Source organism: Benincasa hispida, chromosome 9 (assembly GCF_027475165.1).
Source record: "Benincasa hispida cultivar pf3 chromosome 9, pf3_genome.v1.1, whole genome shotgun sequence".
NCBI lineage: Eukaryota > Viridiplantae > Streptophyta > Magnoliopsida > Cucurbitales > Cucurbitaceae > Benincasa > Benincasa hispida.
In genome coordinates, this window is record NC_143486.1 from 57,671,724 (window position 1) to 57,743,812 (window position 72,089).

The following is a 72,089-nucleotide window of genomic DNA, read 5'->3' on the forward strand; positions in this document are numbered from 1 at the left end:
GCAAATCAATGAAGAATAGCAAATTGAGAAAGTGAAAGAAGATGAAGAGCAAGTAGAAGAAGAGCAAGAGAAAGTAGATGAAGAGCAACTAGAAGAAGACCAAGAGAAAGTAAATGCAGATCAAGTAAAAGAAAGCAAAATGAGGAGGAATAAGTTTAAGAAGAGCATAATGAAGAGGAAGATACTGATAAGGAAGAGGGTGAAAAGATCCGCTTTCAGAAGGAAAGACCAAAAAGAAACCAAAAGTAGAAGTAAATTGTTGATGAAGAAGAAGAAGAAACTGATAGTGAAGAAGATACAGATGAAGAGATTCAAACAAAAGGAAAAAAGAGAAAACAGAAGAGAAAGCAACAAGAGTAGGACAAGGGTAAAAAGTTTAGACCAAAGGTGCTAAAAGACACACATTTTCAAAAGAAGAGACTAAAGAGACAACAAAAACCAACCAAGAAAACATATGCAAAGAATATCAGGAAGAAACCTGAGAAGAAGAAGAAAGTAACACCTTGAACTTCAACTCAAGAATATGCAAAATTAATGAGGAAGCTTTAGCTTGAACATTTCTCAAACTCAATCTCAATCTCAACCTGAATCCTATTCTCAATCTCAGTCTCAATCTTGATTGTAGAATTACTTTATACAGTTTGTAAAGCTTCAAATTGAACATTTCTTTGTACTTAGTTTTCTATTTTACACAATTTTTAAATTTCTTTCTACTTGTTGACAATCAACTACTTCTGGAATTTATAAAATTCACATGTTTTTTTCATTGTCTTATTCTACTATCACTATTTATCTTAGGAACTTTAATAACTACTAAAAAACTTTAACATCAATATATACTTATTTATCTGAGTGAATCTATTATTGATAACTTTGAATTGAAATAGACAAAGATAGAGCACTATCTCTGTCTATCGGAGATAGAAAGTAATAGAGGCTTATCTCTATCTCTAGATAGAGATAGAGGACTATCACTGTCTGTCTCAGAAAGACAGTGATGGAGGGCTATCACTGTCTATCTCAGATAGACAGTGATAGACTTTAATGGTAAACACTAATATCTATTTCTATAGTTTTTATATCGTTTACACTCTATATTTGTTTAGTTGAGTTGATCTATTATTGATGATTTTGAATTGAGATAGATAGAGATAGAGCACTATCTCTGTTTATATCAAATAGACACTGATAGAGTTCTATCACTATCTATTTGAAATATACAGTGGTAGATTTAAATGATAAACAATAATATCAGTATTTTTGTTGTTGGTAGATAGCGTTATGTTCTGTTCATTGTCTTGTTCTACTATCACTATCGTTTTAGGATAGATAGATAGTGAGCCTATCTGAAATATACAGTGGTAGATTTAAATGATAAACAATAATATCAATATATTTGTTGTTGGTAGATAGTATTATGTTTTGTTCATTGTCTTGTTCTACTATCACTATCTATTTTAGGAACTTTAGCAATTATAGAAAACTTTAACATAAGTATGTTATCTGAGTGGATCTATTATTGATAACTTTGAATTGAGATTGACAAATATAGAGCATTATCTTTGTCTATCTGAGATAGACAGTGATAGAGTTCTGTCATTGTCTATTTGAGATAGACAGTGATAGAGTTCTGTCATTGTCTATTTGAGATAGACAAAGATAGAGTACTATCTTTGTCTATCTGAGATAGACAGTGGTAGACTTCAATAATAAATAATAATATCATATCAGTATTTTTGTTGTCGGTAGATAATTGTTTATCGTACATATTTGTTTATGATAAACAATAATAATTTAACATCAATACATACTTGCCTATTTGAATGGATCTATTATTGATAAATTTGAATTGAAATAGACAAATATAGAGCATTATCACTGTCTATCTAAGATAGATAGTGATAGAGTTTTATTATTGTCTATCTAAGATAGATAGAGATAGAGCACTAGCTCTGTCTATTTGAGATAATAGTGATAGAGTTCTATCATTGCCTATCTGAGATAGACAGAGATAAAATACCATTCTGAGATAAAGAGTGATAGACTTTATGAATTGGGTTTTAAAGGATGGGTGACTTTAATGAATTGTATAGTTCTATTATTTAAGGATTTGACTTAAAGAAGGGGGATGTAGTTGCAATGAATGTGTGATGTACAATTAGGAAAACAATCATGGTATGTATATTTAGTGAAAGACAATGTTGCAACTATCTATTGACATATTCAAATAGATGTCATAATTTATTTACACAGTGATAGACACAGATAGACTATCTACTGATTTTCTTACTGAAGTTCACCTGCTTGATATCAGTAGATAGAGTCAGATAGACATTATCTATGCCTATCATAACTAGTTTTTGTGCCTATCACCTACTAGATATCAGTATATAGTTTTTGTGCTTTTTTCAATTCCGTTGAAAAGTGAAGGCACTATTAAAAATATTTATAACTTAAGAATAGAATAAATTGGAAAATATCATTCATAAATTCTAATGTCAATCCATTTGTCTATACATGTATTACAATGAAAAAATAATGATTAAATCATTTGATCAATTGGTTCAAGTTTGCAAGTTCTACTATTGTAGCCTTTACGTTTACAACGAGTACATTTTGATGAACTTTTAAATTCACCTGCAGATAGAATTCTTTGTTTTTTAGGTCTTTGAGCATGACGTTTAACAATAAGAGGTAATGTTTTTATGACATCATCTTTAGCTCTCCAATCCAAATGAACACCAACAGATCAAACACAACTATTGTATGCTGCTGATAATGTTCTTCTATAATAAAAGTCAGCTACATAAGAATAGGTATCTAAATTAAACATTCAGAGAACGACAAGTGCATGTGCACATGGAATTTGCTCAAATCTCATACTCGACAATTGCAAGATCCCAAGTTTAACTTCACTATGAACTGTTTATGTTCATCCATTATCTTGTATTCAGTGTTGCTAATGGGATCGACCTAATAGATAAATACGAGAAAGTAATTAGTATCAACAAATAGAATACTATTATTGTCTATCTAAGATAGATAGTGATAGAACTCTATCTTTATCTATCTGAGATAGACAAAGATACTATCTCTGTCTAGTTTTATCACTATCTATCTCAAATAGACAGAGATAGCAGTGTCTATCTGAGATAGACAGTGATAGATACACAATAAGAAAAAGACAAAATTCTTATCAAGAAACTTCTAGACTTTTTGTGTTCTCGTCGTAATATGTTCTCAGCCCAAGAAGTTAAAAGAGTTTTCATTGCAAAAGTAGCTTTACTTCGATCATAAAACTACTTTTGCAATTTATGAATTGAACTAAGCAAGCTAGCCACGAGTAATTCTCCAGCATCTTTAAAAATTGAGTTTATACTTTCTGCAACTTTCAATGTCATCATTCCATACCTTCTTCTTTGTGAATATGCCCGAGACCACTTCTCAAACCCATCACTACTAAGATAACTTCTAATATTTGGACAAATTGACTCCATAGATCTCATGTGGCACTCACAGTCAGCAGTAGTGTAGGCATTAGCACAACTAAACAAATAATTATCAAGCAATGGATCCTTAAAATGAAGTTTCATGTTTCTTAAGAGATATTGTATGCACACACAGTACTCAACATTAGCAAACACTCTTAAAACTCTTTTAGGAATGCTAAGATGCCTATAAGAAACAATGGCTAAATTCTCTTGTTCCCCAAAACTACTTCATAAGTTTTCAAAAAACCATGTCCATGATGCTTCATTTTCAGAATCTACGATACCAAATGCAAGGGGAAAGATTTGATTGTTACCATTTATTGATGAGGTTGTTAATAGTATGCCACCAAACATACACTTCAAAAATGCACCATCAATAGATATGGTAGGTCTCCAATACTTTCACCCCTCAATTGATGCACCAAAAGCCATGAAGAAAAACTTAAAATGACCACTATCATCCATTTCTAAAGCAGTGTAGGTCCTGTAAAAACACATAAAAACATTTCTATCAGCACAAATAGTAACAAAATTATATAGATAGATAGTGATAGATATCTACCACTGTTTATCTAAGATAGATAGTGATAGAAATTTGCTAAGAAAAATGGATCATAATTGGATTCATTTCATTCATCTTTTCAAAAAAATCTTAGAATCAAGGTGTATGATTCAACTACATCTCGTTTTAACATCTTTACTTGTGTTCTTTTTAAAGGATCTCTTGATGAAGAGCATCCATGAGTGTATTCGGATCTTTTCGATTTCACCGTGATCGAAATACAACATATACGTTCTAACATACAGTTATGTAAACAAATAGTAATTAACGGCATGCGTTGAACACTAAAATATAAGGGAAAGAGTTCTCATACCAGTTGAAGACGCTCTTCAAGCTTTGGAACTCAGACGCAGTGGAAGAACCTCAACTCGTACTCTATCGCCCAGCAAATGTGTCGGCTGCAGCAACACGATCAACCACGAACAAGTAAACGCAATAGGGACGACGCCACCAAAATGGAGCCCTTGGTATTCTCAGAGTGAGAACCCAAAGTGTGGTCTTTGGTGAGTTTGGTAGAGTTGGAGAATGAACTAATCTCGTAGATGATAGGCAAGTGGAAGAGAAAAGGAAGCTATCGTATAGCTAAGTGCTTATCATTTAGAAGAAACTACACGATCGTGTAGTTTTTACTAAATGATCGTTTAGTAAAAGGTGGACGGTCGTTTAGAAAAAAACGACACACTATACGATCGTTTAGGAAAGCTAAACGATCATCTAAGAACTAGCGTGCGATCGTTTAGACGCGAGATGTGCGATCGTTTAGATGCCGAGCGACTATCGTATACGTTTCCATATCGATGCCAAAGTTTTCCAAACTTTTTTATAATGAAACTAGTTATCATTTTATCCTTCGATTACCATAACCGAAGCGACTGCTCCCACTAACGTACGTTCGAGAGAAATTTTAGGTTAATTATCATATAATTAATCAATTAAATAATTAATAAATATAATCATATAATATTCTTACCCTATAGTTTGATATCACATATCTACTATAGTAATTTCTCCTCTACTTGATCCAAATCATATTTATATCTAATTTCTTCCAAAATAATGTATTTAATACATTTAGCCAATTATATCATATATAATTAAAATCCTTTTGTCAATGTGAACATTTAAATTAACCAAAATACTGATTCTCGACTTTATCCAAGCTACCTAGGGGACCTAATGGACCTGTGGCTCGAAGCTCCAACGGTCCGTGAATAGCTGACTAAACTCTTTAGCCACGAGATCCACCATCTGTTAACTGTCAGGCATTCCACTAAAGAGCAACAACTAAACTCTTCTTACCACAAATATATTTCTGTGTCATCGGATATAACCAATCATGAGTACGATGACCCTTCATAGATATTTGTAAGTACAGCTAGGTCAAATTACCATTTTGCACCTGTAGTTACATCTCACTCCTTAAGTACCACTGATTTCTCTAATGAATAATACAACATAGTTCAACTATGTGTGAACACTTCTCGGGCCAAGAGAAGGTGTGTGATGCCACATCGTTCAAGTCCTGGAATCAGCCCTTAAGGGAGCTATCTATCTACTTATCCCTGCTTCGGGGAAGAAGTGAATTCCATCTTGTATAACTGAGTTTCCAGCTCCCAAATCAGACGAATCCCCAAAATGGTAGGTTTGAATTGGCAACCTGGCCACTCGCACCCATACAAATCAAAGGATCACCCTCAATTGCAGAAGTTCCCAACTCACTTAGGATTGAGGTCATGTTACTTATGGTCATCCTAGTGAAGTGAAGTCTCTGTCATGAACGGTGTTATATAACGAGACGTCAACACTTCATGGTCAGGTCTTATTCAAACTCTTTGTATAGGATGCTCCCGCTCGCATGTCCCCAACACGAATGATCAGGATCAGATCGTCTATGACAAGTCACAACACTTGTGACCATTCTACAAAGTGGGCCGCATCTGTGGCGTTACCAGAATAAGGTTTCTATCCTATATCCATATACTACAGATCATTTTGGTTATCACTCAAGATACGATCCATTTGTATGTCACCACATACATGCTTAAGTTACATACAAATAACCAGGGATTTTATGTTTATTGGTTTGTGGTAAAGCAAATAAAAGATATACTGAGCAAAAAACAACATGTGAAGTAAATATCATATATTATACAATACAAGCGTTCACACAAACTGTTTACAAACTACAGGACACGAGACTTTAGGGCATCAACCCCAATACTTTTGCCCTCCAAGATTTTTCATAACTTACATTAACTCCAAGTTTTGTACAAGCCTTATGGATAATGTCTCTAGGAATAGATTGATCAGTAGACATGAACCTAAAATCATCTATCAATCAATTGCCAATTATTGATGAAGAAGCTTGCATATGGCAACTCAGAGTTGTGTTCAATGGACAGTCATGCTCAGAAATGTACTTTCTAAGCATCCACAACTCATTGTTCTTATACTGAGATGCCCTAACATACCATTTGCAACGTTCTTGCAAACATTTGAACTCAATAGACTTTAAATTTGATCTTGTAGTCTTAAATTAAAAATTATTCTCCACTGCATTTATGTAAAAACACTTTGAAAGTACTTTATTTTCAAATACACTTTTTACCTTCAAATCACCATAAAAAAATATCTCTTATAATTTCATCGTTTGAAGAAGAAGAATAACCTAAATATAACATTTTATCACCATCGTCATCTACACTACTAATAGCAGTAGAAGACTCTTCCAAAGAACAAACACTTACATGAGCAACTAATGGATGTCTACTGATTATGTCTTTAGCCAAAGTCAGATACTAAAAAAATATCTTTGTCCTTTTTTATTAGAACCACAGTTTGAATACCATTTTTACCAAAATTCAATAAAACTAACAAATCTACCAACCCATTCAATTGAATCTCTTCATATGTTAAACCAATTAAATCATTAAAGTCTATACAATCTTCTACAAAAATTCCACCAACCTCATAATTCTCATAGTAGAGATAATCGTTCCATTGTCCTCCATAAAAAAACAACTATAGGAATAGTCATGGTATTCTGCAAAATGAAAAAAAAAAAAATTACATGAGAAAATCATAATGAAAATATCCAATAGTGATAAATAGAAATAGAGTTATATATTTGTCTATAAGTGATGGACAAAGATAAAACTCTATCAGTGTCTATCGCTGATAGACAAAGATAGACTTCTATATCTATCTATCATCGATGCACCCAATCACAATGAATAATTCTATCTAGCTGATACAATACAATACAAAGTAATGAGTTCAATTCAAAATAAAACAAGGAAAAAAAAACAAAGAGATAGTCAAAGATAAGCATCTATCTTTGTCTATTAGGGATAATTAGAGATAGACATCTATCTCTGTCTATCAGGGATAGTCAGAGATAGGCATCTATCTCTGTCTATCTGTCATAGTCAGAGATAGACGTCTATCTCTGTCTATCACCGATAACCCAATCATAATGATGAGTGATAGACAATGATAATATCGTTGTCTATCAATGAATAGTTTTATCTTACTAATACAAAGCAATGCAAAGTAGTGCATTAAATTTAAAACCAAACAGGGAATAAAGAAAGAGATAGACAAAGGTAGACAACTCTCTCTGTCTATCTGTGATGGTCAGAGATAGAGTTCTATCTCTGTTTATCAGTGATGGATAAAGATAGCGTTCTATCTTTGTCTATCACTGATGGACAAAGACTTCTATCTTTGCCTATCACTGATGGATTAAGATAGACTTTTATCTTTGTCTATTACTATGTCTCTTTGGTAAGCCTTTGAATTCATCAACTAAATATTAAATGAAGATTTAGAGTAATTTTAGCTTAAATCAAGCCAAAACAAATTGTAAATTATTATTTGTTGTTTGTATTTTTTACGAATTTTTATAAACATATCATGTGCCTATTAATTAAAATTTGATTTACTCGTAGGATTCTAGTGCTGGTTGGAACAATGAGTTCATGTAAGTTGCGTTATAGATATGCATATCTTCTTTCTTGTAACAGTTGAATAAGATGTCGATCGTGTTCAAAATTTTAAGAATTGAATGTCCCAACCATATAAGCTATTATAAATCGAGTGAAGATCTTCTATCTTTGTCTATCAGGGATATGCCTGATAGACAAAGATAGGCGTCTATATCATTCTATCTGAGATAGAAAAATAATAATACAATACATCATCAAATTTATGCACTTTCGGTAATGTCTTTTATGCATTCATGAGAATCAATCATTTTCTGTAGCCTGCGAAGGAATTATGAAGAAGGTTTTGAACACGATTAATAAAGACATTACCATCGTAATTTATTCACATAGACGTTACCAGGAAACGAAATGTGGTGAAGAAGAAGAAGAAGAAGAAGAAAGTGATATGAAATCGAATCTTCAAAGCATTAATGCTTCCCCACCGTTTCTCATTTCAATTTTCTGTAGAGGAAGGAGAAGAAGAAGAAGGAGAAGAAGAACTCTACCTGTGATCGGTGAAATCAATGAAGAAGAATGAAAACTTCTAACCTATGTGATGAAGAACAATGAAATCGATCAATGAAGAAGAAGAAATGAATTGAAATCGACGAGGAATTGAATGAAATTGTGAAGCTCAGAAGAAGAATAAAAACGGAAAATCGCATAGAAAATTGGTGAGGGTAGTTTTAGAATTTTAAAAAATTTCCGTTGATATTATTTTTTGCTATAGTATGTAAATAGTTTGTATTTTTTTTTCCATTTTTTATAATTTTCCTAAATACCCTTATTGAAGCGATATTTTCAAATGTGCAATGTACAATCCTACAAGGTTTGAAATATGGATGTCGCAAAAAATATAAAGGTCTAGACTTTTATGGAAATATTGATATCGATGAAAATTTTGAAAAATTTTAAGAAGATTGATGGAAATTGTTATAATTAATTAATGAAACTTTGATTATTGCTGAATTAAACATAATCGACCATTTTTAATCATCATTTTTATAAAGTAAGACAACATTTAGATATATGTTGTAAAATATCTGTGTATTTTAAAAATGAACAAATGATTACAAAATAGTATCAAATATTAAAAATTAATTACCAAATCAAAGGACATGAAATATTTGCATATAAAATAATTGTAAATTTTTTATTTTCAAATGAAATGGATACAAAAATGAAAAATCATAGCATTAAACTAACATGACATAATAAGAAAGGAAAATCATTACATTAGATATAACACAACGAATGGAAAAGAAAGAGGATAAAGAAAGCTCTACAAATAGATAGAGCTTGAAAAGAAAATGAGAAGAATATTAGAGAACTAATATTAATTCAAGTGTGAGGTGAAATGATATGAAAATTCAATGAAAAATATTTGAATGAAAATACGTAGTTTGATTTTGTATAGTAAAAGGGAAAAATTCCCTTGCAGTTCCTTTGAGCTAGCATAGCTAATTGAGGAAAAAAAAGCTTGAAATTTCGAAAATTTGATGGAAATATCGATGGATATATCAAAATTTCGAGAAACTTGGGGGAAAATCAAAATTTTTCCCTACCTAAATATCGAGCCTATCAAATTCTCGAAATTTCAATCGAAATTTTGAACTATGGTCATATAATGTTCTTTTGCTTAAATTACTTCAAATTTGGAATATAAATTTAGGACATATTCGAATTGATTAGGGACAACGTGTTTTTTAAAAGGTTATCTTTGTTTAAACATTTTTATAAAAATTGATTAAAATAAGATATTCATATGTTTGGCAACTCTTCTAAAAAATGTATTTATTTGCAAGTTTGTTTGTTTGTTATATACTATAGTGCTTTCATTAATGTCAAATTACTATAAAGGGCGATTATAAAATTCTATGAACTAATATTTTGAAATAATGGTTGATAGAGTTTGTCGTCTGGGTGGTCGCCGTATAGAGTTGGTGTTGACAATTGCCAGTGGTGGTGGCCAAAGTTGATTGTCGAAGGTGGTGGCCGGAATTGACCAACGGTGGTGGGTCCGATGGTCAGCAGTGGCGTAGCCACGATAACACGATGGAAGTGAGGTAGAGAACTAGTGAACGCATTTTGATTATTTTAAGAATTATACAAATTGAGGAGAGATTAACCATTAAACACTCAAAAATCAAATTTCTAAAAGTTAATTTCAAGTGTTTCTCTCAAACCAACTTATTTCATAAACTCATTCTTTAAAAAGTTATTTTGAGTAGTCGCCAAATACTTAAACTTCTTCCAAATTGACTTATTTTCAAAATCGAACACTTGAAAAATTAAACCAAACACACTCTTAGGCCCAATAGTAACCATTTAGTTTTCTTTCTTCTTTTTTTTTGAAAATTAAGCTTGTTGAACGAGAAGATTTGGACCAATCACAAACTGACATGTGATTAATGACGAAATTACAAAATATCAAATTTGGGACCAACTAGAGGTAACATGTGTCCCAAATTGAAGTTGAAGACAAATTTTGATGACGCCACATGTTTTCATCATAAAATTAACTTGGTCCAATTTAATATTATTATTATTTGGGTTGAAGTCTCTAAATCCAAAAATATGTTAAATTTGACCCAGATGTCAAATCAAATCCAAATCTAACTAATTGGGCCCAAGAGTCATACTCATGGATCAACCAAACCCAAATCTAACTAATTGGGCTCAAAAGCCAAGTCTATGATTCAGCTAAGCCTAAGCCCATGAAGCCCACTTGTGAAATCTGTCAATAGAGAAGCTCTCTTATGGGAAGTGATTGTTACAAGAATATTAAAAAAGAAAACCTTAAATTTACAAATATGCAATTATTTTCTTTTGGAATTTGCATTTATAGTAAAATTAACTATGCAGTGGAAGTGATTGTGTTTAGCTTAGAGTTTTGTTTAGAAATAAATTTTATAAAAGCATAAAGATCTCAATTTATTTTTATTTGACTGAATACTCGTTTGGGGTTTATAGGTTCTGATACCATATTTGATAACATGGGGTTCCATCTCAAAATCATTGGTAATGGAATGAGCAATCCATCTATCTTATAAGGAGTGTAAGGTCTCTTGATTTTTTCAATTAGAGATCCTTAATAGGAACACCTCTAAACGGACTTTCTCGCTATTACTCTGGTAAGTATTGATTTTGGGAGTCTCTTTTGAAAGGGTAAGAGAAATAAGAGGGAGAGCAATTATTTTTAGAGAATCTTTCTCTATGTAGAGCTGAGAGAGAATAATGAAGAAAGGAATTCATCAGAAATTATACAACCACTTCAAAATGTCAAGGAGGTTGTATTTAAAGAGAGAAAATGAGTAACTCCTCACTCTCACTCCAGTTGAGGAGAGAGCTGTTTGTTGGATATTTATAGTGAAATAAAGTGAATATTTGGTGAAAATTAAAAACATAAAAAATGAATTTAATTATGTAGATTAAATTCATTATTAGAAACTTTCAAATTGGATTGAAACTTCAAATTAAAATGATGTTTCATGTACACATTTAACATGTATGAAAATTAAATTCGTAGTTTCTTCAATTTGAATGAGTTATGGTGATTTTTGTCAAGTAACAAATCAATTGAGTAAAATTTGACAAACTTACCAATTTTTGTGTTTATTTGATTTTATTTGTATTTTGAAGTGTTGCTAAGTTGTTTTCTTTTGTTCTTGAGTTGAATTGAAAGTTTGTATCCAAAAGTTCTGTCAAATCAAAGTGAATAATTGTCTTAAGGACAACGCTTATCAGAAGAGTGCCTCGAATACATTTTCCAAAGATTTTGAGGTTCTTTCAAGTACTTGATTATTTCTATATTTAAGGATCTGTTTGGATAAGAAAAAAATGATTTTCAAAAAATTCATTTTTATTTAAATACTTTTGATAAAAACGAATTAAAATACACTTGAAAAACTATTTTAAGTGGTTACGAAACACTCCAATTTCTTCCAAAATGACTTATGTTTTAAATTAAATACTTGAAAATGTATTTTAAACACACCTTAAGCCTTGTGATATTATCTGACTTAAGTTTGAGTTTAAATATTATACATTGAGTTACTATTTCTAGTGATGAGAAATTTATCACAGTCTATCACTATAATTACATTTTACTATACTTGAAAATATTAATACATTAATGTTATATATATTTTAAACCAATTTCAAGTGGCTTCTCATAAATTATTGATACACAAATAATATACTTAAAATGAATTTAGAATGAATATAATGTTAAATGGTTTGATATACTTGAAATTAGTTTGTAAGAAATATAGTTGAAATCAATTTTTGATGATTATTACTACAATTGATATACTACTACTGTATATTAAATAAATTTAGAAGAAATACAACGTTGATATACTTGAAATTAGTGTAGAAAACAAAGAAATGAATTTTTTTATGATCACTAATACTATTGATATACTAATATTGTATATTAAATAAATTTAAAATGAATAAATTTCAATAAATATATTGAAATTAATTTTGATAATTATTAGTGTATTATCAATACAATAATTTGATTGATTTTTTTTTTTTTATAATATATAGGTAAAAAGAATCAAACTATACAAGCACTATATATCTTACATATCTTAAGCTCATTTCATTTGTTGTTTGTCTACGTTTTAAAAGCAATTTAATCTCTCAAAGTTTAAATTGACAAAAAAAAAAAAAAAAAAAAAAAAACAAGGATTAAAATTGAACCCAAAAATATTTTAGCGAAAAATTTTGAACTTGGTGTGTCACACTTTGATGATCTCGAAGAAAAAGGATGGAATTTTAGAACGGAAGTTTCAAATTTACATTCTTCTTTAAAAAAACCCTCGTAAAAAAGTGTTCCTTCCTTTTCCTTCTTCCTTATTGTTAATATCGTTTTTTTTTTTTAATTCACAATACTGTGTTCATTATTTACTTAACAAAAGATAGTACATTCATACTAGAAGCTGTCTTGACCCATTAGGCCATTACAACGAGCATATTATATGATTATATCATATAATAACAAACACTGAAATAAAAGTACTTTTAAGCCAAGTTTTATTACACTTCTAAAACAGCCAGCACCACAAACCCAGCACATTATGACCTTGTCGGAGCCACCTAAAAGCCACCGCGCAGGCGGAGGACAAGGTGGAGGGTGGACTCCTTCTGGATATTGTAATCAGCCAAAGTCCGACCATCCTCCAATTGTTTTCCAGCAAAGATCAGTCTCTGTTGATCTGGAGGAATCCCCTCCTTGTCTTGAATCTTCGCCTTCACATTGTCGATGGTGTCCGAGCTTTCGACTTCCAATGTGATCGTTTTCCCTGTCAAGGTCTTCACGAAAATTTGCATCCCACCACGTAGCCGAAGCACCAAATGCAGAGTTGATTCCTTTTGGATGTTGTAATCTGCTAGAGTTCTGCCATCTTCGAGTTGCTTGCCTGCAAAGATCAGCCTCTGCTGGTCGGGTGGGATTCCCTCTTTGTCTTGAATCTTTGCCTTCACATTGTCGATGGTGTCGGAGCTTTCTACTTCCAGAGTGATGGTCTTGCCAGTCAATGTCTTCACGAAAATCTGCATTCCACCGCGCAGCCGAAGCACAAGGTGCAACGTCGATTCCTTCTGGATGTTGTAGTCTGCTAGAGTCCTACCGTCTTCCAGTTGCTTACCGGCAAATATCAACCTCTGTTGGTCAGGTGGGATACCTTCTTTGTCTTGGATCTTGGCTTTCACATTGTCAATGGTGTCTGAACTTTCAACTTCCAATGTGATGGTCTTCCCTGTCAACGTCTTCACAAAAATCTGCATTCCACCGCGCAATCGAAGCACCAAATGCAACGTCGATTCCTTTTGAATGTTATAATCTGCCAGAGTCCTACCATCTTCAAGCTGCTTACCAGCAAAAATCAACCTCTGTTGGTCAGGTGGAATGCCCTCCTTATCTTGGATCTTAGCTTTCACATTATCAATTGTATCAGAGCTCTCCACTTCCAAGGTAATTGTTTTGCCAGTCAAGGTTTTCACAAAAATCTGCATACCCCCACGTAGACGAAGAACCAAATGTAAAGTAGATTCCTTCTGAATATTGTAGTCAGCAAGAGTTCGGCCGTCCTCGAGCTGCTTACCAGCAAAAATCAGTCTCTGTTGATCAGGTGGGATACCCTCCTTGTCTTGGATTTTAGCCTTGACATTGTCAATTGTATCAGAACTTTCTACCTCAAGAGTGATGGTTTTGCCAGTAAGGGTCTTCACAAATATTTGCATCCCACCGCGAAGTCTAAGCACTAAATGAAGTGTAGATTCCTTCTGGATATTGGAATCGGCAAGCGTACGACCGTCCTCAAGTTGCTTACCGGCAAAGATAAGCCTCTGTTGGTCAGGCGGAATTCCCTCTTTATCTTGAATCTTTGCCTTTACATTGTCAATTGTATCTGAGCTTTCCACCTCGAGGGTGATTGTTTTGCCAGTGAGAGTTTTTACGAATATTTGCATCTGTTAAGAAACCAATGAGAGATATATTAAAAATCATTGAAACATATGGCCTCAATACCATGAAATGATCATGATCATAACATAAATAGCTCATGTACAAGATTACAAGATCTTCAACTTCTTGATACAATATTTTTAATCGACTATTCCTTGTTACTTTTCTACAGCCCTCTCATCGATCGCAAGAAATAGAAGCTGAAATTAAAGACCCAAGTTCTTATTCACGAAAACCAAATAGGGAATTGAGAGAACTCACAACAAGATTTTAAATATACTCGAAACAGGAGAAAACGATAACAATCCAAGATGGGCCACGAATTGAAAACGCATACAAATACAATCGTTTCTTGGAAAAAAAAATAGAGAGAAAACGGAGAAACTTCAAGAAACCCAAAAAGAATCCACAAAAACACTCCTCGTGGGGGGAAAACAACAAGGGCAAATGGAACAACAAAGAAATGAACAAATTACACAACTCTCAATACGATTTCTTTTAATCAATCACCCCTATGTCATTTCTTAAACACATCGATTCGAATATATACAAGCTGAGATAAAAAAAAACCAAGTTCTTATTTGCAAAAACCAAATATAGATTGAGAGAATTATCTACAAAATCTCATAACGTATGCGGTGGATAAACAAAACAAATATGAATTAGATTGTTTCTTGGAGAAAGATAGAGGGATCACCAAATGTTGGGGAACCGGAGAAATTAAAATCAACCCACAAAAACAGTTCTAAAACTAAACTAAAGGGACGAAAAACAACAAAGGGTAACAATTAAACAACAACTCCCAGATGAAAATCGAAAAACGAAACAGAATTAAGATGGAACAGCAGAAGCATACCTTGAGATCAAGAAAGAGCGCGACGAAATGGGAAAAACGAGCTTCGATGAAAATCTGGAAGACGAAGGATTAGGGTTAAGGAAGGGTGAATTTATAGTAGTCAATTTGCCTATTTTGAGGGATGAGGTTCAGAGGAGGAAACGAATTTTAATGGCGGTCCTTGGCTTGCAAGCCACGATTTTCAAGAACTTCCGTTGGGGGTTCTAGAAGATCCTGGAAACCGACATACCTTTTCCTTGCCTTAAATTTTATAAAGTACAAATTTAGGCAGATTTGAATTAGGTAAATATTTGGGTGCATGACGCTTACATCTCACTAAATTACCTGATTAATATTTTTAAATATGTGAAATGTATTTTACTTATATTTTAAAATGTTTTAATTATTTTTATTCGTGTACGATGAAAGCGGGATGCATCTTGGAATGCATCCAAATTGTTTCGTTTTATTACTAAATTCTCAGACTTTCTAAAGAATACTTCAAGAAATTTTTATTAGCGTAAGATAATAATGGATACAATAATTATATATAAAAATTATGATATATGTAACATCATTTACAATATGATATGAATGGATAAGACTTAATCCTGTGTCCAACAGAATTGAGTTGCATTTGAGATATATTTGTGACAAACGAAAGTTTAAGTCAATTTATATAGAACAAATTTAAATTACATTAAATAAACTCAAGTGCTTCTCGAAATGAAATTGAAACAACTCATTTTTATAAATTTCTCCCAAGTTTCAAAACAAAATTTTATTCAAATAAATTGACATAGTAATTTATGTGTAAAATTTTATTATTGATATTTATAGAAATGAAACAAATGGTAATAGACTATCTTTATTTCTTATATAGTTGGAAATAATACCATGGTACAGTTCAACATTTTTTTCTTTTGGAAAATTGTAAAGTCCACTTTTGGTCATTACAATCACATCTTTAATCTTTAAATTCACCCATGAGTCTCACCTTATGGAGACGTTGCAATTAAATCTTAAATTTCTTGAAAAATATCAATTTATATCCATAAATTTTGAGATTGTATTAATTTAAACCCTAAAATAATAATTGTATAATTTAGATTTTAAATTTTCTTCGAATAAAGATTGTACAAAAAAATGTAATTATTTTAATTAAATTTTAATTGTTATAGCTTATAAGTGAATAAATTTATAACTTTTATTAAGATTACATTTGAAAATTGTTTGTGCATTCTATTGTCTAGACTTCTTCAAATGTCCGTAAAATGGATGACTATAATTTATGCCTAGATAGTTTTTAAATGAATCTTAATTGATAGTCTAAATTAATTAGCTTATGAAACTTAGATGTTTAAGTAATAAAAATTTTAAGGCTCAAATGAAATTTATCCAAACGGAATGTAATAGAAAGTACAGACTAATATAGGATTTAAATTCATATTTAATGGTTCAATTGATAACTTTTGTGACATCCCGAATTTTTTAATGTTTTTAAATTAATTATCTTGAACCATTTGGAATTATATTTTCAATTTTTGGATAAATGTGATAAGATAACTAAATTTATAATTGGTGATTTGAATTTGTGGATTATTTTTGTGGGAGATTGAGAGGTTAAAAGAGAAAAGGAAATATATATATATGTGTGTGTGTGTATATATATATATATATAGATTTAGGGTGTGAAAAAAAAAAAAGAAATTTATTTTTTTCCACTTCTCCACGCCTTCAGCTGTGAGTCTCCCCTCCCTTCCATCCACGACTTTTTCTTCTCTTTCGTTCGCAATCGTGCGCAACCCTCAATCTTCAGTCGTGAGTCTCCACTCCTCTCTCCTCCCCCCCATCTGGTATGTGGTTAGTTTAATTGAGTTTCAAGTGTGTCCATGGCAGGTTGGTCTAGTTTCAGTTCTCACGCCGTCTTGATCTTAAATTTAATGTTCTGGAATAATTTGAAGAATTTTGAAGAAATTTTCAGCAAGGTTAGATCTACACTCGGTGAGTTTTGTTAGGTTCTTGTTTAATTGTAGATTACCCATCAAGCTTTGCGCTAGTTTAAGTTTGTTACTCCTAATGCTTATGTTAGATTGGAGCTTTGAAGAACTTTGAGGCAATATTCAGAAGTCGTTGGGTTTTTACAGGTCTTAAGACTTTGGGACCCTTTTATCTTAAGTTTATTTGTTGGGAATTTAGTCATTAAATCTTACTGGTGATTTGTGCATAGGTTGGAACTACTTGGTGGATGTCTTTAAGTGAAATCTTGGATTGATCTTATTTTGACCTCCATTTGGCTAAGTGGTTTAAGGATAGTTGAGACAAAGTGTGTTGGAAATTTATGCTTTATGGGATGAAACTTATCATGGTTTATGTTTTAGGCTTTGGATCGAGAAGTTTGATAAGCAAAGGGGCGGAAACGTTTGGATTTACTCTAAGGTAAGTGATTTACTGTCAGTTTGCACTCAAACCCAATTTGGTGTTAAGATTGTGATTACGCTGAAAGCATGATTCTATTTTGAGGGTTGAATTGCTATGACTTGCTATGGTTGGACTGTTGAGGATGTTCTGGAAACCTGTGTTTATATTACGGAAAATATGATATTATATGAATGGTTTTCTATGTTTGAATGATGGATGGACCGTTGAGATTGTTTTGGAAACTCCTGAGTATGTTTTAAGATTATGATTACATGCTTATGACTATATTAGACTGATGGTGACTATCACTATTCCTAACAAGTTGTGTACATCCCCTATGTATGTTTTGGCGTCCTTATGAGACCGCCACCTATATTTATGATTTTTGGTGACTCTTTGGAGCCACTACCTATGAAAGTGTGCCTTCGGGTTCGTCCCTTATGAACTGCAGAAGATAGCCCATGAGATAATTACTGAAGTTATGCCTCTAGACGAACAATTCCAAATTACTGTTATTATTGATAAACTGCCCCCCTTGTGGAAGGATTTTAAGAACACTTTGAGGTATAAGACCAAGGATTTTTCGTTGGAGAGTCTTATCACCCGACTACTAAGGATTGAGGAGGAAGCCCGAAAGTAGGATGTAACGACCTGACCCCCTAGGACTTAAGTTAGGCCGTTACTAAATACATGCATGCATGGAACTTAAAACGACACTCTGTTATGACGAAATAAATGCTAATTAAATAAGGAAGTTCAAAAGACTTTCATTAAATTCAAATAATAAAACAACAGTAGGGTACCCATAAATCATAAAGGATAATAAATAAGTCTGAAAAATGATTCTTAATAGTAAGTTTTAAACATCAAAATTAAAAGTTAAGAGAAACATGAAAAGAACTCTAAATCTCATGAGCAAAAGCGTAAAACTAGTCCCAGTAGCTCGATCACGAATTTCGCTTGTCCATCGCCGGTGCATATCTACCCTTACCTGAAACAACAACATGAGAAAGAATGAGTATAAAATACTCAATAAGTACCCCACTATTGGGGTCAGGCTAGGCATCTATGTCCTTTAGATGCCTACCTCTAATAGAACATATAAACTACTCTAGTCCTCATGGGACACATACATACATGAAAAACTTATTTCTATCCTACTGTAGTTAAGTATGTCCACTACCTCTAGTAAGTCTCATAAGACCCACAACCTCTGGTGAATCCCGAAGAAAACACAATCTCTTACATACGCATGGTTATGCGTACACCTCTTCCGTATACACATAACTCGCTTAATGTGTAACTCTTTCGTACACATGGTTACGTATACACCTCTTTCGTATACACCTAACCCACTGAGTATGTACCTCTTTCGTACATCTAGTTATGTATACACCTCTTTCGTATACACATAACCCACTGAGTATGTACCTCTTTCGTACATCTAGTTATGTATACACCTCTTTTATATACACATAACCCACTGAGTATGTACCTTTTTCATACACCCCAGATCCTCTCTATAAATGTAGGGATGCATAATTCTTTCGTACACATGGTTAGGCATACACCTCCTTCGTATACACATAACCCACTGAATATGTACCTCTTTCGTACACCCCAATACCCTCTAGTTATATATCACTTTCATACACACCAGCCCTAGTACATCTCTTTCATGTACTAATGCCCTTGGACGTGCATTACTTTCATGCAGTCACATAGTCTGGAAAGGAAAAGAGATTGTATCTAACTTCATATTACATATAACATTCATATAATCATGAATCCTCTAAAATCTCCTGATCAAGGTCATGTTAATTAACCTCAACATACGTAATTAATCTAATATTAATGGATCCACTCTAGTACATCACTTTCATGCACTAACTCATGTAAACAATCAAACATTTGAAATTTCATAATACATCATATAACTTATACGCTTTCATAATAAATCACATCAATAAGCACATCAACAAAATGCTCCAACTTTCACCTAACTTTAAGACATTTTCGTAGTAGTGTCGCTTAACTCATAATTTAGGGTCATGCTCAATCATCCTTTTAATATATCTCATAAAATTCTAAATCATGCTCATACATTTACATGCTTCAGTCATATTATCACATGCTCATATATCTTTTCTAGACAGTCCATTAAATCTCAGAACAATAAAAATTATCCTTGTAACTAGTCTTACAATCCTCAACGTAAATCATAAATTTATCGACACAAAGGCGGTTCCAGTAGTAAGATTACTTACCTTAAATTTGGTCACAATTTAATCCAAGTAATTAACCCTCTTACAACTCTTGGAAGGCTTTGAATCCAACCTATAACATTTGGGATCCAAAAATAACAAATCCAAAGTTCTAAACTCATATTTGGGATCTAAATCCAATTAATCAAATTATTTAAAGATCTTCAATTTAACTTTACCTAAATCGAAAATCTGCAGACAATCCCAGACAGCCAACAAAACCAGTAACTCCAAGTAAGACCCTGACATAAGAACGCACCCAAGTTTTAAAATTAAAACCAAAGCCTAATCACACATACTCCAAGTACTGCCAAAAATCTGGGTAAACTTACCTAAGGTGTGATATGAGGCGCACCAAATCTGCTAAAACAATTCCAACTTCACCAAATGACATCTTAATATTTTCAAGAACATGAATCCAAAGTTGACATATAAAGGCCTCAATCGATTGGTGCCAAAAGTAAATGGGCAGTCAATAATCAATTGAAAACAACCCCAAACAGTAGAAATCTTACCCAAGTTGATAAATCTAATGACGACACAAGCAACGACGGTGGCGACAGGAGGAATCCGACGCAGATCCAATTGATTGAAAGATAAGAGTGGCGCTAGCGGCGGCGGCTCTGGCGCAGATGCATCTAGAGTGGCACTGGTCGGTTCGTGGTCTAGAGCAGTTATGGAGCGGTCTCGGACGAAGCGGCTCGAACACTGTGGGAGACCGAAGTCGGGCAACTTCGGCGTGGGAGACCGAAGTCGGATCTGGGCGGCGCGAACGGTTGAGGCGCGAAGAGGCCGAAGTCGAATCTGGGCTATTCGCGGCTAGGATCTGGGCTGGCGGTCAAGGTCAGCACCGAGCGGCGGTGAGATCGAAACTACTGGTCATGGTCGGCGGTGAGAAGGACGGCGGCAGGCGAAAGAAAAAAAAATGGAGGGGGAAGGGTTTGGTCACGCACGTGAGGGAGAAAGGAATTTGGAGGGGGGGTTTATAAAATAATAATAATAATAATAATAAACTAAAAAGAAAATAAATATAAATTATATTCTATTCTTTTCCTTATTCCACTTTATACTATTAAATTTCTTTCCTTCTCAAAAAGAAATTAATTCCTGCCATTAATTTCTAAATCGAATAATTTCACACCAAAAATTAAATTCCCGCACTTACACTTGAAGTCCAAAATCCCAAAAATGCCCTCCAAATTATAAAAATGACTGAAATTACATTATTACAAAAAAAAAAAATACGGGGTGTTACACAGGACCAGAGGGAGGAAGTGAACGTCGTAGCTGAAAGACCCGCCTCTGTGGTACAACCTGACAAAAAATCAAAGGAGACAAAAAGAAAAGGTCAGAACTGTGGTCCAGCAACCAGAACCAACAGAAAAAACAAAAACCCCTTTCAGGAGAAACGATACAGTTTCTTTGCTTTAATTATAATAAACCTGGACACATGGCTAGGAACTGTAGGAACAGGCATCGTCTTAGATTAAAAATACCACACATTGAACCTGACAGAAGAACTGTTAATTGCCATGATCACAGAACTAAATGTGATAGGTGGTTGTGAAGGGTGGTGGATAGACACTGACGCGCGACCTTAGATTCTTTAAAACTTATACTGAAACTAAGGATAAGAATATTTTTTTGGGGGATCACCACTCCATGAAAAGTGAAGGAACTCTTAATGATGAGCATGCATGAGCGCGTTTGAATCTTTCCGATTTCATTGTGACCGAAATACCACACACACATTCTAACAAACAGTTATGCAATTTACACTAATCAATGGCATGCTTTGATAAATAAAATACAAGGGATTGAGTTCACATACCAGTTGAAGACTCTCTTCAATTTCAAACTCAACGCCGCGGAACAACCTCTATGTTCTTTATTGCCTAGTAAAACAGTCAGCTACGGCAGCATGATCATCTACACGAACGGCAGCAATACGAACAAGCACAAGCAAGTAGGAGCGGGGACGACACCACCACTTGGAGCCCTTGGTATTCTCGGAGTGAGAATCCAAAGAGTGGTATTTGTTAAATTTGGTAGAGGTTGGAGGAACGGGCTGATCATGTAGAATGATAAGCAAGTGGGAGTAAAATGCTATCGTATAGTGGGTATGCTTATCGTTTAGATAAAGCTACACGATCGTGTAGGTTTTACTAAGCGATCGACTAGTAATAGGTAAACGATCGTTTAGAAAACATGGCACACTAGGTGATCGTTTAGTGTGAAGGAACTCTTATTCAAGAGTACCTACGAGCAGAAGCGGATCTTTCCAATTCATTGTGACAGAATTACCGTATATACATTCAAACATATTTTCAAGATGCAAAAGGGTTCAAGAAATCATACTAGATGAATATTTCTTCTTCACAGTGAGTCTGAAGCCCAACCGTCTACCTCGAACAGTCACCACTTGGACAGAAGAAATCGGAGAAGATAACACCACTTAGAGCCCTCAGTATTCTTGGAGTGAGAATCCAAAGTGTGGGCTTTGTTCGGATTTGGTAGAGGGAAGGAGCAAGAGCGACCATACACAACAATCAAGCAAGTGGGAGAAGAGGTCGTCTATCGCATAGACAGGATGCTTGATCATTTAGGTGAAGTATAAGATCGTATAGTAAAAGTAAATGATCGTCTGTACGATCGTGTAGGAAATGGGTGAGCGATCGTCCAAAACGATCGTGTAAGAAAAAACTAAGCGATCGTCTATACGATCGTTTAGTAAATACCGTGCTAAGCGATCGCTTAGGAAAAAGGTAAACGATCGTTTAGATAATAGTGTGCGACAGTGTAATCGGTATGTGATCGCTTAGCATTATCATATATGTAAGCGATTGTGTAGTCCTATCGTATAGGCTCTGATTTTCTAAACGATGACACTATCTTCTTCACAGTATCCGCGCACACCGAGATCAACATTCCGTCTGCTATTTATAATGCACTCGTCTGTTATTTTAAACGAAGATGCGCCTTCCCATTTCCTTTAAAACCGTCCAATTAATGTGAACTTATCACGTTCATAACTTATAAATTAATATCAAATATTAATTATAATATTTTTTTCCTCTACTAGATATAAATCATATTTATATCCAATTTTCTCCAAATTAATGTATCTCATACATAAAGTTAATTATATCATATTTAATTAACTCATTCAATTATATCATATATAATCGAACTCCCTCTTGTCAATTTGAACATTTCAAATTGACCCAAAAACTGACTCTCAACTTGTATCCAAGCTACCAAGGGGACTTTATGAACCTATGGCTCGAAGCTCCAACGGTACGTGAATAGCTGACTAAACTCTTTAGTCATGATATCCACCATCCGTTAACTGCTAGGCATTTCACTAAAGACCGACAGTTGAACTCTTCTTACCATAGATATATTTCTATGTCCATTGGATATAACCAATCATCAGTACGATGACCTTTCACAGATGGGCCAAATTACTGTTTTACCCCTGTATTTACATCTCCCCCTTAAGTACCACTGATCCCTCTAATGAACAATACAACATAGTCCTACTATGTGTAAACACCTCTCGGGCCATGAAAAGGTGCGTGGCGCCACATCGTTCAAGCCCTGGAATCAGCCCTTAAGGGAGCTATCTATCTGCTTACCCCTGCCTCGGGGAAGGAGTGAATTCCATCCTATATAGCTGATTTCCCAGCTCCCAAATCAGATGAAACCCCAAAATGGTAGGTTTGAGTCGGCGTTCTGGCCACTCGCACCCATGCAAATCAAAGGACCAGCCTCAATGGCAGGAGTTCCCAACTCACTCAGGATTGAGGTCATGTTACCTATGGTCATCCTAATGACGTGAAGTCTCAGTTATGAACGGTGTTATATAACAAGACGCTAGCACTTTGTAGTAAGGTTTTATACAAATTCTTTGTATAGGACGACCCCGTTCGCATGTCCCTTACATGAATGATCAAGATTGGATCATCTGTGACAAGTCACAACACTTGTGACCATTCCAAAAAGCGGGCCGCATCCGTAGCGTTACCAGGATAAGGTTTCCCTCCTATATCCATATACTACAGACCATTTTGGTTATCACCCAAGACATCATCCACTTATATGTCACCATATACATGCTTAAGTCATATACAAATAACCAGGGATTTTATGTTTATTGGTTTGTGGTAAAATCTAAATATGTAAAGTCAAGTAGTGAAGTAAATGTCATTTATATTATATATCACAGGTGTTCGTACAAAATTGTTTACAAACTACTGGACACGAAACTTTAAGGCACAAACCTCAACAATCTCCCACTTGTCCTAAAGCAAAGTAGGGAGTACAAGTAAACAGGCACAAAACAATAAACTAGGGTATAAAAACCCAGTGCAACAAAATCTCCCACTTGCCCTAGTCCAGCCGCTGGCGGTCCCGTAGACCCATGCTATGAAGGTGACCCTCAAACACTGTAGCTGTGAGGGCCTTCGTAAATGAATCAGTAACGTTTTTCTCTGAGGCGATCTTCATGACAATCACGTCACCTCGATGCACTATCATGCGGATTGACTTTAACAAGACAACAGGTGAAAAAGTCTCTTCATAGTCGACTCCCTCCACCTGGGTATAACCCTTTGCCACAATTCGAGCCTTGAAGGTTTGCACCTTCCCATCAGCACCCTGTTTGTGCTTGTAGATCCATTTACAACCTATAGGTCTTACTCCATTTGGCTGATCTACAAGATCCATACCGAGTTGAAGTATATCGACTCCATCTCGAGATTCATGTCTTTGACCGATTCATCCTAGTCAACATCCTCCATTTCCTTTTTATAGGACAACGAATCCTCAACGTCACCATCTGTCACCATAGCTAGGATTTCCGTGAAACCCATATAATGATCAAGCGGGTTCATAACCCTCCCACTGCATTGAGGTTTTTTCAACTCTTGAGGTGGAACTGACCTACCAGATGAACTATCATCAACAATTCTTGTTGATAAAGTAGGTTCTTCAACAACTCTTTTGAAGCTTTCGTAGTTTCTTTGGAAAGCCCACTTAATACGACTTTACTACGTGGACTGTGCTCCTTGATATGATCCTCCTCAGGAAAGTAGCATTCGTGGAAACAAACACCTTGTTTTCGGATGGATCACAAAAGTAACCTTCCTCGTGTACCTTTGGGGTAGCCTACAAAGAGGCACAACCTCGATCGTGATTCCAACTTCTTGGGATTTTCCTTAAGCACATGTGCTGGGCAACCCCATATGCGGAAGTGACGCCAACTAGCTTTACCCCCGTTCCATAACTTCAAAGGTGTTCTTGCAACACTCTTAGAAGTTACACAATTGAGAATGTATACCCCAGTCTCCACTGTGAAACCCCAAAACGAGTCCCGTAAGGAAGCGTAACCCATCATCGAACGAACAATGTCCAACAAGGTTCTGGAGAAATTCGTTGGCATTTAGATTGAGTTACGGCAATTTTAAACATCTCGATGTTATGGAAGGAACTTACGGCTAAAGTTCTTAGCACATACAAGTTATTTTCTAGTTTAGCTGTACAAATTTAAACACCATCCTTACGAATAAATGATTTATTCAATAGTGTAATTGTATCCACTAGAAGAGATTCGGGCTTTAATGTTGGTTGGAAAAAGTGAAATCGAATGTATAATGTCGGTTTAAAAAAAAATGGATCTTTAATGTTGGTTTTAAACCGACATTGAAGATGGGCTTTAATGTCGGTTTAAAACAGACATTAAAGGTGATGTTTTTTTTCTTCTTATTTTATTAAATAATATATCCCTAATTTATCGCGTCCTTCTTTGCCCAAACCCTATCTCTGTGTCGTGCCGTTCACCATTCTTCCCTCGCTGGATCTCCTTCACCTTTCTTCGCTCGCCGTCGATCTTCTTCACCTTTCTTCGCTCGCCATCGCTCGTTCTTCACCTTTCTTCACTCGCCGTCGCTCGTTCTTCATCTTTCTTCGCTTGCCGTTGATCTCCTTTCTGTGTCCGTCGATCTCCTTCACGCCGTCGATCTAGTTCTCATCCATGTCCGTGAGAGAAGTAAGAATACATATATTGATGCTTCTTAATTTTTTGGGTTCTTTATCCCCAAATTTCAGAGTTTTGCTCTCCCAAATGTTTGTGGGTTTTTATGTACTTTTTTGCTGACTGATTATGGCATATGATTCATGTTGCAAGTTCATCTTACTTCTTTTTCCCCTTCCACCCTTTTATCAAAATGTATAATTGTCTATATTCAGTCTCTTCTTGTCAGCCATCTTTCGTTTGTACTTCATCTTTCTTGAAATTTTATCATTTTAAATCTTTTCTTTAAGAAAATTAGCTTGTCAATTTAAGGCACATCATACAAGTCATGGTATTTAGTTTGAAATTACCTGTTTTAGTTCTGAAATATTTAGGCATTCAACCTCAGACTTCATTAGACGGTGCATTGTTACACAAACAACAGTGTCATGAATCACGATGAATGAAAGAAAGGCTGAACAAATGTTCTAAAAATAGTTGAACCAAGAACACCAATGTGTTATCCATGTTTATGTTGCTTTCTTCAAGGCATTGTAATTTCAACATAAGTTGAAATTTACACCCCAAACAATGATAATCTGATGCTAAGTTAAACAACGAGAATCTGATGCTAAGTTTAGAACTGAGTGCAATTTATTTTAATATTTTTTAATGGGTTTTCTTTTTCTTTTGTGCTAATCAATGATGCTTGCTTCCATGTTATTGTGAGGAACGTATACTCTGAGGCCACTAGGAATAATTGTCCATGGATAAGTGATCTTTGGGTTCGGTATTTGCTTGTTCTGAAACGTGCGCGTGCTTCCGAAGGTGAAATTGTTTTTGTAAGTATAGACAACAACACCTTTTCTCTGTAAGTATTGGTTTTCTTTCTTTTTATAATGAAACTCTAAGTATTGAATTTTTTTTATGAAACTGAAAGTATAGAAACTGTAAGACAATATGTGGATTAAAATTTTGTTATTTTGGATTTCAATACAAATATTGAGAATATAGACGATCACTGATAATGTTGCTCGTGAATGCAAAGACTAAATGTACTAAACTATTTCAGAGTAAGGTTCTTTTGGAAACTAGTTGAATTAGAATTTTTTAGCTAACTCATTTGAGCAATAATGAAATGATTCTGAGTGAAGTTTTTCATTTGTTAGGTTCAAGTTTGATGTGTAAGGCTTTTGATTCTTGGGGATTTGGAAGGAAGATATGAAGATTGCATTGGACATGTTTTAAGAAGGTTGAAAAGTAGAGAAGGTGCACCCAACACAAAAAGGACTTCATAACAACATTAATAACAAGTACAAGATAATATTTATAAGATGCTTATCTTAAAAGTCTATTTGTTCTAAAGTCTTGGATTAGATTTAGTGTTGGAATGCTATGACTATCCTTCCGTTAATTGGACTCATGCATATTCACTTCAATCTTCATTGCCATTGCTAGTTTATTCATGTGTTCTCCGGTCGTTTTCGATTGGTTTCGTCAGCGCGTGGACTTTCTCAGAGTGTTCTTTGTTCTCTTCATACATTTTTCATTACTCTCTCAGATCATAGGTTTAAAAGTTGTTCTCCTCGCATGTTCGTTCTAAATCTATTCATGTTTTACTTGCTTTTTTCTCTGTTAAATTATGGGAAGATTTTGTCACAATTTGATGTTAGTAGTGATGCAGTTACCCATGATGCCAATCACAAAGAAGAGGCTCTTCCTCAACATTTGTGCCTTGCAAAATAAAAGAGAACATGAAATCCTCATATGAGGTCAGAGAAAGAATGGAATTCCTTTTTATACTTATCTCTGCCAAGGTTGTCAATACTGTTTTGGCTCTTAAATCTTATGGCGAGTGGAAACAGGGTGGAGGCTATGGAGTTTGGAATTTTGGGGGAAATGTAAAACCCACTACTACTATGTCCGCTACCAAGTCCTTTGTGAGGAAAAATTCAGGGCCATTCACAAATTCCTTGTCAAGAACCTCCTCTTTGAATGACAAATCTTTCAATTCTTCCAACATCGAATGGAACAAAACGGTTAGTAATGTGGACTTTTCAACCTTGCGTTCTTTACTTGTTTTTCTCAAGTTTATTTGCTGTAACCTTTTTTAAACTCTACATTATTTCTTGTCAATTATTCATTGTAGCAGAATAGTTCTCGCACCTCGCTCATTCGTGCACTTTTGTCGGATAAAAGGCCTGAAGAAATCCCAATGGTGATGACTGAATATGTTTTTGCTTTTTGAGTAACTTTGTTTGAGTAGCTTTCTTCATAGAATGTCTTGATGTGCTTGGTGGTAGCCTTACATCAATATAAATGGATATTGTTAATGAATTAGAGGCTTTATTTCACAGATTGTAAGGAGTTATTTGAACACCTTACCTTGAGAGTATTTCTTAGCTTCTCTGCTCCCCACCCACACACACAAATACTAGGCTATCATCAATGGCAATTGTTCTTACTGTTATAAGAGCATGTGTAGTTGATTGTTCTATTTTGAATGGACGGTCCACAACTTTTTCTAAATTATGTTCCTCTATCTTCTTGTAGTTTGTGGAATCATTGCTAAGCAAGCTTGTGGATGAAGTTGAGAATCGCTTTCCCAGCCTTGAACTAGTATGTAGATTCAACAATCTTGTTTCATTTGTTGCTTCACATTTTGTGTCCCTCCTATTTTGCAAACAGACAAAAACATTGGACTCACTCTCTAGTGATTAGTAAACTGATAAATGTCAAGTTTGTTTAGTGGTTTATTAAAGGCTCTGTTCTGGTCCCTTATTCCAAACCTTGAACGCACTCTCTAGTGATAGTTTGCAGATTTATGCTACCATTCGGAGTGGATCCATAACCATTGCTGCATCAACATTGGATTCCTTACTTGATCTCATGGCTGGCGGAATACTTTGGTTTACTCCTTGTATATGAAGCGAGTAAATATTCATAAATACCCGATTGGAAAGTTGAGGGTACAGCTAGTAGGCATTATTGTATTTGCTGTTGTCATGGCTACACTAGGTGTCTCTTGTTTTGTAAACCAGTTTGAAAGTGCATTAATTTTCTCATTCAGTCATTTGAACCATGATCGAGGAGTAGGAAAGTCTAGTAATTCTACCTCATATTCCTGCTAGAAATGAAGGCCCCTTTCTCAATTATAACAAGTGAAAAGATTGACATCCACTATTGATGGTTATTACATCGATGTCTTGTAACTAGCAAAGACCATGCCTACAATTTTCTATTCATATTTGTATTCTAGGATCTTTAATTGTTGGATCAACTTGGTTACGTCAAAATTTCATATTACTTTTATTGGTAACAAAGCATGATTATATATGATTTGGGTTCCTTTAACAATGCTGAGTAGCTAAACCGTTTGGATTTCTTGTTTAGGCTTTCAGGTATTGCTTCAACCAGTAGAACAACTAATTCAAGATAAACCATTTGAAAGTCTATCGTCAGAAGAATTCATCTGGTTGTGTGCAATTATGACCTTTGCCACAGTAGTAAAACTTGCCCTCTGGTTATACTGAAAAACTTAAGAAATGGTCTTTTGGATTCATTGCTGAGGGAAACAGGTTTCAAATGATTAATCCGTTGTATACTAATATGAAGAAAGATGGGTTAATTCCTAATGTCTTTACATATAATATACTTTTGAAGGCGCTGTGCAAGAATGATCGTATTGATGCTGCACACAAGCTGTTTGTCGAAATGTTAAGTAAGGGCTACCCACCTGACGTGGTTAGCTATACAACTATGATGTCTTCATTGTGTAAAGCAGGTAAGATCGATGATGCTAGAGAGCTAGCGGGAAAATTTAATGCAAATATCTAGATAGAATCCTTCAGCATATGCAAATGTTTAGAACTATATGAAACGCTATCGTTCCTAGTGGAGATGACATTTAGTTTAATTAGGGCATTTAGTCTTTAATTAATAGTTGGATCTCGTCTACTTATTTATTGTTGGATGTTTAGATTTTGTTATTGCTCCATAGAACTACATGTTGGATTTGTGATATGTTTCCATTTGTTAGGTATTTTATTCATTGTTAACTTTTCTTCAAGTATTTATAGAAAGAGTCTAACTCTAAGGAAGAGTTCTCCTTTCTTATGCTAACTACTTGTGTTTGTTAGCTTTTGAAATCACTTCTTTCTGTAGATTTTGGCTTTTCTTTTCATTGATAGGAACTGAGTCCATGAATATAGAGGTAAAAGATTGAATACCCATGTGACAACTTTTGATATTTGAAGTGAATAGTAATCAGATTTGAGTTTTTGTAAAACATTGTTGTTTATGTTTGAATGTCTGAAGAAACCTACAAGGAGAGTTTTTGTAAATCATTGTTATATTTTTTGTGAAAATTTTTGAGATTTGAAGTACATTGTGGACGAAACTTGCTTATTGATGTATGTGTTCTTGAATATTCATTTTTTGGGAATTCTGATAGTTATATTTAGAACAAGTGGTTGTGGAATATTATTGGGAATGTGTTTCTTTGAACAGGTTCAAGGTAAATTTTTGGTTTTGTTGTGGTAGCATTGTTATGCTGCCGAAAATTTTCCATCCTCTTCGTAGCTCATATCTAGGTAACCAAACTTCTCTTTTTCAAGATCTTGAAAAAGAAGATTCTCTCATCCATTGATATCAACTCTTGAGATCTATCTATTTTTCTTGGAAGAATATGTTTAAATTGGCTATTTCCTATTTTTTTCCTTCTTGTGTATGAGCTAAGAAAGAAAGATTACTAAAATAATGTCATCTTTTGTTGTTTCTTCTTCAATATTTAAGACACCTTTGGAAGAGACATGGAAGGCATTGTCGTCGTTCGCATGTCTTCGCCACACGCACTGCCAGGTTCGTTCTACCCTATACTTTTAATGATGTTGTTTGTGTGTTTTTTAGGTGTTTGGAAGGGGTGGGGACGAGATGGATTTATTGCAATAGCAAGGGATTCACGTAAAAATTGTTCCTGGTAAGTGCATTTTTGAATGTTTGCAATTTTAAGAACAGTTAATAAGTTTTTTTAAGTGACTCTAATGATATGAAAATTCCTGTTTGAGAAGTTATAGTGTGTTTATTTCTCTTTAGACCATATTGGATTAGAATGTAACACTCGTTTATGACTCATGGACGAGAATTGAAACTTCTTACTATATTTCGCTATTGCAAGAATGTATAGATAGGAATTTAGCTGCAGAAGCGGAAATTATCCATGGACATATCGTAAAAACTGGGACTCATGAAGGCTTATTTGTAATGACTTTTCTTGTTAAAGTTTATGCGAAATGTGGAGTCATGGAAATTGCTTGCAAAGTGTTTGATAATTTGCCTAGAAGAAATGTCATTGCATGGACTAGTGACTGGTTATGTTCAGAATTCACAGCCTTTGGTTGCTTTTCGAGTGTTCATAAAAAGAATCTACTCTTTGCTATATATCAATTTTAATAATCTGCATTTTGTTTCCTTTTGAAGTTGAATTTTGTTTTAGATGATTATGGCGCATCTGAGAATATGCTGAGGCAATTCGATATGAACATGGCCTATGGACCTTACCTTGGAATGACCAGAATGGCTCAGTGGGAGCGTGCCTGTAATCTTGGTCTGAACTCTCCAAAAGACATTGAGACACTCTTAAAGGCTGGAAAAGTGCAGTTGGAGTGCTTGTGGGATTCTCGATTTTAAACTACTCTACTTGCTGTGTTATTTTTGTTTAATGTATGAAGTGCATGCTGTACTTTTGGACAAAATGTTCAGCCCCCGGCTGAAACGATAATCACTATTCATGTGATGTGAATGGGCTAGAAATAGAATGTTTGCTGATGACAGCTTCCTTTGTTATTTACTTCTCAGTTATGTTCATAACCTCTTATGAGTAGTTGTATAGTTAAATTTGGCTGATATTTTCCTTTCCTAGTGTTGTTATACTTGAACTTGACATGATGTGTGAATATGTGATTAAGACGTCTTTTGATTCCTAAAAGTTAAAGAATATTTGTATAAGTAGTAGCATTTCAAAATTTTGTCAATGTGATATTGGTGGGTTCCTTATTCTTGGCTGTCTTAGATTTAGAACAGAGAAGTCAAAGATTTATGCAGGCATTATGAGATTGTTAATAAGTTGGGAGATTGCTGAAGAAGACATAGTTGAAGAGTTGAATTGAAACTGATTGAAAATGGGATCTCATTTTTGCATTAGGAACAACTTTTGTAAAAGTGGATAAGGCTAAGATTGTAGAGAACATAAGGGAGGAGTAAGATTGGGTAAGATTTTTTTAGTCTATTGCTTGGAAGTAGCAGAATTTAATATAAAGAAAAAAAAAGTAAAGTAAAGTGAGATGTCTTCAAATATCTCCTTTGCCCATCTACATATTTACATTTAATATAAAACGAACAGTTTCGGGCTTCAATGTTGGTTAATAATTAAAAAAAAAAAAAAGCACAGGCTTTAATGTCGGTTGCAACCGACATTAAAGACCTTTTAATGTCGGTTAGAAATTTCACTGAAGGGCTTTAATGTCGGATGGAAATTTCACTGAAGGTCTTTTATGTCGGTTGCAACCGACATTGAAGGTTGTGTTATTGAAGCCCTTTAATGTCGGTTTTAAACCGACATTAAAGGCAACCGACATTAAAGGGCTTTAATAACACTATCTTTAGTGTCGGTTGTCAACCAACATTAAAGCCCAAATTTCTTCTAGTGATTGTAACAGACACTTTACAGAAATAAGGTTCCTTTAGAGTTCAGGAACTACAAAGACATCTTTTAATATAAGAAACCTATTCTGTAAAATAAACTGGATGTCTCCCACTGCCACAACTGAGACAATATGCGCTGGTGCCTATTCGTATCATCATCTCACTAGCCTCCAACTGTTGCCAGGATCTAATCCTCTTTTTCTGCCTTGATCGTAGCCTTGGCAGCCTTCTTTTCCTCCAGATAACGAGGACAATTCTTCTTCCAGTGTTCGTCTAGGTTACAGTAGAAACATTTTCCTTTTCCAACCGGCGGTGGACGCTTCTTCTGGGTGACAGGTGGCGGGTTAGCAGGCGCATTCCCTTTCCCTTTACCACCCTTCTTCTTCTTCCCCTTTTTAGAGTTAAAAGTTGAAGGTGCAGACTTTGTTCCTGAGGTCGAACCTCGATAGAACTTTTTAGAGGACGAGAAAACATTTGCCTCATCTCCCTTTTCCTAATTACTTTTCAGCAAGGATTGGTAAGTTTGTAACTTTTTTAAGAGAGTGGTAAAGGAGTAGTCCATTTTGTTAAGAATCATATTGCTAACAAAGTGGAGGAAGCTCTCCGACAATGAATGCAGGATAATGCTAACCTGACTGCCCTCATCGATTTTAGACCCATTCATCTCTGCCACGTTAAAGTGCACCATCATTTTTAGCACGTGTTCATAAACAGAGGTGCCTTCCTCCATTTTGGAGCTAAAGATGCATTTCAGAGCCTCATGTTTGAGCTGTCCAGACAGCTGTCCGAACATTCCCCATAAGGATTCCATGATCTTACGTGCTGAGACCATGAACTCGTGTTTCTTGGTCAACACGTCACTAAGATTGGCCAGAATGTAGGCTTGGGCCTTCTCGTTTGCCCGTGTCCAACGCTCGTACACTGCCCGAACATTTCGAGTAGAGTTCTGAGGTGGAATAGGAGGACATTCCTCCGTTAGGACAAACTTGAGATCCTCGATGATGAGTATCATCGTGAACATATGATTCCAACTTGAATAGTCGAGGCCATTCAGTTTTTTGGCGCTTAGTAAATTGATAGTGGCTGAAGCCATTAAAAACGTTGCTGAAAAAAAATGAATAACCTTTTATAAGACTTTGCAAAAAAACCACATTTTAATTAACCAATTAATTTTTAGCAAAACAGATTCCAAGTACCCTAAGTGGAAAGACTTCTATTTTGCAATGATGCCCCAGTGAGGTAGGACAAATGTCACCGGTAGGGTGATCGGATGGCTTTTCGCTGGGATGAGACAATCTCAACCATTAGGCAGAACCAACTCTTGTAACTAAACCTAATAGCCACCATTTGTTCGGTCCAAAATAGTTAACCCTTAACAATCCTGTATAAGTGTAATCCCTCGTTTTTGGCCCCAAAGTCCCTCCCTAATGCGCTTACCATAGGGTAAAGACAGATTAGGACAAGAGACTAAGTAACCTTATCCTCTTACAGGAGATCAAATAAAGAAACGTGTAAAATAGCCATCCTATAGGGGAACACTCCCAGGGTGCCACGAGGTGATGCGTAGAAACTTTATTCAATCCAACGAGGGAGGCCGAGGGATATGCTGTCGCACTTCCCGCTCCCACTTACTATGAACACTCCCTCCATTCACCTTGATATTGACCTACTCAAACACCATCCGTTGGGGAGACACGCCAAAGGTGCCTCGAGGCCGAGGGTAGATCTCACGGTGTGAATTATGAGGGAGAAACACGAGAGGTGAAAATAAAGCATCAAATGCCTCCAAGAACCTCCCACTGAATGTTCTACCTAGGGGTTTATTAACCTAGACAATACGGCTACTGATTATGATCTAAGTCATTTATAAAGTTTGCTCAAAAACAACTTTTGTCTTTAAAAAAAAAAAAAAACAAAGTAGTCACATTAAACTCTTTAATGGATTGGCCTTAGTTTGCATGCATTAAATCTATCTAAATTACCTTTCCACGTAGGTTCCCAGGTAGGGGTGTTCCGTTGCCGTCATCTTAAATACCCCGACCTAGACAGAACCCACCTTCGACAAAAGGTCTACTATAGATAGATTTGCTACATATGGATATTTTAGTTCTAATTTCATTTTATAACCATTTATAAAATAAACAACTAAAACACTCGTCCCACATAATGAAGTATTTATAACGCTTATAAATATAACAAAAAAAAAAAAATTAAAGCATAAGTAAATATAACCCTTATATTATATGATGCATGAGCGTGTATTTATGTAAATTAAAACATGTTTCTCTAAATTATAACACTTATAATAAAGAAAATATGCATGACCTAAGGTGGGGTTTATCTATATGTGCATACCAAATGAGATATTAAAAATCTACATTGCATGTAAAAAATGAAGGATTTATGAACCGGGATAAGCCTTTACAAAAACCGGAATGAAATAACCCTATCTATTACAGTTTTCATCGAGCAAATCAATTCACAGGCGAATCGGGTCTTGAACCGCCATGAGGACTCCATCGTGTAGTAAATGCCATAAGTAGACGATCGCTCAACGCGCATTAGACGATAGGAGCATAATTAAACAATCGCGTAGACGGCGACGAGGCTGTGAAGCCCGATCGTCTATGCGATCACATAGCGCGACGACAGGTAAATGATTTACCTTGCGTTACTAAGCGATCGTTTAGTCATTTACTAAGCGATGAAGCTTTCTGACCTAAACGATTGTCCAGTGTGCGCGTGCGTTAAACGATACGCGAGCATCTCATCATCTAACTGATGCGTGCAATAAGGTAAACGATTTACCTTGCATTACTAAGCGATGAAGCTTGCTGACCAAAACGAGCGTCTATGCGATCACTTAACCCGACGACAGGTAAACAATTTACCTTGCATTACTAAGTGATCGTTTAGTCAGTTACTAAGCGATGAAGTTTGCTGACCTAAACTATCGACCAGGCGTGCACGTTAAGCGATACGTGAGCATCACCTCGTCTACATGACCTGATACTTAGTGATCGTGTAACCGATCTTCAACACGATGCGATCAACCCTTGATTACTTATCTGATCGTCTACATAATGCGATCATCAGCGATTGCATACCCCATCGACTGCACGATGCGATCAACACTTGACCACATACCCCATTATTTAATCGATGCGATCAATAGCGATCGCATACTCCATCATCTAACCGATGTGATCAACAGCGATCACATACTCCATTGACTGCACAATGCGATCAACACTTGATCGCATTCCCATCGTCTGCACGATGCGATCAACACTTAATCGCATACCTTCCTCGAAGAACCATAACGCTTGCTCCGATCTTCTTCACGAACGATTCAAAACTGAAACAGACTTTGAATACAGCCTCGATAACAATTATTAATGCCTAAAAATGTAGGGGCCTTTACAAAAAACAGTAAATGTAAAAGAATTAAAATAAACCGAGGGTAACATCCACGAAAACATCCATAAATCTACACATCCACAGCAATATAACGATTAAAAAGTGTAGAAATGCACCCACCAATAACGTATTTGTAATTCTTTTGCAGCAATGAATTGGAATATCAGAAAACCGAGTGCTCTGATACCAATTGAAGGAATTCTTATTCAAGAGTACCTACAAGTGGAAGCGGATCTTTCCAGTTCATTGTGACAGAATTACCGCATATACATTTAAACATACTTTCAAGATGCAAAAGGGATCAAGAAATCATACCAGATGAAGATTTCTTCTTCATAGCGAGTCTGAAGCCCAACCATCTACCTCGAACAGTCACCCATCGAAAAGAAGGAATCGGAGAAGACAACACCACTTAGAGCCCTTAGTATTCTTGGAGTGAGAATCCAAAGTGTTGGCTTTGTTTGGATTTGGTAGAGAGAAGAAGGAAGAGTGACCGTACACAATGATCAAGCAAGTGGAAGAAGAGATCGTCTATCGCATAAACAGGATGCTTGATCGTTTAGGTGAAGTATATGATCGTATAGTAAAAGTAAACGATCGTCTATACGATCGTGTAGGAAAAGGTAAACGATCATCTAAATGATCGTGTAGGAAATGGGTGAGTGATCGTCCAAAATGATCACGTAGTAAAAAAACTAAGCGATTGTCTATATGATCGTTTAGTAAATACCGGGAGCTAAACGATCGCTTAGGAAAAAGGTAAACGATCATTTAGATAATAGCACACGACGGTATAATCGGTATGCGATCGCTTAGCAATATCGTATATCCCAGCTCCCAAATCAGACGAATCCCCAAAATGGTAGGTTTAAGTCGGTGTTCTGGCCACTTGCAGCAATGCAAATCAAAGGACCACCCTCAATGGTAGGAGTTCCCAACTCACTCGGGATTGAGGTCATGTTACCTATGGCCATCTTAGTGAACTAAAGTCTCAGTTATGAACAGTGTTATATAACGAGACGTTAACACTTCGTGGTCAGGTCTTATACAAACTCTTTGTATAGGACACCCCCGCTCGCATGTCCCCTACATGAATGATCAGGATCGGATCATCTGTGACAAGTCACAACACTTGTGACCATTCCACAAAGCGGGCCGCATCCGTAGCGTTACCAGGATAAAGTTTCCCTCCTATATCCATATACTATAGACCATTTTGGTTACCACTCAAGACATGATCCACTTGTATGTCACCACATACATGCTTGAGTCACATACAGATGACCAAGGATTTTGTGTTTATTGGTTTGTGGTAAAATCTAAATGTGCAAAGTCAAGTAGTGAAGTAAATACCATTTATATTATATATCACAAGTGTTCGTACAAAATTGTTTACAAAATACTGGACATGAGACTTTAGGGCACAAACCCCAACATAGAGAAGCTAAGCGATCGTTTAGACAAAAGCGTAACGATCGTTTAGACGTGGGTGTGCGATCGTTTAAGCGATGAAGCTCTATCATATAGGCTCTCAGCTAAGCGATCAAGACGTTTTCACACTGATTGTGATTTTTTTCGAACTCTTGCAAAATGAAACAAATTTTCATTTTATTCTTCAATTACAATAACCGAATACTGAATTTCCCATTAACGCACAATCGAGGAGAATATTTCGGCCAATTATCACATAATTAACCAATTTAATTCATAAATAAATATAATCATATAATATTCTTACCCTATAATTTGATATCATATATCTACTATAGTAATTTCTTCTCCACTTGATATAAATCATATTTATATCTAATTTCCTCCAAAATAATGTATCTCATACATTTAGTCAATTATATCATATATAATTAACCAGTCCAATTATATTATATATAATCGAACTCCCTCTTGTCAATTTGAACATTTCAAATTGACCCAAAAACTGATTCTCGACTTTATCCAAGCTACCTAAAGGGCCTTATGGACCTGTGGCTCGAAGCTCTAACGGTACGTGAATAGCTGACTAAACTCTTTAGCCACGAGATCCACCATTCGTTAACTGCCAGGCATTCCACTGAAGACCAATAGCTAAACTCTTATTACAAGAGATTATATTTCTGTGTCCATCGGATATAACCAATCATGAGTACGATGACCCTTCACAAATGCTCGTAAGTACAGTTGGGCCAATTTACCATTTTGCCCCTAAAGTTACATCTCACACCTTAAGTGTTGGGGTTGATGCCCTAAAGTCTCGTGTCCTATAGTTTGTAAACAGTTTGTACGAATGCTTGTGTTGTATAATATATGATATTTACTTCACATCTTGATTTTGCTCAGTTACATGTTTTGTTTGCTTTACCATAAACCAATAAACTTAAAATCCCTAGTTATCTATATGTAACTCAAGCATGTATGTGGTGACATACAAGTGGATCATGTCTTGAATGATAACCAAAATAGTCTGTAGTATATGGATATGGGAGGGAAACCTTATCCTGGTAACGCTACGGATGCGGCCTGCTTTGTGGAATGGTCACAAGTGTTGTGACTTGTCACAGATGGTCTGATCCTGATCATTCGTGTTAGGGATATGCGAGCGGGGGCATCCCATACAAAGAGTTTTTATAAGACCTGACCATGAAGTGTTAATGTCTCGTTATATAACATCGTTCATGACAAAGACTTCACTTCACTAGGATAACCATAGGTAACATGACCTCAATCCTGAGTGAGTTGTGAACTCTTGTCATTGACGGCAGTTCTTTGAATTGTATGGGTGCGAGTGGCTAGGTCGCCGATTCAAACCTACCATTTTGAGGATTCGTCTGATTTGGGAGCTGGAAACTCAGCTACATAAGATGGAATTCACTCATTCCCCGAGGCATAGGTAAATAGATAAATAGCTCCCTTTAGGGCTGATTCCAGGGCTTGAACGATGTGACACCACACACCTTCTCTTGGCCCAAGAGGTGTTCACACATAGTTGGACTATGTTGTAATCTTCATTAGAGGAATCAGTGGTACTTAAGGAGTGAGATGTAACTACAGGGGAAAAACAGTAATTTGGCCCAATTGTACTTATGAGCATCTGTGAAGAGTCATCGTACTCATGATTGGTTATATTCGATGGACACAGAAATATATCTGTGGTAAGAAGAGTTTAGTTGTTGGTCGTTAGTGGAATGCCTGACAGTTAACGGATGGTGGATCTCATGGCTAAAGAGTTTAGTCAGCTATTCATGATCCGTTGGAGATTCAAGCTACAGGTCAATTAGGTCCCCTAGGTAGCTTGGATAAAATCGAGAATAAGTGTTTGGGTTAATTTGAAATGATCAAATTGACAAGAGGAAGTTCGATTATATATGATGTAATTAGACTGGTTAATTATATATGATATAATTGGCTAAATGTATGAGATACATTATTTTGGAGGAAATTAGATAGATTTTTTATTTATATCAAGTAGAGGAGAAATTTCTATAGTAGATATGTGATATCAAACTATAGGGTAAAAATATAATATGATTATATTTATTAATAATTTAATTGTTTAATTATATGATAATTACCCTAAAATATCTCTCGGACGTGCGTTAGTAGGGAAACAACGTCGGTTATTGTAACCAATGAATAAAAATGAAATTTGTTTCATTTTGAAGAGTTCGAAAAAAAAAGATCGAAAGGTTTTGCGTTGGTGTGAAAACATAAACGATCGCTTAAAGTCGAGAGTCTATACAATAGTCGCTCAGTGGCTAAATGACCGCATACCTCGTGCCTTAACGATTGTTTACCTTGTGCCTAAACGATCGCACACTAGTTCCTAAACGATCAGATAGCTTTCCTAAACGACCGTATAGTGTGCATTGTTTGGTAAACGATCACCTACCTATTCCTAAACGATCGTTCAGTAAAATCTGCACGATCATGTAGTTTCTTCTAAACGATAAGCATCTTACTATGCGATAGCTTTATATTCTCTCCCACTTACTTATCGCCTACACGATCAGTTCTTCCTCCTACCTCTACTAAACTCACCGAAGACCACGTGATGCTTGAATTTTATGAAGTGGAAATATAGATGATATGCGTTGATGGATTGTGTTGTGCACTCAAGTTTTCCCAGCGAAATTCAAGTGTAAATTCCTCTGAGTTTCCTAGTAAGTCCAGGTTCGAACACAGAGACTTGTGAAAATAGTTGCATTGATAATGTTTATGAAAACTTTGTGGTAACCAAGTAAATAAATAAAGTGTGGGTGTGTTGTTGCGTTGATAAAAAAGAGTAAATAAAGGTGGTGGATTTGAGAAAGAGAGTTGTGTTGATAGATGCAATGAGTATGCAATGAACGGGTTGAGAAGATCTTTAGCTAGCATTACTCGGGAATGCATCAACTTTGCGATCATGTTACAACCATGCACAACAAGTCATTTCCCAATGTGAATGAATGCAAAATGTCCATAGAGCTTATCCCTAAGTCTCTACTCTTGTCCTATGCGTTGATGCAAAATGCATGAAAGCAAGGTGACTGCATACAATCATATCTTATTGCTAAGATGCATGCGATGCGTTAATAGCAAATAGTCCTCATTCCTAAGTGCCTATCTCTCGTTTATGTGTTTTAATCTGGTTCTTCCAAACCTAGATTCTAACCTCACCTTCCCAAGTCTAGATCCTATCTTTAGACTACCCTTCCGAGTATCTCTAATAGACGAATGAAGCATACATAAACAAGATAATCACAAAGAATGAAGATTCCCTAATTGTGCTAGCTAAATGCTTCTCAACCCATTCAACTGTTTTAGCTACTCATGCGTGAATTACAGAGAGTGAACAGATATAGAGGAAGACGTTCCATTCTTATAACTGAATTGAGTACAAAATGATAATGGAAATTAAAGGTAGAGAGCCTGGTAGCAATTCCTTGCTAACCGAGGCTTTTTACACTGAATCTCTCTTATGATCTACAAATATTCCCACTTCTGCGGGCGTCAGCCCTCTCTCTGTCTTGGAGCTTCTAGTGCTTTCACCAACTTGTCGGAACGATCTATCAACACACCTTCTTCCTCGCATCCGCCTTAAAATGAAAGAAGACTATGGACAGAGACGCGAACTTGTAAAATGATGAAATAATCGACTGCATAACCCCTTCTCTGAAGAATGCACTTGGTATTTATAGGGCATCAAAGGTGAAAGGCGGCTTCTCTCTCTTGGTTGTACAGATGGGACAACTTTAATTCCTGACTGATGCGCCGGATAATTGTCACCGATAAAGCTGGATGTACTTTGTGATCGTTATCGGTTGTCAACTTAATTTGGATCCGACTGCCGTCAGCTTTCTGTCTCATCGATCTTAATTGTCCTTTCGTCCGAATGTGCCCACCATGTTGCGGTGATTCTTCTTGGTGAATGTTTGCGAGCACGATCAACGCAAAGTCTTGAGGTGAAGTTGCGCTCGACCAATGTATTCCTATGATCGCATTCTTTGCATTCCGTTAATGCATTATTCTGTACAAAAATATAAAGATCAACTACTCTAATGCATTGGACGCATGCGACCGCAATATTATAGAATTTATGCTTAATGGACGCAATTTAACATATTTCATCAACGCAATCTGACATTGTTTAAGGATTCAGCACTATGATAACGTGCATTTCTGCCCGTTATCACCATGCTTTGGGTTCTCACTCTGAGAATACCTAAGACTCCTTTCTGGTGGTGTTGTCCTCAATATGTTCATGTATTTTCGATTGTTTGTGCTGCTGTAGTCGACGCATCTGCTGGCCGTTGGTGGATTGGGTAGAGGTCTTCCACTGCATTGAGTTCCATAGTTTCAAGAGCATCTTCAACTGGAATGAAAACTCTCCCCTTGTTATTTTTTTGTTCAAAGCATGTCGTTAGTTAATGTTTGTTTGCATAACTGTGCGTTTGAATGTATATGGTGTATTTCAGTCACTGTGAAATTGGAGCGATCCGAACGCACTCATGGAACTCTTTGTTAAGAGATCCTTCAATTCGTATCAGAGCCAGGTTCTGATACTCCAATTTCATATGTTGTAACGAAATTACAAATACGTTCTTGGTGGGTGCATTTCTACACTGTTTAATCGTTAAATTACTGTGGATGTGCGGATTAATGGATGTTTTCGTGGATGTTAGCCTCGATTTGATTTAATTCTTTTACATTTGCGGTTGTTTGTAAAGGCCCTAGCATTTTTGGGCATTGATAATCTTATCGAGTCTGTATTCAAAGTTTGTTTGAGTTTTGAGTCGTTCATGAAGAAGATCGGAGCAAGCATTGCGGTTCTTCAAGGAAGGAGGCGATCAAGGTTGATCACATCATGCAGACGATGTGGTTCGAGATCGCTGATGATAGCGCTGAGTAGACAATCGGGTAAGCGATCAAGGGTTGATCACATCGTGTCGAGGATCGGTTATGCGATTGCTGAGTATCAGATCGTGTAGACGATGGGATGCTCGTGTACCATTTAACGCACGCGCGCAATAGACGATCATTTAGGTCAGCAAGCTTCATCGCTTAGTAATTGCTAAACGATCGCTTACTAACGCAAGGTAAATCGTTTACCTATCGTCGCGTTAAGCGATCACATAGGCGATCAGGCTTCGCAGCCTCGTTGTCATCTACACGATCGTTTAATTTTGCTTCTATCGTCTAGTGCGCGTTGGACGATCATCTACCTACGGCGTTTACTACACGATGGAGTCCTCTTGGCGGTTCAAGATCCGGTTCACCTGTGAACCGGCTTGCTTGATGAAAAATGTAATAGATTGGGTTATTTCATTTCAATTTTTGTAAAGGCTCATCCCGGTCCATTAATCCTTTATTTATTACATGTATGTTTTTAATATGTCATATGGTATGCACATATACTAAATCCCACCTTAGGTTATGCATTGGTCATGCATCATCTCTTTATTGTAATTGTTATAATTTAGAGAAGTATGATTTAATTATGTAAGAGCATGCTCATGCATCATATAATATAAGAGTTATATTTATGCATGCATAAAAAGCGTTGACATGCATCATCTTTATATTATAATTGTTATAGTATAAAGGTGAATGATAGCATGCTTACTTGGTTGTTACGCGTTATATAAAAGTTATGAATAATAATGACCAGACATTGCATGAAGCATGACACATAGGTTACTTTATAATTGTTATAAACACCTCGTTGTGCACAATGGTTTTAGTTGTTTCTTTTTAAAAGTTAAAGAGAAATTAGAACTAAAAGAAATAAGAAAGACATGCATACTCACTTAGGTTTAATTCATGGTTTTAAAGTGTTTTAAACTTGGATCACATAGACCTAAGATCACGGTTCTAATATGATTAGCAACCCTAAGGCTTTAATCTTTAATCAGTTTAATAGGAATAAATTGGCTAATAAAAGGTTAGAGTGTAACAAATCTATCTATAAGGAACCTTTTGTCTAAGGCGAATTCTGTCTAGGCTGGGGTATTTAAATTGACGGAAACGTAACACCCCTACCTGGGAACTTACCTGGAAAGGTGAATTAGATAGATTTGATGCATGCATGCAAGTTAAGGACATTCGATTAAAGTGTTTAAATGTGACTACTTGAACTTGTTCATTTTTCATAGACAAACGTTGTTTATGAACAAAGTTTAAAAAGACGACTTAGACTAAAATCAGTAGCCAGATTGTCTAGGTTAATGAACCCTACGTAGGACATTCAGTGGGAGGTACTTGGGGCATAAGATGTTTCACTTAAACCTTTCACATTTCTCCTAAATAGTTCACACCATGAGATCTACCATCGACCTTGCGTCACCTTTAACGTGTCCCCCTAACGGATGGTGTTTGGGTAGGTCAATATCAAGGTGGATAGGGAGAGTGTTCATAGTAAGTGAGAGCGGGAAGTGCGATAACATATCCCTCGGTCTCCCTCGTTGGATAGAATAAAGTTACTGTGCATCACTTCGAGGAACCCTGGGAGTGTCCCTCTAAAGGATGGCAGTTTTGCGCGTTTCTTTATTTGATCTCCTGTAGAAGGATAAGGTAACTTAGTGTCTTATCCTAATCTGCTTCTTCTCTATGGTGGGCTCATTAGGGCGGGACTCTGGCACCGAAAGTGAGGGGTCACACTTACGAAGAATAGTTAAAGGTTAACGATTCTGAACCGAAAAATGGTGGTCGTTAGGTTCAGTTCTAAGAGTTGGTTTTGCCTAATGGTTAAGAATGTCTCATCCCAGCGCATGGGGCAACTGATCACCCTACCGGTGATGTTTGTCCTGCCTCACTGGGGCATCATTGCAAAATAGAAGTCTATAACTTAGGGTACTTAAAACTATTTTGAAAAACTGATTGGTTTAAAAGTGGTTTAGAAAAATCTAATAAATTTTTGTTCGTATTTTCAACAACTTCTTTTTCAAAATGGCAATAGCCACGTTGGCTTTGTTAAGCACTGAAAAACTAACTAACGATAATTCCGCAACATGGAAACACATAATCACGACGATCTTGATCATTGAAGATCTCATGTTCGCTCTCACGGAGGCTTATCCTCCTATTCCAGCTCCTAATGCCTCTTGAAATGTTCGGAAGGCATACGAGCGATGGACAAGGGCGAATGAGAAGGCCCGAGCCTATTTCTTAGCAAGCCTTTCTGAAGTCTTGGCCAAGAAACATGAGCTTATGGTCTCAGCGCGTGAGATCATGGAGTCCCTGTAGGGGATGTTTGGACAACCGTCTGAACAACTTATGCATGAGGCTCTTAAATATATATTCAACTTCAAAATGGAACCTCTGTTCATGAACATGTGCTTAACATGATGATCCACTTTAATGTGGCGGAGTTGAATGGGTCTACCATCGATGAGGGTGGCTAGTTAGCATAATCTTGCATTCATTGTTGGAGAGCTTCCTGCACTTTGTTAGCAATGTAATTCTTAACAAAGTGAAATATAACCTTACAACTCTCCTCAACGAGTTGCAGACCTACCAATCTTTACCGAAAAGTGAGGAGAGAAAGAAGGGTGAGGCAAATGTTGCTTCATCCTTCAGGACGTTCCATAGAGTTTCGACCTCAAGAACGAAGTCTACACCTTCTACTTCTAACTCTGCTAGGGGGAAGAAGAAGAAGGGTGGTAAGGGAAAAGGGAAGGTGGCTGCTAACCGACCGCCTGTTGTCCCAAGGAGGCGTCCATCGGTTGAAAAGGGAAAGTGTTTCCACTGCAACCAAGATGGACATTGGAAGAGGAACTGCCCTCAGTATCTGAAAGAGAAGAAAGTAGCCAAGGCTAAGGCCAAGGTCGATAAAGGTAAATGTGATTTACTTGTACTTAAAACTTTTTTAGTGGAGAATGATGATTCAGCCTGCATAATTGATTCGGGTGCCACTAACCACGTCTGTTCTTCTTTTCAGGTGATTAGATCTTGGCGACAGTTGGAGGCTGGTGAGATGACGATGCGAGTAGGCACCGAGCACGTTGTCTCAGCTATGGCAGTGGGAGGGCTCCAGTTAGCTTTACAGAATAGGTTTCTTGTTTTGAATGATGTATATTTTGTTCCTGAACTGAAAAGGAACCTCATTTCTGTAAGGTGTTTATTGCAATGTAAATATACTGTCTATTTTAATGTGGATAAAGCATTTATTCATAAAGATGGTGTTTTTATTTGTACTGCAAATCTGGAATCTAATTTATATGTGCTAAGGTCGTTAGCCATTAATTCCCTCCATAATACTGAATTGTTTAGAATTGTCATAACTCAATCAAAACGTCGACGAATTTCTCCAAAAGAAAATGCCCAACTTTGGCATCTTCATTTAGGGTACATCAATCTCAATAGGATTGAGAGATTGGTGAAGAATGGACTTATAAGTGAGTTAGAAGAAAATTCTTTACCAGTGTGCAAGTCTTGCCTTGAGGGTAAGATGACTAAACGACCTTTTACTGGAAAAGGTTATAGAGCCAAGGAGCCTCTTAAGTTAATACATTCTGAAAGTTAGTAAAGTCCTTTTGAAAGTTAAACTTGTAGTCACTTATTCTTAGAAATATTTTAAGAGTAGACTTGAATAATACTTAGGAAAATTCTAGTATATAGGATTTGAATGAAGTATCCTTAAGAAATCTAGGAAAAGAACTTTGCAGCTAACTTGCTAAAGGAATCTTTAGCTTATGCTTGAGGACAAGCATTGTTTAAATTTAGAGGTGTGATAGCGGGCAGAAATGTTATATTCTTAAACAATGTTGGATTGAGTTGATAGAATATGTTAAATTGCGTCCATTAAGCATAAATTCTAGAATATTGCGGTCGCATGCATCCAACGCATTAGGGCAGTTGATCTCTATATTTTTGTGCAAAATAATGCGTTAACGTAATGCAAAGAATGCGATCATAGGAATACATCGGTCGAGCGCAACTTGACCGCAAGACTTTGTGTTGATCGTGCTCGCAAACATCCACTCAAGAAGAATCACTGCAACATGGTAGGCACATCCGGATGAAAGGACAATTAAGATCGATGGGACGGAGCTGACAGCAGTCGGATTCAAATTAAGTTGATAGCCGATAACGTTCACAAAGTACATCCAACTTTATCGGTGACAACTATCCGATGTATCAGTTAGAAATTAAAGCCGTCCCATCTGTACAACCAGGAGAGAGAAGCCGCCTTTCACCTTTGATGCCCTATAAATATCAAGTGCATTCTTCAGAGAAGGGGTTAAGCAGTCGATTACTTCATCACCTTACAAGTTCACACCTCTGTTCATAGTTTTCTATTCCATTTCACAGTGGAGCTAGAGAAGAGTGGGGACGCCAGAGATCGTCCAAGGCAGCTCGAGAGAGAACCATGGGGAGTTATATTGCTCCAGGCTCTTTACTATACTTGCATTGTTATTCTGTACTTCATCTTTTATCTATCCAATGGAAGTTATATTTCTACATCTGCTAATTCTCTTAATACGCATGAGTAGCTAAACTAGTTGAATGGGTTGAGAGGAACTAAGCTATCATGATCTAGGAAGTTCATTGCTTGCGATTGTCTTGTTTTATGCTATGCGAAACATCCCCTTAGAGTTGCTCGAGAGAGAATCTAAAGAAAGAACCTAATGTCTCGAGAGAGCTAGGTTAGAATCTGACTTGAAAGAGCAAGATTAGGCCTGCATAAGCAAGAAATAGGGATTTAGAAATAAGCTCTGTTTATTAACTTGCATCGCATGCATCCTAGGAATAGGAATGATATTATGTGGTCACATATTTGTGTGAATGTCATGTTGTCATCGCATAAATAGAAATAGAGGTTTATGTGTAAACCCTGTAGACTTATCGCATATTTATTGCATGCGTTCTAGCCTTAGAAGCCGTGGCATTCACGCCGAGAGGTGGTTTACTATTATATGCATGTTGCATGATCGCAAGGCATGAACAAAACCTAAGAAGTGTTAGCCGAAACCCTTCTCAACCCGTTCATCGCATATTCATCGTATTTCCCATTGCCAACTCTTTTCGAACTCTGCCGCATTTATTATTATTTTCATTAACGCAACAACAAACCAACCACCTTATTTGTTTTACCAGTTACCACAAGCTTTCATAAAAATCTCTAACATAACTATTTTCACAAGTCCCTGTGTTCGACCTTGGACTTACCAGAAAACTTAGAGGAATTTACATTTGAATTCCGCTGGGGAAAATTGAGTGCACAACGTAATTCTATCAACGCATATCATCCATTTTCCACATTTAATAAAATAATGCATCATTCATCTAGTAGGTTAATTCCACCTCAAGAGTTGAAGGAGCCTTGACGTAGTGGGAGGGTTGCAAACCCACCCGTTTGCTATCTGGGTTTCACGGAAATCCTTGCTATGGTAGCAGACGGTGACGTTGAGGATCTGTTGTCTTATAAGAAGGCAATGGAAGATGTTGACCGGGATGAATTTGTCAAGGCCATGGATCTCGAGATGGAGTCGATGTACTTCAACTCAGTATGGGATCTTGTACATCAGCTTGATGAGGTAAGACCTATAGGTTGTAAATGAAGGATCTCATATCTAAGAGTTCCATGAGCGTGTTCGGATCGCTTCGATCTCACTGTGATCGAAATACATATAATATACATTCAACACATACAGTTATGCAAACAAATCTAATTATCGGCATGCTGCGAACAACAAATTAAAAAAGGGACAGAATTCCATACCAGTTGAAGACAATCTTCACACTTCGGAACTCCAACATAGTGGAAACCCTCAATGCGATCTACCAGCACCCAGCAGCAGCGTCAACAAAATTAGCACGAACAACCGCACGAACACGAACGCTGTGGGGATGACACCACCATTAAATAGCCCCAAGTATTCTTGGAGTGAAAACCCAAAGGGTGGGCTTTGGTGAATTTGGTAGAGGACAGAGGAAACACGAATTGTGTAGGCGATAAGAAAGTGGGAGAGAAAACGACACTATCGCATAGTAGAAGTGCTTATCTTTTAAGAGAAGCTGCATGATTGTTTAGGAAAAGGTATACGATCGTTTAGTTAAATCGGCACACTATACGATCGAATAGAGAAGCTATTCGATCGTGTAAGCGAAAGTGTGTGTGCGATCGTTTAGGTGCGCGAAAGACAATCGTTTAGGCAGAGAAGATTTATCGTATAGTCTCTTGAGCGATCGTTTACTTTCACCAACGCGCGCTTCACGAAATCTTTTAGGTGAATGACGGATGATGCAAAAATGAAAACAATTATCATTTTAACTCATTGGTTACAATAACCGATGTTGTCCACTAACCCATGTCCGAACGTGAAATTTGGCATAATTATCTTATAATTAACCAACTCATTAATTAATAAATATAATCATATTATATTTTTAACTTATAGTTTGATATCACATATCTACTATAGTATTTTTCTCCTCTACTTGATATAAATCATATTTATATCTAATTTCCTCCAAAATAATGTATCTCATACATTTGCCAATTATATCATATATAATTAACCAATCCAAATGTATCATATATAATTGAACCTCCTCTTGTCAATTTGAACATTTCAAATTAACCCAAATACTGGTTCTCAACTTTATCCAAGCTACCCAGGGGACCTACTGGACCTGTGGCTCGAAGCTCCAATGGTCCGTGAATAGCTAACTAAACTCTTTAACCACGAGATCCACCATCTGTTAACTGTTAAGCATTCCACTAAAGACCAACAGCTAAACTCTTCTTACCATAGATATATTTCTGTGTCCATCGTATATAACCAATCATGAGTACAATAACCCTTCACAGATGCTCGTAAGTATAGCTGGGCCAAATTACCGTTATGCCCCCATAGTTACATCTCACTCCTTAAGTACCACTGATTTCTCTAATGAACAAAACAAAATAGTCCAACTATGTGTGACCACTTCTCAAGCCAAGAGAAGGTGTGTGGCGCCACATCGTTCAAGCCCCGAAATTATCCCTTAAGGGAGATCTATCTACTTACCCCTGCCTCGGGGAAGAAGTGAATTCCATCTTATGTAGCTGAGTTTTCAGCTCCCAAATCAGACGAATCCCCAAAATGGTAGGTTTGAATCGGCAAACTGGCCACTCGCACCCATATAAATCAAAAGACCGCCCTCAATGGCAGGAGTTCCCAACTCACTCAGGATTGAGGTCATGCTAACTATGGTCATCCTAGTGAAGTAAAGTCTCTATCATGAATGGTGTTATATAACGAGACGTTAACACTTCGTGGTCAGGTCTTATATAAACTCTTTGTATAGGACGCCCCCGCTCGCATGTCCCCAACACGAATGATCAGGATCAGACCATCTGTGACAAGTCACAACACTTGTGACCATTCCACAAAGCGGGCCGCATTTGTAGCGTTACTAGGATAAGGTTTCCCTCCTATATCCATATGCTACATACCATTTTGGTTATCACTCAAGACATGATCGACTTGTATGTCACCACATGCATGCTTGAGTCACATACAGATAACCAGGGATTTTATGTTTATTGGTTTGTGGTAAAGCAAATAAAACAAGTAACTGAAAAAAATTACAATATGTGAAATAAATATCATATATTAACCACACAAACATTCGTACAAACTATTTATAAACTACAGGACATGAGACTTTAAGGTATCAACCCCAACAATGTCTTCATTCTTGAATCTGTCAATCAAATTATTATGAATGTGGAATATTCTTGCGACAACCTTTCCAATGGAAAATGTGACAATCTAATATAATCGCCAAATTTGGAATGTCTCCAATTGAAGCCTTCAAATGAGTAATGAACCAAGTCCATGATGCATCATTCTCACCATCTACAATACAAAACGCGATATTATATATGTTGTTGTTGCCATAAATACATATTGATATTAACAACATACCTTTGTATTTCTTGTGCAAATATGTCCCATTAACAACGATTACAGGGTAGATGCAGTTCAAGAATCCCTTAATACATGGATCGAGTACCATAAAGACGTACTTAAAGTATTGTTCATTTTCTACTTCAACCTTAAAGACTGTGCCCAGATTTGCAAGCTTCAGTGCCTCTGATATATGTTAACAAGAGCATATGATCCTTATACTCTCTGACGATAAGCTCACCCACAGCTAATAATCTCGCGGGACATCTTCAATTATATCCCTTGGGCGGATGTTCGACCAACTTGATCGTATTTGGACTTGATTAAGTGCACAATAACCCAACTTTTTACTTGTTGTTGATTACCCATTCTCATGTCAACATCCTCCATTTTCTTCTTATAAGACAACGGATCCTCAACGTCGCCATTTGCTACCATAGCAAGGATTTCCGTGAAACCCAGATAGCGAACGAGGTTCACAACCCTGCCACTACATCGAGGTACCCTCAACTCTTAAGGTGGAACCGACCTACTGGATGAAGTCCCATCAACAACTCTTGTTGAAGTTTCAGTAGTTTCATTGGAAAGCTCACGTAACACAACTTTGCTTCATGGACTGTGCTCCCTTTTATGATCCTCCTCCAAGAAAGTAGTGTTTGAACAGAGCTCATTTTGTTCTAGTATACAAATATTTCGGGATCGTAAGAACAAAGTGCTAGCACTGTCTCAGGCATCGTACATTGACAAGTTGTTGCTCAAGTACTCGATACAGGACTCCAAGAGGGGCCTACTGCCGTTCAGGCATGGAGTCACTTTTTCTAAAGACCTGTGTCCTAAGACGCCTCAAGAGGTTGAAGAGATAAGTCGGGTTCTATATGCGTCTGCCATTGGCAGTTTGATGTAGCGATGCTCTGTAACACGTCCAGACATCTGCTACGCTGTGGGCATAATCAGTAGGTATCAGTCTAACCAGACCATTTTAATGTTGCTGGCCCGTTTAAGAAGGCTCTCACGGCTACAGTGTTTGAGGGTCACCTACGGAGCATGGGTCTACAGGATCGCCCGAGGCTGGACTAGGGCAAGTGGGAGATTTTCTTATACTGGGCTTTTATGCCCTAGTTTATTGTTTTGTACTAGTTTATTGTACACCCCACTTCGCTTTAGGACAATTGAGAGATTGTTAGGGTTGATGCTCTCAATTCTCGTGTCCTGTAGTTTGTAAATAGTTTGTACGAATGCTTGTGTAGTATAATATATGATATTTACTTCACATCTTGATTTTGCCCAGTTGCATGTTTTATTTGCTTTACCACAAACCAATATATTTAAAATCCCTTGTTATCTGTATGTAACTCAAGCATGTATGTGGTGACATACAAGTGGATTATGTCTTGAGTGATAACCAAAATGGTCTATAGTATATGGATATAGGAGGGAAACCTTATCCTGGTAAAGCTACGGATGCGGCTCGCTTTGTGGAATGGTCACAAGTGTTGTGAATTGTCATAGATGGTCTGATCCTGATCATTCGTGTTGGGGACATGCGAGTGGAGGCATCCTATACAAAGAGTTTGTATAAGACCTGACCATGAAGTTGTTGTTCGCATCCTGATCATAGTCTCGTTATATAACACCGTTCATGACAGAGATTTCACTTCACTAGGATGACCATAGGTAACATGACCTCAATCCTGAGTGAGTTGGGAACTCCTGCCAATAAGGGTGGTCCTTTGATTTGTATGGGTGTGAGTAGCTAGGTTGCCGATTCAAACCTACTATTTTGAGGATTCGTCTGATTTGGGAGCTGGGAACTCAGCTACACAAGATGAAATTCACTCCTTCCCTGAGGCAAGGGTAAGTAGATAGATAGCTCCCTTAAGGACTGATTCCAAGGATTGAACGATGTGGCGCCACACACCTTCTCTTGACCCGAGAGGTGTTCACACATAGTTGGACTATGTTGTATTGTTCATTAAAGGAATAGTGGTACTTAAGAAGTGAGATGTAACTATAGGGATAAAACGGTAATTTGGCCCAGTTGTACTTACGAGCATTTGTGAAGGGTCATCATACTCATGATTGGTTATATCTGATGGACACAGAAATATATCTGAGGTAAGAAGAGTTCAGCTTTTGGTCCTTAGTGGAATGCCTGACAGTTAACGGATGGTGGATCTCGTGGCTAAAGAGTTTAGTCAGCTATTCATTGACCGTTGGAGCTTTGAGCCACAGGTCCATTAGGTCCCCTGAGTAGCTTGGATAAAGTCGAGAATCAGTGTTTGGGTTAATTTCAAATGTTCAAATTGACAAGAGAAAGTCTGATTATATATGATATAATTGGACTGGTTAATTATATATGATATAATTGGCTAAATTTATAAGATATATTATTTTGGAGGAAATTAGACAGATATACGATTTATATCAAGTAGAGGAGAAATTTCTATAGTAGATATGTGATATCAAACTATAGGGTAAAAATATAATATGATTATGTTTATTAATAATTTAATTGTTTAATTATATGATAATTAACCTAAAATCTCTCTCAGACGTGCATTAATACGGAAATAGTGTCAGTTATTGTAACCAATGAATAAAAATGAAATTTATGTCATTTTGAAGAGTTTGAAAAAAAAAAGATCGGAAGGTTTTGCATTGGTGTGAAAACGTAAACGATCGCTTAAAGTTGAGAGCATATATGATAGTCTCTTAGTGCCTAAACGATCGCATACCTTGCGCCTAAACGATCGCCTACCTAGCGCCTCAATGATCGCACACTAGTTCCTAAACAATCAGATAGCTTTCCTAAATGACCGTATAGTGTGCAGTGTTTGCTAAATGATCGGCTACCTATTCCTAAACGATCGTTCAGTAAAATCTGCACGACCGTGTAGTTTCTTCTAAGCGATAAGCATCTTGTTATGCGATAACTTCATATTCTCTCCCACTTGCTTATCACCTACATGATCAGTAATTCCTCCTACCTCTATTAAACTCACCGAAGGCCACGCTTTGGGTTCTCACTCTGAGAATACCTAAGGCTCATTTTTGGTGGTGTCGTCCCCACTGCGTTCGTGTATTTGCAATTTTTCATGTTGTTGTGGTCGACGCATCTGTTGGCCATTGGTGGATCGGGTAGAGGTCTTCCGCTGTGTTGAGTTCCATAGTTTCAAGAGCACCTTCAACCGGTATGAGAACTCTCTCCCTTGTTATTTTTTTGTTCAAAGCATGTCGTTAATTACTGTTTGCTTGCATAACTGTGCATTTGAATGTATATGGTGTATTTCGGTCACTGTGAAATTGGAGCGATCCGAACGCGCTCATGGAACTCTTCGTTAAGAGATCCTTTATTAAGTACCACTGATTCCTCTAATGAACAATACAACATAGTCCAACTATATGTGAACACCTCTCAGGCCAAGAGAAGGTGTGTGGCGCCACATCGTTAAGTACCACGTTTAAGCCCTGGAATCAGCCCTTAAGGGAGCTATCTATTTACTTGCCCCTGCTTTGGGGAAGGAGTGAATTTCATCTTGTGTAGCTGAGTTTCCGGCTCTCAAATCAGACGAATCCCCAAAATGGCAAGTTTGAATCAGCGACCTGACCACTCGCACCCATACAAATCAAAGGACTGCCTTCAATGGCAGAAGTTCCCAACTCACTCAGTATTGAGGTCATGTTACCTATGGTCATTCTAGTGAAGTGAAGTCTCTATCATGAACAGTGTTATATAATGAGACATTAACACTTCGTGCTCAAATCTTATACAAACTCTTTGTATAGGACGCCCTCGCTCGCATGGCCCCTACACGAATGATCAGGATTAGATCATCTGTGACAAGTCACAACACTTGTGACCATTCCACAAAGCGGGTCGCATCCGTAGCGTTACCAGGATAAGGTTTCCTTTATACATCCATATATTATAGACCATTTTGCTTATCACTTAAGACATGATCCACTTGTATGTCACCACATATGTGCTTAAGTTACATACAGATAACCAGGGATTTTATGTTTATTGGTTTGTGGTAAAGAAAATAAAATATGCAACAGAGAAAAATCAAAATGTGAAGTAAATATCATATATTATACAATACAAATATTCGTACAAACTGTTTACAAACTACAGAACACGAGACTTTAGGGCATCAACCCCAACGAGGTGGAATTGAAGTTTACCTTCAGGAAGATTGTTACGTTGAAGGACGTCCTGCACACTTCAAAGTTTACTCAAATCATAGAGGCAGACTTATATACCCTTACCAAAAATAATGTATTAGTAGGGAAAAGGTATGCAACTAAGGGAATGTTCAAATTAAATTTAGACCTTAATAAAATGAAATCTTCTGTGTATATGTAATGTTCTATGAATGTTTGGCATGCTAGACTCTATCGTGTGAATAAGAATCTAATTAGTAACGTGATTTGGCTGGAAATGATACCTAAGTTATCCATGAATGAATTTGATAAATACGAGTATTGTAGTCACACTAAAATTACTAAAACTCCGCATAAATATTTACTTAGGTTGTTTGAGCCTCTAGATTTAATTCATTCTGATTTATGTGAATTTAATGGCATCTTGACGAGGAACAGTAGAAGATATTTCGTTAATTTTATTGATAGCTTGTCTCCGTGAGTCCTTTCCGAATGAAGCAACCATCAAAATTAGGAAAACCATTTTCCTTTTATCTCACGATTACCATAAAACTACCAGTAACCTCCCACTCAATTGGTTATTAGAGAAGAGGAATATTAATTATCATATAATTAATATATTATATATTAATATGATAACCAACTTACCATATTATATTTATAACCTATAGTTTTATTATTTCATCACATGAAACATATAAACCATAGTTCTTTTTCTATTTTATGGTACTTAATGTAAATCATATTTTCATTAATTCCTCCAAATAATGTATCTCATATATCATACCAATTATACCACATATAATTAAATTTCCTCTTGTTAATTTGAACACTTCAAATCAACACCAAAATCTTATTCTCAACTTGAACCCATTGAGCTACCAAGGGGACCTTATGGACTTGTAGCTTGAAGCTCCAACGGTATGTGAATAATTGACTAAACTCTTTAGTCACGGGATCCACCATCTGTTAACTGTCAGACACCCCACTAAAGACCGACAACTGCACTCTTCTCACTACAGATATATTTCTGTGTCCATATCAACCAATCAATAATGCGATAACTCTTCACAGATCGCTCGTAAGTACAGCTGGGCCAATTTACCATTTTGCCACTGCAGTTACATCTAACTTCTTAAGTTCCACTAATTCCTCTAATGAACAATAATCATAGTCCTACTATGACTGGGTTCTCTCTTCCAAAAAGAGAGTGTGGCCACTATGTTCAAGACCCAGGACCAGCCCTTAAGGGAGCAATCTATCTACTTACCCTTTCTTCGAGGAAGGAGTGAATTCCGTCTTGTGTAACTGAGTTCCCAGCTCCCTAATCAGACAAAACCCCAAAAAGATAGGCTTGTTAAGTTGACAATCTGACCACTCTCTCCCATACTAATCAAAGGACCGCCCTCATAGGCAGGAGTTTCTAAAACACCCAGGATTTAGGTCATGTCACCTATGGTCGTTTTAGTGAGATTTAAGTCTCAATTATCAACGGCTTTATATAAAGAGGCTAATCATCTTGTGGTTCGGTCTTATACAAACTCTTTGTATAGGACACCTTGTTCACATGTCTTTACATGAATGGTCAGGATCAGACAATTTGTAGTAGTGTACAACACTTGTAAACCTCTACAAAGTGGGATGTATCTATAGGGTCACCAGGATAAGGTATCCCCCATTTATCCTTATACTACAAACCTTTTAGGTTATTACTTAAGGCATGATCCACTAGTCTATCTCATATACATGCTTAAGTTTACATACAATAACCATGGATCTTTCTTTATTGGATATGAGTAAATACAAATAAAATAACTCTTATTTTATTAATAACAATGTGTGTACAATGTTCACAAACTACGAGACTCCGGGAGAATTAGGACACCAATCCCAATAATCTCCCACTTGTCCTAATGCTTCGAGAGACTAATGTACAATATATGAAAAATCAGTACAATATACAATAAAATAAGGCATACTCCATACCTCAGTATCATCTCCCACTTGCCCTAGACAAGATGCCGCATGTCCCATAGACCCAGACTCTCCAAATGACCCTCGAACATTTTAGTCGTGACGGTCTTTATAAGCGGATCAGCAACGTTGTGCTCCGATGCAATCTTCGTGACAATCACATCACTACGATGCACAATCTCCCTGATCAAATTATATTTTCGTTCGATATGCTTGCCTCTACGATGACTTTGAGATTCCTTTGAATTTGACATTGCCCTACTGATATCACAATAGAAAGTGATCGACAAAGACATATTTGGAACAACTTCCAAATCTGTAAGGGACTTCCTAAGCCAAACAACCTCTTTAGCAGCATCACAAGCGGCTACGTATTCGAATTCCATTGTGGAGTCTCAATGCATCCTTGCTTGATGTTTCACCAAATTATAGCCTCTCCATTTAGAGTGGAACACTGACCCTGATGTCGATTTTCGAGAATCTCTATTAGTCTGAAAGTTAGAGTCTGTGTATCCTGTAAGGATCAATCCTTATCTCCATACACGAGCATATAGTCTCTCGTTCTCTGAAGATACTTAAGAATCCTTTTGACTGTCGTCTAGTGATCTAATCTTGGATTGGACTGATAACGACTGACAATCCCTACTGTATAGCAAATGTCAGGTCTAGTACATAACATTGCATACATTATGCTTCCAACAACCGAAGCATAGGGAATCCGTCTCATCTTCTTAACTTCTTGAGGCATCTTAAGACACTGGTCCTTAGACAAAACAATTCCATGCCGGAAGGGTAACAAACCCCTCTTGGAATTCTGCATCTTGTACCTAATCAACATTTGATCAATGTACGATGCCTGAGACAAGGCCAGCCTCTTGTTTTTACGATCCCGAATGATCTAGATCCTTAAAATATATTGCGCCTTTCCCAAATCTTTCATATGGAATTGAACAGCTAGCCATTTTTTAATGTTAGTCAGAAAACCAACATCATTCCCAATGAGTAGGATATCAACCACATACAGTACCAGAAAAGCTACTGAGCTATTGATGATTTTCTTGTAAACAAAAGGCTCATCAACATTTTGATAAAAGCAAAATGATTTGATCGCACTGTTAAATCTAATGTTCCACGATCCAGATGCTTGTTTCAGCCCATAAATGGATCTATTAAGCTTGCAAACTCTTTGCTCTTGATCTGGAACAATGAACCCCTATAGTTGAGCCATGTAGATGATCTCCTCAAGATTACTGATCAGAAAGGCAGTCTTGACCTTCATTTTCCATATCTCATAATCATAAAATGTGGCTATGGACAGGAGAATCCTTATAGACTTTAACATGACAACAGGTGAGAAAGTTTCCTCATAGTCCACTCCCTCGACCTTGGTATAACCCTTTGCCATGAGTCTAGCCTTAAAGGTTTGCACATTTCCATCTACACCTCGTTTTCTCTTGTAAATTCACTTACACCCTATAGGTTTTAAGCCATCAGGCAGATCCATAATTTCCCAGACATGATTGAAATACATAGACTCCATTTCCTGGTTCATGGCTTTAATCTACTCATTTTTGTCAATATCTTTCATTGCTTGCTTATAAGACAATGGATCCTCGACCCCATCATCAGACATGATGGGCTTCAGTCAAACCCATGTAGCGTTCTGATTGGTTCATAACCCTCCCACTACGTCGAGACAGTCTCAACTCTTGAGATGGTTAACTAGATGAACTGACATTAACAACTCTTATTAATATATCAATCTGTTCAATAACTCTTGTTGAACCCTCAGTAGGCTCACTAGAAATATCATGTAAAATAAGCTTGCTTCGTGGTTTATGATCCTTGATGTGGTTTTCTTCCAAGAAGATAGCATTTGTTAACACAAACACTTTGTTCTCACTCGGATCATAGAAATATCCACCCCTCGTTTCCTTGGGGTAGCCTACAAAGAAAACTTTCGAACGTGGTTCCAACTTCTTTGGGTTAGCCACAAGCACGTGGGCCAACCATCCCCAAATCTTGAAGTGGCGTAAACTACCTTTACGACCTCTCCACAGCTCAAAAGGTGTTTTAGAAACACTTTTTGAGGGAACGTTGTTCAAAATATAACATGCAGTCTCCACTGTAAATCCCCAAAACGGATATGGAAGATGAGCATAGCTCATCATAAACTGAACCATGTCCAACAGAGTTCTATTTCTCCTTTCTGATACACCATTCTGCCGAGGTGTACCTGGGGCCGAGAGTTGGGATGTAATTCCATGTTCTATCATATAGTTCTGGAATTCGAGGTCCATATACTCTCCATCACGATCAGATCATAGTGTTTTTATCTTCTTACCTAACAAGTTTTCAACTTCAGCTTTATCCTTGAACTTGTCAAGAGCTCCAGACTTACGTTGCATTAGGTATAGATACCCGTATCTTGAATAATCATCTATGAAAGAGATGAAATATTCATACCCACCTCGAGCTTTAACACTCATCAGACCACAGAAGTCTAAATGTATAAGCTATATGGTTTCCTCGATTCTATAACCTTTTCCAGTAAAAGGTCATTTGGTCATCTTGCCTTCAAGGCATGATTCACATACCGGCAAAGAGTTTTCTTCTAAACTCTTTAAAATGTCCACATTTAACCAACTCCTCAATCCTATTGAGGTTGATGTGACCTAACCTTAGATGCCAAAGATGGGTGTTTTCCTTAGGAGAAACCTTTGGTCTTTTTGTAGTTGTCGCTGTACTGAACATTTCAGTATCCAGCAAGGCTTTTATGACTAACGGCCTTAGTACATACAAGTTATTTTCCATTGAAACAAAACCAATCTCCATACCATTCTTGAAAATAAACACTTTACTCTCAGAAAATGAGATGATAAAACCTTGTTCAATCAGACAAGAAACCGAGATTAAGTTCCTCTTGATATGAGGAACTATAAAAACATTATCCAGTAACAGATAACGTTTCATGTCCAAAAATAACTCCAGTCTACCTACAGCAACAGCTAAAACAACCTCATCAGCACCAACTCTAAGAGTCAACTTTCCAACGTCTAATGTTTTCCAGGAACTAAATCCTTGGTAGGAACTAATGTGGTTAATAGCACTTGAATCAAGTATCCAAGCAAAATCATCATTCTTTACCAAACTCGTCTCCAAGACAAATAAATCATATTTACTGTCTTTAGACTTCTTCCTCTTCTGAATGGGAACACTTCTCATCGATGAACTTTTCCAGAGTCAACAACACTTGCTTTTTCTAACTGGAGGTTATCTTGGGAACTAAAACTACTGGTTTCTTTGTCATCCATCCCTTTATGCTCAAAAAGTGAGAATTGACGTTCAAACAATTCGTGCAATGAGTCCATGATCTCACGTGCAATGACCATGTTCTCAACCCTTTTGGCTAATGACTCAGGTATGCTAACCAAAATTTGAAGTCAGGCCAACAAGTTAGCCTTCATCCACACCTCACATGCATTACGAACATTTCGTGGTGCATCGAGGGTTGGAACTTGAGGACACTCCTCAACCATGATAAACTCAAGGTCGTTTACCACGAAATATGTTTTAACAGACTCTTTTTAATGTATGTAATCGGTCAAATTAAAAGAGACAACTAATGAAAAATCATTCATGTTGCTAAAAAAACAAACACATTGATCTACATTAGATTTTAGCAAATACTCGTTGAAAAAACAACATCCAATACAATTTAGCAAATCTGAAATGAACACTATGTGACATCTAGTTTCACAATGACGCTTCAAAGGTTTAGGAAAAAAACCATCGAAGGGTAGTCAATTTATCCCTCCTCTGAATTGAGACATTCTCAACTAGTCATTAATACCAGAACAACTCTTGTTCCTATAACAACTAGCCATCATTGATTTGGTCAAGAAATCATTAACTTGCTTAATAATTTCCCGTAAATGTGACCCTTCATTTTAGATCTTAGAGTTCTGCCCCAAGCAGCCAATCTAAAGGGAAAAAATCCGATTGGAGAAAAAACTAAAGTGACCCTATCCATTTCTAGAGTTCACCTTGATATTGACCAACTGCACAAAAGCCATCCGAAGGGGGACACTCCCAAGGCGCCACGAGGCAAGGCAAGAAGATATCACGGTGCGAACCAATGAAAGAAACTGCAGGACATGTTGACACACACCCTTCACCCACTTACTATAAATATTCTCTCCATCCACCTTAATATTGACTCATGCAAACACCATCAAAAGGGGGATGCTCCCAGGGCATCATGAGGCTAAGTATGAATCTTACTGCGTGAATATTCAGGGAGAAACATGAGTGGAATAATTGACATATCATATATATCTCTTCCTCCCACTAAGTATTTTATAACCTAAGGTTTAGTTTACTTAGAAAAAAATACGGGTAAGGATTTTAACTAAGTGACTTTTTAGGTTTGCCCAAAAGTAACGCTTACTTTGAAAAGTTGAACAACTTTTGATCATCATTCATTCTCTTTAACGAAGTCTTTGATCAACTATCGCATGCTTGCAGAAAATCTATCTAATTCACCTTTCCAGGTAGGTTCCCAGGTAGGGGTGTTCCGTTTTCGTCAACTTTGTGGGGTTTTATGTCCTAAAAACTCATAGTTTGTAAAATAATAAATATTTTCTATTATCAATATACTTGTTATTGATCTCATAAATTGTATGAAAGTCTAAATCCAATAAATTAAGACCCATGACTATTGTATGAGTACTTGAACTTTATGTGGAGATATAAGAGTGGATCGGGTTCGAGTAAATAGTCAAAATGATCTATGGTACATGAATGAGGTTGGTTACCTTATTCTGGCAACACCATTGGATGCGGCCTACTCTGTAGTTGTTACAAAGAGTTGTGAAGTGCTACATATGATGTGATCATAATTCGTACATGTTATGACATGAGGAATGGGGGCGTCTTATGCAATGAGTTTGCATAAGATCAGGACCAAGAAAAAAGTCACTCTTACTTTATAATGTTGTTTACTGTTTAAGACTAACTATTTCACCTAGATGACCTAGGTAACTCGATCTTAATCCTGAGCTAACTATGAACTCCTATTTATCCGGGATTGTCCTTAGATTTGCATAGTTGAGGGTTGGCTCAACAACACCAGCTCAATAAGACTCCCATTTTAGGGGTAAGACCGGATAGATAGCTAGGGACATAGGGTGCAAAACGGAGTTCACGCCTACCCAATTTAGGGATAGAAGAAAGGTTGTTCTCTCAAGTACTGAATCCAAGTCTTGAACAACGAACCCCACCTTCTCACTGGGTTGAAAGAGTTTGGTTTGGTTTTTGGATCACAAACCAGTTGTTCATTAGAGGATCAGTTAGGGACTTGAGAAATAAGACGTAATCTTGAGGGTAAAACAGATATTTGACCTAGTCGTTATTACAAACAACCTGTGAAGGGTCAACTTGCTGATTATGGTTAAATCATGTGAACATAATATATCTATAGTGAGAGAAGTGCAACATGGGCTTTAGTAGAGTGACCTATTAGTTAACAAATGGGGAATAATTTGGTCTAATGAGTTTAGTCAATTAATCTCAGATTGTTGGAGCCCATGATCTGTAGGTCGCGAGGTCCCCCTACTAGCTCGTAACGGACTAGCTCTAGAATAGCATGATAAGTTAATTTGAAACGATCAAAATAGAATTAACGGAATAAGAAATTATATGAGATATAATTATATATTTAACTTTAGAATTAAACAGAATAAGAAAATTTATATATTTAAATATGATTTAAATATATAAAGATGGATATGTGTTAAAATTAATTTAATATTTGATATTAAATTAATTAAATTTTATTTAATAATTAATTTATGAAATTAATTAAAATTTTCATTTTAAAATCAAATTTTTGACTTTATGATAAAATTGAAAAAAATAAAACGATGAAATTGAAAAAAATAAAACAAACAAAACACATAAAATGGAAAAAGAGGTTTTCCATTATCCATCACCAAGTAGCTCACTCAAATGGCATTATCATTGCCTTGTCTTTTCCAAGCATAAGCTGCAACTCATACAACTATTCTCTTTGCATGTTGATCTGCAATATAGTGAAGAGATTAGAGTGAAAAATTGGGCATGCAATCAATAGGGATTTTGAGAGAAAATTAGGTTTGAAGAAAGAGTTCTTCAGCTAGTTTTCTACAGTGAGCATTTCTCCTTCTACCCTTGATTCAAGCTTGTTTTGAGTCCCACAACTCAATCTAGAGCACCAAGAGAATAGTGGGGAAGATCTTGAGGGGGTTTACAACAAGATTTGGATAAGAAAGCAGCTAGGTGAAAAAGCTTTGAAGAAGTTTTTCAAGAGGTATGTCTTGAAACTCATGTTTTTTCTGCAAAAGTGATAACGGGCAGAAATGCACGTTATCAAAGTGCTAGGTTCTTAAACAATGTTTGATTGCATTGATGAAATATGTTCAATTGTGTCCATTAAGCATAAATTCTATAATATTGCGGTCGCATGCATTCATCGCATTAGAACTATTGATTTTTGTATTTTTGTACAAAATATGCGTTAACGCAATGCAAAGATTGCGATCATAGGAATTCATTGGTCGAGCGCAACTTCACCGCAAGGCTTTGCATTGATCGTGCTAGCAAACATTCACCCTAGAAGGATCCTGTAACTTGCTCAGCGCAACATGGTGGGCGCATCTGGGTGAAAGGCCAATTAAGAGCGATGGGACAGAAAGTTGAAAACATTCGAATCCAAATTAAGATGACAGCCGATAACGATCACAAAGTACATTCAGCTTTATCGGTGATAATTATTGGCGCGTCAATCAGGAATTAAAGTTGTCTCATCTGTACAATCGGGAGAGAGAAGCTGCCTTTCACCATTGATGCTCTATAAATACCAAGTGCATTCTTCAGAAAAGGGGTTCACCATTTTTACAATAAGTTGTTCAGTTCACGATTTTTACAACCAGCCGACGAGTTAACCAACTGCTTCTGTTCATAGTTTCCTTTCCATTTTAAGGCGAAGCAAGAGAAGATTGGTGGCGTCGGAGATCGCTCAGGGCAACTCGATAAAGAACCTTGGGGCGTCAGAGTAGAGAGTGGGCCAACTCTCATGAGAGCGAGATTATCTTTAGAGCACGAGTAGAAACAGTGTAAACACCTGACAACAAGAAATTGCTACCAGGCTCTTTATTATACTTGCATTGTTATTTGTACTCCATCTTCATATCTATTCAATGGAAGTTCTATTTCTACATCTGCTCACTCTCTTAATACACAAGAGTAGTTAAACTAATTGAATGGGTTGAGAAGAACTAAGCTAACATGACCTAGGAAGTTCATTGCTTGCGATTGTCTTATTTTATGCTGTGCAAAATACCCTTTAGAGTTACTCGAGAGAGAGTCTAAAGAAAGAACCTATGTCTCAAGAGAGCTAGGTTAGAATTTGGACTCGAAAGAGCAAGATTAGGCTTGCATAAACAAGAGACAGGGACTTAGAGATAAGCTCTGTTTGTCAACACTGCATCGCATGCACCCTAGGAATAGGTATGATATTATGTGGTTGCATATTTGTGTGGATGTCATTTTGTCATCGCATAAATAGAAATAGAGGTTTATGTGTAAACCCTATAGACTTATCACATATATATCGCATGCGTTCTAGCAAGTCGTGGTATTCGCACCGAGAGGTGGTTTACTATTGTATGCATGTTGCATGATCGCAAGCATGAATGCATTCTAGGGAGTGATAGCCGAAACCTTCCTCAAACCGTTCACCGCATATTCATCGCATTTCCCGTTTACCAACTCTTTTCAAACTCCGCCACATTTGTTATTTATTTTTAATCAACGCAATCAACAAACCAAACACTTTATTTATTTACTTGTTTACCGCAAAGTTTTCATCAAAATTACCAACACAATCTATTTTCACAAGTCCCTATGTTCGATCCTGGACTTACCAGGAAACTCAGAGGAATTTACACTTGAATTCCGCTGGGGAAACTTGAGTGAGCAATGCAAATCCATCAACGCATATCATCCATATTTTCACTACATAAAATACTGCATCAAAAAACATGCTTTATATTATGCCAAAATTAGTGAATTTGAGTGCTTAGATGATCCTTGTGCTTTCGTTACTGTTGATACAATCCTACAAGCTTAAGTACCCCAACCTAGACAGAACCCGCCTTTAACAAAAGGTCCCTTATAGATATATTTAATACAAATTTAATCTTGTATTCCAATCAATTTAATCTTGTTAAACTTATTCAAAAGATTAAACTTAGGTATCTAATCGTATTAGAATCTTGAACTTAGGTCTATCTCAATCTAATTTTAAAACCCTTTTAAAACATGAGTTCATCTAAGTTCACATGTAACTCTTTCTTATTGATTTTAGTTCTAATTTCCATTATAACACTTATAACAGGAAATAACTAAAATCAACACAATGCGAAGCTACGCATACAAGGCATTCATAACTTTTATAAACAAGCCTAAGTGTCATGCTCCATGCATTGTTCATTCATTGCTACTTTTATATAACACTTATATAACAAAGCAACGAACCAAGCATACATGCTTCCATACACCCTTATACGATAACTCTTATAATATAAAGATGATGCATGAATATGCTTAATGCATGCATAAATATAACTCTTATATTTCATGATGCATGCGCATGCTTTCTTGTAATTTCATCATGCCAATAACTATATTATAACATTTATAAGATATGATGCATGAATAAAATGCATAACCTAAGGTGGGTTTTAAAACTATATGTCATACACTATGGCATATAAACCAATATACATCTCATGTATATTAAGTAAAAGTTGATGAACCGGATAATTAGCCTCAAATCCTCAAAAACCAAAGCTAACTATTACAAAGCACAATGAGTCTCCGGTTCAAACAGACGAACCGAGTATTGAACCATCCAAGCGAAGAAACACGTCTCCTTGATCATGTACCAACTCCTTGTGATCGCCTACACGATTGAGTAAACTCTTTACTCGATCATTTACCAATGTTGTGTAAGCATAAACGATTGTTTAGCAACGATCGTGTATCTTTGACTATGCGATGAAGCATGAAGGCACGCAATCATGCAGCATGCATCGCGCAATGAAAGCCTTAAGTGATCAAGTAAATGACAAGAAGCGATGAAGCATAATCGTCTAAACGATCACTGAGCAAACACAAGGTATCGTATACCATGTGATTATGAAGTAGTGACTATACGATGAGGCATGCTGAACTACACGATCGTTTAGTGCGCACACCTTTTATTAAACGATAAGTGTCAAAACTCTATGCAATCATTTATCTCCAATGTCCACGTGATCGAGCAACCAAAGCTACGCGATAGAGTAAAATATTTACCAGCTAAACGATCGTTTAGTAAATACTACACGATCAGGCAGAACTTTTCTATACAACCGTTTAGCCAAATCTCAACAAAGTTTAACTGGGGCTACACGATACGACCAACCCTTGATCTTCTTCCTTGATGAGAATTGTATCTTCATGCTTCGAAACTTCATCATGAACGACTCAACAAAATTCAAACACTTTAAATATAGACACGATTGCTTGTTAATTATGCCTAAAAATGTAGGGGCCCTTATAAATTAACACTTTGTAAACTTAAAGAAAGCTTTAAACAGAGGAAATCATCCCGAAAACATTCATTAACACATCCACAAACACATTTAACTCTTAAACGCAATGCATAAAACCCACCATGACTATAAAAAAAAGTTCAATAAAGAAATGGTATTTGGAATATCAGGCAAACCTGTCTCTGATACCAATTGAAGAAAATCAAACACGAGGATTTCCATGAGCAACGGAAGGAGATTGTTTGAAATTCCATTCATATGAACTTAAGAATTTATAGTTTTTATACGGAAACATACAGGTTAGGCTTATACAGAAATTACAGCATGTTATACGAGGATACAAGGGATAGAGGATGCATACCTTTGAAGAACCATTCTTCAAGAATCCCTCGATCAGTCTCCAATGCATCCAATGACAGCAACACTCGAACGCAATGACTGGATCAAAACGAACACAACGAACACAGCCAACAGCTCCTCGAACCCAATCGAGTCCAACTCGATTCACAAACTGAGTAAGACACTACCACAATGGTTACCTTGGTATTCTTGGTGTGAGAATTCAGGAGTTGTGGGCTCTGTGTGATCTTGGCTTAAGGAAGAGACTGGAGGTATACAATCGAGTAGACGATCAAGCAAGTGGGAGATAAGATGTTGGTCTATTGCATAGACGATGTGCTCGATCGTTTAGTAAACGGCAGCCTATCGTATAGACTTAGCCACTCGATCGTGTAGCAGCAATCAGTTGAATGACTATCGTATAGTCAACTCTACACGATCGTTTAGTCTCTGTCAACGCTATTACTTAGTGAAACTCATTCACTTGATAGCTTGTCTTCGTGAGTCCTTTCCGAATGAAGCAACTACCAAAATTAAGAAAATCATTTTCCTTTTATCTCACGGTTACCATAAAACTACCAATAACCTCCCACTCAATCGGTTATTAAAGAAAAAGAATATTAATTATCATATAATTAATATATTATAAATAAATATGATAACCAACTTATCATATTATATTTATAACCTATAGTTTTAATATTTTATCACATGAAACATATAAACCATAGTTCTTTTTCTATTTTATGGTACTTAATGTAAATCATATTTACATTAATTCCTCCAAATAATGTATCTCATACATCATACCAATTATAACACATATAATTGAATTTCCTCTTCTTAATTTGAACACTTCAAATCAATACCAAAATCTGATTCTCAACTTGAACCCATTGAGCTACCAAGGGGACCTCATGGACCTGTAGATTGAAGCTCCAACGGTACGGGAATAACTGACTAAACTCTTTAGTCACGGGATCCACCATCTGTTAACTGTCAGGCACTCCACTAAAGACCAACAGCTACACTCTTCTCACTACAGATATATTTATATGTCCATATCAACCAATCAATAGTGCGATAACCCTTCACAGATTGCTAGTAAGTACAACTGGGCCAATTTGTCGTTTTTCCCCTATAGTTACATCTAACTCCTTAAGTACCACTGATTCCTCCAATGAACAATAATCATAGTCCTACTATGATTGGGTCCTCTCTTCCAAAGAGAGAGTGTGGTCATTATGTTCAAGACCCGGAATTAGCCCTTAAGGGAGCAATCTATCTATTTACCTCTGCCTCGGGGAAGGAGTGAATTCCGTGTTATGTAACTGAGTTTCCAGCTCCCCAATCAAACAAATCCTCAAAAAGGTAGGCTTGTTGAGTTGGCAATCTGGCCACTCTCACCCATACTAATCAAAGAACTACTTTCATAGGCAGGAGTTCCTAAAACACTCAGGATTAAGGTCATGTCACCTATGGTCGTTTTAATGAGATGTAAGTCTCAATTATCAATGACGTTATATAAAGATACTAATCATCTCGTGGTTTGGTCTTATACAAACTCTTTGTAAGGATACCCCCGCTCACATGTCTCCACATGAATGGTCAAGATCAGACCATCTGTAGTAGTTTACAACACTTGTAAACTTCTAAAAAGCGGGTCGTATCCATAGTGTCACCAGGATAAGGTATCCCTATTTTATCCTTATACTACAGACCTTTTAGGTTATTACTTAAGACATGATTCACTTGTATATCTCATACACATGCTTAAGTTTACATACAATAACCACAAATCTTTGTTTATTGGATATGAGTAAATGTAAATAAAACAACTCTTATTTTATTAATAACAATGTGTGTACAATGTTTACAAACTACGAGACTCCGGGAGAATTAGGCCACCAATCCCAACACAAAATGCTAGCTCTTTTTCAAGCATCGTACATTGATAAGAAGTTGATCAAGTACTTAATATAGAACTCCAAAAGGGGCCTATTGCCTTTTCTGCATGGAGTTACATTGTCTAAGGAATAGTGTCCTGAGACACCTCAAGAGGTTGAGGAAATGAGACGGGTCCCCTATGCATCTGTTGTAGGCAATTTGATGTACGCGATGTTATGTACTAGACCTAACATCTTCTACATTGTGGGGATAGTCAGTAGATATCAGTCTAATCCAAGAGAGGGTCACTGAACAATCGTCAAGAACATCCTCAAGTATCTTCGGAGAATGAGGGACTACATGCTTGTGTATGGTTCTAAGGATTTGATCCTTATAGGATACACGAATTCTGATTTTCAGACTGATAAGGATCCTCAAAAATCCACTTCAGGATCAGTGTTCACTCTTAACGGAAGGGTTGTAGTATGGCAAAGCACCAAGTAGGGGTGAATTGCTAACTCAACCATGAAGGCCGAGTATGTAGCGGCTTGTGAAGCTGCTAAGGAGGCTGTTTGGCACAGGAAGTTCCCAACTGATCTGGAAGTTGTTCCAGACATGTTTAGGCCCATCACCCTTTATTGTGATAATAGTGGTGCTCTGCCGTATTCCCGTGAGCCTCGGAGTCATAAGCGTGACAAGCATATAAAGCTGAAATACCATCTCATCCAAGAGATTATTCATCAAGAAGACGTGATTTTCATAAAGATAGCTTCAGAGCACGTTGCTGATCTATTTTTGAAGGCTCTCACGGCTACAGTGTTTGAGGGTCACCTGTAGAGTATGGGTCTACGAGACCAACCACGGCTGGACTAGAGCAAGTGGGAGATGTTGCACTGGGCGTTTATGCCCTAATTTATTGTTTTGTGTACTTGTAATAAGATTATCTTGTACACCTCACTAGCTTTAGGACAAGTGGGACATTGTTGGGTTGATGCCCTAAATCTCGGAGGGTCCTGTATGAACAAACAGTTTTGTGATATATAATATGAGATATTTCATTCACTTCAGTATATGGAGAAACCAGTGGAGATTCTTGACAGAAAAGAACAAGTCTTAAGGAATAAGACAATCCCATTGGTAAAAATACTATGGAGAAACCATAGCACTGAAGAAGCAACATGGGAAGCTGAAGAGCAAATAAGAAACAAGTATCCGGAGTTGTTTAATTAACGGATTTGAAGTGAAATTTCGAGGACGAAATTTTCATAAGAGGGAGGTAAATGTGAACCCTGAACCCTAATTTTTCTACTTGAGTATGTTCCCTACTGAGACCAGTATGGTGAGTAGTTGATGTGGAAACTAATGTGTAATGGTAGAGAAAAGGGTGAAAAATTAGAAGAAAAGTGTGAATTTGAAAACTTGACTCTTGGGAAAAGCTTGGAAAATTGGCTAAGTATAACTCATGCGTTGGAAGCAAGAAAATTGACTAAGTGTTGTCCATGCGTTGGCCTTGATCATTTAGAGGTTATTTGGGGCAATGAAGGAAGCCAAAGTGTGGCCAAGAGAAACGCATGCAGCAGCCAATGTCTTGAAAGGTTAGAATAACGCATGCGGTGGCCTCAAGTTGCGCATCCAAAGGCGCTGGACGTTGGACACGATGGTATGCGTGTATGCAGCCGATGGTATGCGTGTATGCGGCTGATGGTATGCGTGTATGTGGCTGAAGGAAATGCGTTGGTAGTATGCGGTGATGCGAGGGCATATGGTGATGTGGTGCGAGGCATACGGTGATAGGGTCATGCGGCGATGGACGCGGCAGTGCTACGCAATGGATGCGGTAGGACTATGCGATGGCATGCGGCGATGGATGTCGCAATGCTATGCGATGGTATGCGGCAACACTATGTGTTGGTGATGTGTTATGCGTTGGACATTTGAGGGCATGTGGGCACATATGACAAGCTAGTAGTATGCGTTGAAAGAGTGTTGGTCATTATCCTAGTTGAGCGTATAGAGCAAAGGTAAGCCATGCGAAAGGAAAGAATATGCGGCCAAAAATGAGCTTTGCGAGCATCTAGCATATGTGACTAAGTTGCATTGATTAGATGCACAAGGTAAGATTAAATGGACACATGCGCCGATTGATGGTGTCCGTACATAGGAAGGTTGCGGCAATTGGATGGGCGCATGTGTGGTTAGATGACCGCATATCGAATTGGACAGACGCATGCAAGGTCGTCATCCGAACATGTGGCTTGTTGGGATAAAATTTTAAGCCTTAAGAAAATAAGGTGGATGCACAAGAGGACATGCAAAATTGAGCATTTTGTGTTGGCTAATGAAGAGGAAGACACCTTAGTTTGCGGTGATTGAAGGTTAAACTTGTGTTGGCCAAGTAGGAGGTGTTGGCGGTGGAGAGTTTTTGGATGCCTATAAATAGGACCAAGGACTTCTTTTCAGATAACAATTCAAAAAACATTAAGAAGAGCTTGAAAACCGATTAAACTTTGCGTTGATAGTAAATCTATGCGTTGTTCATAAAGCTTCAAGAGGAGACGCAGTTAGGAACTGAAGTCTAGAAATAGCATCAATTTGGGATGAGGAGTTCTCCCAATATACTTGTGCATTTGGAGTGATTTCAAAGCCACCTAAAAGCTCCGTGAGTCTAGTTTTCAGGATAGGACTGCCAGAGAAGAAGCTCCAAGGGATCGGGCTGGAAACTGAGAAAAATACAGAAGGGTCAACCTGTCGGGTAAGCTTGGGCCAGTATTGAATATTTGAAGATTCCGGCCAAACCACGAAGATTTCTGAGCTCATATTTTAAGGCAAACTTCCTGAGACATTGTAGAGCATGTTTACAGAAGAAAGTATCACGAGATAAATCTTAGAACTATGAGTAATCATAGCTTTAAATTGAATCTGGATTTTAGGGGTTCAAAAGGGAGCCCAAGGTAAACAAAGAACTTCTAGAGAGAAAAGTTCCTAAAAGACCAAGGTGAGTGACTAAAATATTTGACTAAATATTTACAACGTTTTAAAGAAACCATGTCTTAAAGAAAGATTATTCTCATGCCACCTAATTTTACAAAGTAATTCCAAGCAAACCATGAGTTATGTTTCAAACGGATGCATGTATGAAAGTTTAATGAAAAACTATTTATATGTGTTTAAATACACCCAGCATGTGTTAGTATCTTTAAAGACATGTTTTCTATACGTTATGCTTTACATGCTTTAAAGAGAAAGTTATTTATGACTAGTTCTACTTGGAACGAAATATTGAAGGACAGTTGAGAAAGTATTCGCGTAGCTCGATTCTGAAGGACGAGTTTAGAGAAGGTATCTGAGCAGAAGTACATAAGATATGACGGTACTTAGTATGGCCACATGCACGTAGGTAGTTAAAGTCAAAGATTGAGCAAAAGGGTTCTCTCTTAACTAGCAGTTGACGTTGGGATTTAACCACGGCAGGGTTATTCTCAACTAAGGAATAGTTTTAATGTTTTCTGATAAAAACAGCTTTCTATGTTTTATGCTTGGAAAATTTTA

At 36.7% G+C, this 72,089-nt stretch overlaps 2 protein-coding genes, 1 long non-coding RNA gene and 1 pseudogene across 4 annotated transcripts; 1 reads left to right on the forward strand and 3 right to left on the reverse strand.

Moving 5' to 3' along the window:
* Positions 1-2,542: 2,542 nt before the first annotated feature.
* On the reverse strand, positions 2,543-3,506 carry LOC150033959 (uncharacterized; annotated as a pseudogene).
* A 9,252-nt stretch (positions 3,507-12,758) lies between these two features.
* On the reverse strand, positions 12,759-15,650 carry LOC120085581 (polyubiquitin). The gene is made up of 2 exons (XM_039041633.2): positions 15,371-15,650; positions 12,759-14,519 (listed from the first exon to the last, which is right to left on the reverse strand). The coding sequence occupies exon 2, from the start codon at positions 14,517-14,519 to the stop codon at positions 13,146-13,148; it is 1,374 nt and encodes a 457-aa protein (XP_038897561.1). The 5' UTR covers positions 15,371-15,650; the 3' UTR covers positions 12,759-13,145.
* A 2,862-nt stretch (positions 15,651-18,512) lies between these two features.
* On the reverse strand, positions 18,513-21,035 carry LOC120086261 (uncharacterized). Its single transcript, XR_005484169.2, has 5 exons — positions 20,550-21,035; positions 20,367-20,428; positions 20,214-20,276; positions 20,038-20,107; positions 18,513-18,761 (listed from the first exon to the last, which is right to left on the reverse strand). It is a non-coding gene; the product is annotated as an uncharacterized LOC120086261 (long non-coding RNA).
* A 6,706-nt stretch (positions 21,036-27,741) lies between these two features.
* LOC120084795 (kinesin-like protein KIN-14I) lies at positions 27,742-30,871 on the forward strand. 2 transcript variants are annotated; one of them, XR_016532365.1, is made up of 4 exons: positions 27,742-28,086; positions 28,200-28,265; positions 28,601-29,065; positions 29,441-30,871. XR_016532365.1 is itself a non-coding variant. In XM_039040614.2 (3 exons), the coding sequence occupies exons 1-3, from the start codon at positions 27,802-27,804 to the stop codon at positions 28,766-28,768; spliced, it is 519 nt and encodes a 172-aa protein (XP_038896542.1). In that variant the 5' UTR covers positions 27,742-27,801; the 3' UTR covers positions 28,769-30,871. The 2 variants fall into 2 exon arrangements, 1 of the variants encoding a protein (XP_038896542.1); XM_039040614.2 differs by having other exon boundaries at positions 28,601-30,871.
* The last annotated feature ends 41,218 nt before the right edge of the window (positions 30,872-72,089 follow it).

Bases quoted from the DNA above. Each gene is read 5' to 3' on its own strand.
- LOC120085581 (XM_039041633.2), bottom strand. From the start codon at position 14,519: ATGCAAATATTCGTAAAAACTCTCACTGGCAAAACAATCACCCTCGAG.
- LOC120084795 (XM_039040614.2), top strand. From the start codon at position 27,802: ATGAAATCCTCATATGAGGTCAGAGAAAGAATGGAATTCCTTTTTATA. The intron at 28,087-28,199 runs GTTAGTAATGTG...TCATTGTAGCAG, and splicing joins ACATCGAATGGAACAAAACG to AATAGTTCTCGCACCTCGCT. The intron at 28,266-28,600 runs GTGATGACTGAA...ATCTTCTTGTAG, and splicing joins GGCCTGAAGAAATCCCAATG to TTTGTGGAATCATTGCTAAG.